Source organism: Tachyglossus aculeatus, chromosome 6 (genome assembly GCF_015852505.1).
Source record: "Tachyglossus aculeatus isolate mTacAcu1 chromosome 6, mTacAcu1.pri, whole genome shotgun sequence".
NCBI classification, from domain to species: Eukaryota; Metazoa; Chordata; class Mammalia; order Monotremata; family Tachyglossidae; genus Tachyglossus; species Tachyglossus aculeatus.
The window spans coordinates 36,376,113-36,444,924 of record NC_052071.1 but is presented as its reverse complement, the minus strand read 5'-3'; the positions used below and the strand labels follow the sequence as shown (position 1 = coordinate 36,444,924).

Here is a 68,812-nt window from a genome sequence, read left to right as displayed (position 1 = left end):
CGCTTACTATGTGCAGAGCACTGTACTAAGCGCTTGGGAAGTACAAATTGGCAACATATAGAGACAGTCCCTACCCAACAGTGGGCTCACAGTCTAAAAGGGGAAGACAGAGAACAAAACCAAACATACTAACAAAATAAATAAATATAAGAGGTTGGGGGGCTAGGAGAACAAGGTGGGAAGTGCTGCTGGGAGAACTCAGAATATCCTCTTTTCCTAATGCGGGCAGGAAGGCGGGGCAAGAGGAGCACAGAGGTGGAGCCCTAGGTAAATTGCTTTCCAGAGCACTCCCTGAGGCAGCAGGATTATCAATCATTTAACCAGTCAATCAATGGCCTTTATTGACCCAGATGGCACACTTCACTCATCTAATGCTAACCTTCTCACTGTACATCCATCTCCTCTATCTTGTCTCTGACCCCTCACCAACATCGTCCCTCTGGCCCAGAACGCCCTCCTTCCTAATATCCGATGGACAATGAATCTCCCCCATTTCAAAGCCTTATTGAAGGCTTATCTCCTCCAAGAGGCTTTCCATGACTAAACCCACCTTTCCTCTTCTCCCACTCCCTTCTCTGTCACCCTGACTTGTTCCTTTTATTCATCCCCCCCCACCTCCCAGCCCCACAGCCCTTAGAGAAGCAGTGGGGCTTAGTGGAAAGAGCACTGGGTTGGGAGTCAGAGGACCTGGGTTCTAATCCCAGTTCCACCACTTGTCTGCTGTGTGACCTTGGGCAGGTCACTTAGCTTCTCTGTGCCTCAGTTACCTCGTTTGTAAAATGGGGATTAAAATTGTGAACCCCACACGGGACAACCTCATTACCCTGCATCTACCCCAGCTTTTAGAACAGTGCTTGGCACATTGTAAGTGCTTAACAAATACCACAATTATTATTATTAGAACTTATGTACATATATGTAATTTATTTGTATTGAAGTCTGTCTCCCCCTCTAGATTGTAAGCTCACTGTGGGCAGGAAATGTGTTTGCTTATTTTTATATTCTACTCTCCCAAGTGCTTAGTGCAGTGCTCCACACAGAGTAAGTGCTCAATAAATAAAGTTGAGTTAATGAATGAATTAATTAATTAATGAGCAGTTACTGAGTGTGGAGTGCTGGACCCAACCCTTGGGATAGTCAGATACAATAGAATTGGTAGACATGATCCCTACCCTCCCGGAGCTCACAGTCTAGACGGGGAGACAGACACTAATGTAAATTGCAGATTCGGGGAGAAATGGAATATAACAATATGGACATAACTGCTATGGGGATGCTGGGGGATGAGTTGCCATGTGCTTAGGTGGCGCAGAAATACTGAAGAGGTAGTTGGGGGATATCAAGTGAGGAGATTAGAAATTAATCAAGAAAGACCTCGTGGAGGAGGCATGATTTTAGGAAGGTTTGGTGGATGAGAAAAGGCTGTGGTGCAGAACGTAAGCTTCCTCGAGACTCTGAGGTTCTTGTGGACAGGAAATGTGACTACTAACTCTGTGGTACTGTATTCTCCCAAGTCCTAAGTGCTGTGCTCTGCACACCTGATTGGCTTGTCGAATGTGAGGAGGAGGGAGCGCTGGTTGGGGGTGAGCATGAGGAAGATGTCGGGGGCAGGTGAGGTGAGAATGAAGCACAGTTCAAGGTTGGCTTGAGAGGAAGGATGCTACCGGGCTGAGATGCAGGGTGAGAGGATGGAGAATGCTTTGACACGGGCGTAGTGTATCCACCGCAATACTTAGTACAGTGTACCGAGGCACAGAGTAAGAGCATGACAAATACCACTGTTATTATGACTATGGGCAGAGTCCTCCTACCACTTACTCTCTCAAAGGGATTCTGGGGACTAGGTCAGAGAGAAAGGCCAATCCCAGGGGAAGCAGGGAGTCTGGGCTGAGGTGGGGAGGTGTGGTTGTGGAGTTTCTCCTGTGCTCCCCAAATCAATTCGCTTTCCTGCTCTTCTGCCAGAACGACCCCTCACCCTGGTTTAGTGGAAAGAGCACGGGCTTGGGAGTCAGAGCTCGTGGGTTCTAATCTCACTTTGGCCACTTTTCTGCTGTGTAACCTTGGGCAAGTCACTTAACCTCTCTGTGCCTGAGTCACCTCATCTATAACAAGGGGATTGAGACTGTGAGCCCCACTTGGGACAACCTGATTAACTTGTATTTAATAATAATAATAATGATGCTGGGAGGATACAAGGTGATCAGGTTGTCCCACGGGGGGCTCACAGTCTTAATCCCCTTTTTACAGATGAGGGAACTAAGGCACAGAGAAGTTAAGTGACTTGCCCAAAGTCACACAGCTGACAATTGGCAGAGCCGGGATTTGAACCCATGACCTCTGATTCCAAAGCCCGAGCTCTTTCCACTGAGCCACGCTGCTTCTCTAAATACGCTGGTATTTATCCCAGCACTTAGAACAGTACTTGGCAAATAGTAAGCGCTTAACAACTACCATAATTATTATTACTATTATTATTCTAGCCCCTAGACTGCACCTTCCTTCTTGCAGCCATCTGGTAGCGGAGCCCTGCACAGGCTCGGGACAATTTGGGGGTCGAGTGAAGCCCAAGCCCCTGGAGTCAGATCAGCATGGCAGAAAGCTAATTCAGACAGCTTCTGTCTCCTTCGGGCCTCTCAGGAGGAGCCACGCTCTAACTATGGACCAAGAGTGATCAAAACTGAGTGCCAGAGCAGCGGGGCTGGCAGGGAGGCCCGAATGGAGGAGGCGGGAAGGTGCAGAAATGCCTGAGACCACATTACATAGAGAACCAGAGGATCACGATGACTCTGATCACTGGTACCAGATACGTTCTCTAAAGAGACTCCAGGGAGGGTGGCAGAGGAACCTGCTCATCCACGGGGCAGAGGCGAGAGAGTCCCAGAACTCTGGATCCCTGCCCAAACCCGCCTGTAGTCTAGGTGGACCTTACCCCTGAAGGTTGAGGAAAGGCGAGGAAGTTGCAGTAAGCCAGCTTCTAGGAGGGAACCCTGAGCCAGAAGAACCGGCAAGACAGAGGCCTGCTGTGCCTTGGCTGGAGCCACTGGATACCTAGAGGTAGAGGAAGAGAGGAAGAGAAAGGAGGGGTGAGGGGTGAGTGGAGGGGAAAGGAAGAAGGGAGAGAGAAAGAGAGACAACAAATGAAAGAGTGAAAATATGCCCATGTGAGCAATATTATTTAAGTGGAGATGGGAAAATGTCTAGTACTATATCTCACGCAATGGTCACCTCCTTGAACTTACCTGGATAGCCCTCTCTCTCTCTTTCTGTCTGTCTGTCTGTTTGTCTCTCTCTCCCTCTCCTTTCTTACTCCCAGGCTCATGAGCAGTTGCCCCAAGAGACCAGGTCAAGGCTGGGGATGGGTGGCCTGAGTTGCTGGGCACCGTTTTAAAGTACCAGCTGTTTCCCTCCTTTGCTGGGGACATCTCTGATGGAGGTGTGCCTGGGCACCCCTGAGGTGCAGATGCAAACCCTGGGCCAGGCTGTTGTCCCACCCCTCTGCCCCTGTCCAACTCTCATCCTCTGCTCCTTCAGCTCTTAGCTCTTTCCAGTCTCCCTCAGCCACTTCCAGCCTCTTTCTTCACACTGGGATCCTGAGACTGTGCTAAGGGATGGGACACTGATCCCCAATCACTCTCCACACCCCCGGATCCTGAGAACCGCACCAAGGGGATGGGATATCGATCCCCAGCTTCAGTCCACATCCCCAGATTCTGAGAATTGCACCAAGGGGATGGGACGCCCCTCCCCAACCTCACCCCGCCTTCCGGGAGCAGTGATTCAGCAGAGGCTCAGCTCTCAGCCCTGGGACTGCACCAAGGAACATCCATGGGTGCGGGGTGCTGATTTCCCCCCAGCCAAGCCAACTGTGGAGGGCTTTAACCCACACGCAGCCACCTATCTGGGAGGAAACTAGCCATAGCCGGTCCTTCATCACCTCCATCCTCACCCTGCCCGAATACAGAGCTGGTAATTCAGTCCAGGAGCAGCCTGCCTCAAGTGCAGAGAACTGACTGCTTACAAATCAACACAGACGCCTAATTACACATCAACATTTGCCCATTCACTCTGAAAGATCCCCCTGACTGAGAGCTGCCATATGCGGTCATCCCACCCATCTGAGGAACTGCAGTTCATCCCCGGAAACTCCAGATTCAGCTGCTGCGGCTCCGAACTGTCTCTTAAACTGCTCTGACCTCCTCGCATCCCCTCAATCCCCTCCCTCTAGTCAGCCCATCCCTGCCATCAGTTACCATTCCCCCCCCACTCCACCCATCCCCTCTCCTCATTCTTCCTCAACCATTCCACAGCCCCTGCCTAGGGTGGCCTGTGGAACCCCTGCTCCATGTTGGGAAAGCTTCCCTTCATCCTTAACCTGTTCCTCACCCACTCACTGCACTTCCTAGCCATCACTGCAATCTGGCTCTCCTCACATGACACTGTCTCCCCCTCTTCTCTCTCCCAAGGGGGCCCCACCTTCTCCCACTCCCCAAGACTCACTGTCCCCCAGTGCTGCTTTCACACCACCCTACTCTCTCATCCCTCTTTCCTTCCCTTCCCATATCATCTGCCTCTACCACCCCCTCCAATTTCTACCACCCCCAGGCTCTTTTTCCAACTTTCTAAACCACTTTGATCTTTTTCTCACATTTCTACCCTCTTTTTCCATCCCTAAGCTGATCCTTGGGGACTTCACCATCCAAGAGGATGTTCCCAGTGGCCTTCCTGCTGTCTGTTTCCTCTCATTCCACAATCCCACCCATTTCCTGCTCCACCTCATCTCACCCACTCACCAACTCGGACACATACTCGTTCTCTTCATCTCTAGACTCTTTACAATTTCTACCCACGCCAACTCTGAAAATCTACTGTTCAACCATCACCTCCTCACCTGTCTTCTCTCCCACACACCGCCTCCCTGCAAATCTGACCTTTTATCCCAGAGACCTCCAATCCCTTGATCCCTTCCAATAGTCTGAAGTCAACATGCACCGTTTGGTCTCCTTACCTAACCTACTTTCTTGACACATAAATCCACACTCTCTCAATTCCACCCTCTCCACTGAACTTAACTCACTCACAACTTTGTCTCTCCACTGATCTCATACCACAAACCATGGCCCTGGGGCACCTCCGTAGCATGGTTCTTCTGCTCTTGTGCTCGAGTTAAAGAGCACTGCTGGTGGAAATCCAGGCACACCAGGCAGATCTCGTCCTCTTCAATGTATCCTCACATGCCTTAGCTCTGCCCTCTCCTCCCTCTGGCAACAATACCCTCTCCATCCTTATTGACTTCCAAGTCCGTTGCCTGTATCAGCTGTTTCAGAAATTTAACCCTCTTCTGAAACCCTCTGTCCCCACTACCTCCACATCTCTTGTTCCTACCATCTGTGCCACCTGTTTCATCAGGAAAATTGAAACCACCTGGCGTGGTCTCCCCCAAATCTCTCTGCATCCTCCAGTCCTTCCCTCTTCCCGATCTCTCATCGACCCTTTCATCCTTCCCAGCAGTATCTCAATGTCTCCCACCATCCTCTCAGAATCTATGTCCTCCACCTGTGCCACTGACCCCATCTCTTAGCACCTTATTAAAACACTTGCCCCTTCGCTTCTTCCCTCCCTGAACACCATTTTCAACCTCTCACTTTCCTTCCTCGCTGCTATCAAACACACCCATGTATCTCCTACCCTAAAAAATTACAGGACCTTCCAGCTATCACCCCATTTCCCTCCTACCATTCCTTTCCCAATTCCTCGAGTGAATTGTTTGTACCTGCTTCTGCCCCTTCCATCTCTTTCTGTACCTGAATTTCTCTCCTTCCTTCATAATAACAATAATGGCATTTATTAAGCACTTATTATGTGCAAAGCACTGTTCTAAGCACTGGAGAGGTTACAAGGTGATCAGGTTGTCCCATGGGGGGCTCACAGTCTTCACCCCCATTTTACAGATGAGGTAACTGAGGCTCAGAGAAGTGAAGCGACTTGCCCAAAGTCACACAGCTGACAATTGGCGGAGCCGGGATTTGAACCCATGACCTCTGACTCCAAAGCCCATGCTCTTTCCACTGAGCCACGCTGCTTCCCTAAGTACAGCCAGTGACCCTCGATCTTGGTTTGACATCCCAAGTCCGGTCCTTTGGTCAGGAGCCGCTCCTTGCTCTCGATGATCCGGATGGGCAAAACCGCCTGGTACAAACTGTTCACCCCCTGGGCCTCGGCAAATGAGCACCGAAGCCTTTAACCCTTGGATTTCTTCTGGACCCTGAGCTTTTGGGGGTTTCACGTTAGGGTGAGAGAAAGAAGGAAAGGGGAGCCTGAGAGAGCCATTGATCAATCGGTAGAAGCCGAGGCCCAAAGAAAGGAAAATTCAACCCCTCTAATCCGCCTGCTTCCTTTTCCCCACTGTTTACTGTTACCAGGGCGCAAATGCCAACCTCACAGATGGCAGAGGGGGAGGACAGGCTGCTTGAGCTCTGCCCTGCCCTGCGGCACCACCTGTGAAGTCAAAGAAAGTTCACTCCCTCACCATCCCTAGTTTGCCCCAGTGTGGGACTCTGAGCACTCTCCCTTCTCTGGGCTTCTGCTCCCCAGTCTCAGGGGTCTGTCTTGTCTTATGCTGTCGAGTCGTCTCCGACCCACAGCGATGCCATGGACACATCTCTCCCAGAACGCCTCACCTCCATCTGCTCTCGTTCTGGTAGTGTAACCGTAGAATTTTCTTGGTAAAAATACTGAATTGGTTTACCACTGCCTCCTTCCACGTAGTAAACATGAGTCTCCACCCTCGACTCTCTCCCAGGCCGCTGCTGCCCAGCACAGGTGAGTTTTGACTTGTAGCAGATTACCTTCCATTTGCATTACCTTCCAGGAATGGGAATGGATTTGCCCCTGCTTGACTCTCCCTTCCCTAGATGACACTGGTAGAGTACTGGAGACTCCAGGTGCATCCCTGAGAGGGGAAGCACTGTAGTAGGTAGAAGATAATCAGGTCAGATACAGTCCCTGTTCATTCATTCATTCATTCAATCGTATTTATTGAGTCCCTGTTCCATACAGGGGCTCACTGTCTAAGGAGAGAGTAGGATTTAATCCCTATTTTATAGGTGAGGAAACTGGGGCCCAGAGAAGACTCGCTCCAGGTCACACAGTAGACAAGTGGCAGAACCAGATCCTCTTACTCCCATGTCCTTGTTCTTTCCACTAGGCCAAGCTGCCTCTCGAAAGAGCTGATGAAGTGCTTTAGAGCTGATGGTCAGCAGTTTCTGCTCGCTATGGACAGGAATGGGCAACCATTTGGGGGAATTTGAGAAGCGAGGAGAAGTGTGCCCAAAAATGTTTTAGGAAAATGATCCAGGCTGCAGAATGGCGAGGGGTGACCCTTGAAATAGGGAGATCAGAGAGGAGGCTGATGCGGTCGTCGAAGCGGGATACACCAGTGTCTGGCCCGGTGTGGTGACTGTTTGAATGAAGAGGAAAGGGTAGATCCTGGAAATGTTGAGGAGGAAACACTGACAGGATTTGGGGACAGACTCAATGGGGATTTTTAAAGGATAATGTTCAAGTTATGGACTTGAGAGACAGGAGAGGATGATAATGTTGTTGATGTTTTTTGGATGGGAAGGTTAGGTGGAGGGAAGGATCTGCGAGGGAAGATGAAAATTTCATTTTGGGACATATTGAGCTTGATGTGCGGGAGAGACAACAATTTTAAAAATATCCTGGAAAGCAAGAGAAAATGTGGGATTTCAGAGAAGGAGAGAGGTCAGGGCTAAAGAGGTAGGTATGGAAAGGCCGACGCAAAGAGGTGGTAGTTGAAGCAATGAGAACAGATGAGTGTCCCAAAGGAGTGAGTGGAAGTTGAGAAAAGAAGGGGACCAGAACTTGGGGGACATCCACAGCGGAAAGGAAGAGCTGCTGAAAAAGACTGGAAAGGAGAGGCCAAAGAGGAAAGAAAAATTTACGAGAGAACTATGAGGAATAATCAATCAATCAATCATATTTATTAAGCACTTACTGTGTGTAGAGCACTGTACTAAGCACTTGGGAGAGTACAGTACAGCACAGAAGGTAGACGTGCTCCCTGCCCTCAACAAGGTAGCATCTCTATTTGAAGAGAGAGGATGTCCTTCCTCCATTTGTCTTTCCCCATCATCTGGCGCTTTTTTTTCCTCTGGGCTTGCTGGCCAGTGGTTCTGAGCAGTGGGAGAAAATAGGAGGGGTAACAGTGGGCCAACCCACAGCTCTAAATTTCAGCCCTGCTCCTTTTCCGTGATTACACTCCCCTAATTTCCACCGGACTCCGCCTGAATCTCCGTGGCTTCTCCTGAATTTCCCGGGTAGTACAGTGCTGCTTGGCTCACAGTGAGCATGCAATAAATACCACTGATAATGATTTTGTAAACGAGGGAACTGAGTCACAGAGAAGTGAAGTGACAATAGTAATGATGGTATTTGTTAGTATGTTTGGTTTCGTTCTCTGTCTCCCCCTTTTAGACTGCGAGCCCACTGTTGGGTAGGGACTGTCTCTATATGTTGCCAACTTGTACTTCCCAAGCGCTTAGTACAGTGCTCTGCACACAGTAAGCGCTCAATAAATACGATTGATTGATTGATTAAGTGCTTAATGTGTGCCAAGCACTGTTGTAAGCCCTTGTGTAGATACTAAGTATTCAGGTTGTCCCACATGAGGGTCACAATCTTTATCCGCATTTTATAGATGAGGTAACTGAGGCACAGAGAAGTTAAGTGGCTTGTCCAAGGTCACACAGCTTACAAGTGGTAGAGTCTGGATTAGAACCCACATCCTCTGACTCTCAAGACTGAGCTCTTGCCACTAAGCCATGGGAAGTCAGGATTAGAACCCAAGTCCTTCTGAATGCCAGGCCTGTGCTAAACTGGGGAGAACGTGGGACAACCCACAGCTCTAAATTTCAACCCGGCTCCTTTTCCATGATTACATTCATTCATTCAATCGTATTTATTGAGCACTTACTGTGTGCAGAGCACTGTACTAAGAGCTTGGGAAGTACAAGTTGGCAACATAGAGAGACGGTCCCTACCCAACAACGGGCTCACAGTCTAGATTACACTCTCCTAACATCCGCAGGACTCCATCTGAATCTCCGTGGCTTTTCCCGAATCCCCTGGGTAGTACAGTGCTTGGCTCACAGTAAGCACGCAATAAATACCACTGATAATGATTTTGTAAATGGGGAAACTGAGTCACGAAGTGAAGTGACTTAGTAGTAATAATAACAATAATGGTATTTGTCAAGCGCTTACTACGTGCCAAGCACTGTTCTAAGTGCTGGGGTAGATATAAGGTATTCAAGTTGTCCCACGTGGGGCTCACAGTCTTCATCCGCATTTTATAGATGAGGTAACTGAGGCACAGAGAAGTTAAGTGGCTTGCCCAAGGTCACACAGCTGACAAGTGGCGGAGCCCGAATTAGAACCCACAACCTCAGACTCCCAAGACCGAGCTCTTGCCACTAAGTCATGGGGAGTCAGGATTAGAACCCAAGTCCTTCTGAATTCCAGGCCTGTGCTATATCATCATGATCATCATCATCATCAATCGTATTTATTGAGCGCTTACTGTGCACAGAGCACTGTACTAAGCACTTGGGAAGTACAATTTGGCAACATATAGAGACAGTCCCTACCCAACAGTGGGCTCACAGTCTAAAAGGGGGAGAATCCACTAGGCCATGCTGTTTCTCAGTTCAGGGGAAGGTTTGAAAAATGAAAAAGCCACAGAGTAGTCAACGGCACTGAAATCCCACATTTGCCTGCTGATCAGTGTAACTATATTATTATTACATTGGTTAACCGCTTACTTTATGTCATCCATTCATATTTATTGAGCACTTCCTGTATGCAGAGCACTGTACTAAGCGCTTGGAAAGTACAAATCGGCAACTTATAGAGACGGTCCCTACCCAGCAGCGGGCTCACAGTCTAGAAGGGGGAGACAGACAACAAAACAAACCAAGTAGACAGGTGTCAATACCATCAGAATAAATAGAATTATAGCTATTTATAATTCTATAAATATAATATAATACATATTATAATATATTATATATAATATTATAGCTATTTATAATTCTATAAATACAATACATAGAATATATTATATATATGATATATAATATATATTATAATGTATGATATATAATATATTATAATTTATAATATATACAATATAATTCTATAATTCTATTTATACTCATTAATAAAATAGAGTAATAAATATGCACAAATATACACAAGTGCTGTGGGGAGGGGAAGGGGTTAGGGCAGAGGGGGGAGTGGGGGCGAGGTGATGGACAGCCTTGAAGCCAATAGTGAGGCATCTTTACTTCATGCGAAGGCTAACAGGCAACCACTGGAGATTTTTGAGGAGGGTAGTGATATGGAGTACACTGTACTAAGCGACTGGGAGAGTACAGTGCAACACAGTTGGCAGATACATTCTCAGAAGATATGTTCCCTGCCCACAGCGAGCTTATAGTCCAGTCAAAGGTGGGGCCTGATCCTCGGGTGGGCCCATTTGTGCCCCCCACACCATCATCAATCATATTTATTGACTGCTTACTATGTGCAGAGCACTGTACTAAGCGCTTGGGAAGTACAAATTGGCAACATCTAGAGACAGTCCCTACCCAACAGGGGGCTTACAGTCTAAAAGGGGGAGACAGAGAACAAAACCAAACATACTAACAAAATGAAATAAATAGAATAGATATGTACAAGTAGAATAAATAAATAAATAGAGTAATAAATATGTACAAACATATATACATATATACAGGATATATATGTATATATATATATATATATACATATACACACCTCCTCCAGCCAGATCTGCAGCCCCCAGTGTAATAGTAGTAATAATAATAATAATAATGATGGCATTTGTTAAGCGCTTACTATGTGCAAAGCACTGTTCTAAGTGCTGGGGGGATACAGGGTGATCAGGTTGTCCCACCTGGGACTCACAATCTTAATCCCCATTTTACAGATGAGGGAAGTATTTATTAAGCATTTACTGTCTGAAGAGTATTAAGCACAAGAATTTGACACAGAGCCTATCTGTGGCTCTGAGGCTCTATAACTGCAGCCTCAGTATATGTTGCCAACTTGTACTTCCCAAGCGCTTAGTACAGTGCTCTGCACACAGTAAGCGCTCAATAAATACAATTGATTGATTGATTGTAGCCAGGGACACAAGAAGCAGCCTGGCCTAGTGGAAATGTGATCATGGGCCTGGAGTCAGAGAACCTGGGCTCTAATCCCTGCTCTGCCATAGAACCGCTGTGAGACCCTGGGCAAGTCACATAATAATAATAATGATGATGATGGCATTAGTTAAGCACCTATTATGTGCCAAGCACTGTTCTAAGCGTTGGGGTAGATACAAGGTAATCAGGTTGTTCCACGTGGGGCTCACAGTCTTAATCCCCATTTTACAGATGAAGGAACTGAGGCACAGAGAAGTGAAGTGACTTGCCCAAAGTCTCACAGCTGATAAGTGGCAGAGCCGGGGTTAGAACCCACAACTTCTGACTCCCAAGCCCTTGCTCTTTCCACTAAGCCATGCTGCTTAATAATAATAATAATAATAATGGCATTTATTAAGTGCTTACTATGTGCAAAGCACTGTTCTAAGCGCTGGGAAGGGTACAAGGTGATCAGGCTGTCCCACGGGGGACTCACAGTCTTAATCCCCATTTTACAGATGAGGGAACTGAGGTACAGAGAAGTGAAGTGACTTGCCCAAAGTCACACAGCTGATAAGTGGCAGAGCTGGGGTTAGAACCCACAACTTCTGACTCCCAATTCCTTGCTCTTTCCACTAAGCCATGCTGCTTAATAATAATAATAATAATAATAATAATAATAATGGCATTTATTAAGCACTTACTATGTGCAAAGCACTGTTCTAAGCGCTGGGAAGGGTACAAGGTGATCAGGCTGTCCCATGGGGAATTCACAGTCTTAATCCCCATATTACAGATGAGGGAACTGAGGCACAGAGAAGTGAAGTGACTTGCCCAAAGTCACACAGCTGATAAGTGGCAGAGCCGGGGTTAGAACCCACATCTTCTGACTCCCAAGTCCTTGCTCTTTCCACTAAGCCATGCTGAATAATAATAATAATAATAATAATAATGATAATAATAATGGCATTTATTAAGCGCTTACTATGTGCAAAGCACTGTTCTAAGCGCTGGGGTAGAACTCCATAGGTACACTACCAGAATCATTGCCTATAGAGGTGGGATAGTCTAATAATAATAATGTTGGTGTTTGTTAAGCGCTTACTATGTGCCAAGCACTGTTCTAAGCGCTGGAATAGATACAAGGTAATCAGGTTGTCCCATGTGGGGCTCAAAGTCTTCATCCCCATTTTACAGATGGGGGAACTGAGGTCCAGAGAAGTTAAGACTTGCCCAAAGTCACACAGCAGACAAGTGGCAGAGTCAGAATTTGAACCCACAACCTGTGACTCCAAAGCCCGGGCTTTTCCCACTGAGCCACGCTGCTTTCCCAGAGGTGTATCCATGGAGTCGTTATGGGTAAGGGATGACACAACAGCATAAGACAACAACAAATTCCTGCGCTTAGTACAGTACTTGGCAAACAGTAAGTGCTTAACAAATGCCACAATTATCATTATTATTATTATTATTATCTGACAGGAGCCTAGTGATTCCAGCCGTGAGCTGCTTGGAGAAGCAGCGAGGCTTAGTGGAAAGAGCCCGGGCTTGGGAGTCAGAGGTCATGGGTTCTAATCCCAACTTTGCCACTTATCAGCTGTTTGACTTTGGGCAAGTCACTTAACTTCTCTGTGCCTCAGTGACCTCATCTGTAAAGTGGGGATTAAGACTGTCCCATGTGGGACAACCTGATTTCCTCATATCTACCCCAGCGCTTAGAACAGTGCTTGGTACATAGTAAGTGCTTAGCAAATGCTATTATTATTATTATTATTATTATTATGAGAGATCTCTGCCACTGATTCCCCCACCCCTAACCCGTGTCTGCTAACTTCAGCCGGGAGGGCTTGGATGTCACAGGGCACTGAGCTCTGAAGGGAGGCAGAGGGACTGTCTCCATATGTTGCCAACTTGTACTTCCCAAGCGCTTAGTACAGTGCTCTGCACACAGTAAGTGCTCAATAAATACGATTGATTGATTGATTGGGAAGGCAGACACAAAGTACGGTCTAAAGCTGATCTCACACCCCAGGGCTTCAGATCCAAGAAGAGGTCGGGGATGCGGCGATGAGGGGAATGTAACTCCTGACTGGTGCCAAAGGAGAAGGGATGATGATGATGATAATCATCATCATCATCATCAATCGTATTTATTGAGCGCTTACTGTGTGCAGAGCACTGTACTAAGTGCTTGGGAAGTACAAATTGGTAACATATAGAGACAGTCCCTACCCAGCAGTGGGCTCACAGTCTAAAAGGGGGAGACAGAGAACAAAACCAAACATACTTACAAAATAAAATAAATAGAATAGATATGGACAAGTAAAATAAATAAATAAATAGAGTAATAAATATGTACAAACATATATACATATATACAGGTGCTGTGGGGAAGGGAAGGAGGTAAGATGGGGGGATGGAGAGGGGGATGAGGGGGAGAGGAAGGAAGGGGCTCAGTCTGGGAAGGCCTCCTGGAGGAGGTGAGCTCTCAGTAGGGCTTTGAAGGGAATAATATTTTTAAGCTCTCACTATGATGATGATGATGATAGCATTTATTAAGCGCTTACTATGTGCAAAGCACTGGGGAGGCTACAGGGTGATCAGGTTGTCCCACGGGGGGCTCCCAGTCTTCATCCCTATTTTCCAGATGAGGAAACTGACTGAGGCCCAGAGAAGTGAAGGGACTTGCCCAAAGTCACACAGCTGGCAGCTGGCAGAGCCGGGATGTGTCCAGTATAGTACTAAGTACCGGATACAAGATAATCAGGTTGGACAGAGTCCCTCGTCCCCCTGGGACTCTCAGCATGGGGACCGAGCAGCAGGTGAGTGGGGGGCCGCCCGGACCCCCAAACCTCCACCCCCTTTGCCTCACCATCCCACCCTTTCCACTCGGATCAGCTCTCCCATGAAGGCTCTTTCTCCCCACCTCCGCCGCAAGAAGGACCGAGAGACCGTAAGCTCGTTGTGAACAGGGAATGTGCCCGTTATAGCGTTATATTCTACTCTCCCAAGCGTGGAGTCGAGTGCTCTGCACTCTGCAAGTGCTCAATCAATACCACTGATTGATGATTGATTGATTGAATTTTAAGTAGAGCCTCTGAGAAACAAGGACGCTCAATCCTCAAGGACGCTCAAGGTTCATGCCTTCGGTCAAACACAACTCAGTGAAACCCTCACCGAGGCCACTGCCCAGAACGCACCTCAGAACCACTCGGCTTGTGCCCCAAGCAATTCCCTTCAAGGCCCTACTGAGAGCTCACCTCCTCCAGGAGGCCTTCCCAGACTGAGCCCCCTCCTTCCTGTGGGATAATAATAATGATAATTGTGGCATTTGTTAAGCACTTACTGTTTGCCAAGTACTGTACTAAGCGCAGGAATTTGTTGTTGTCTTATGCTGTTGTGTCATCTCTTACCCATAACGACTCCATGGATACACCTCTGGGGAAGCAGCGTGGCTCAGTGGGAAAAGCCCGGGCTTTGGAGTCAGAGGTCATGGGTTCAAATCCCGGCTCTGCCACTTGTCTGCTCCCCCTCCCCATCCCCCCCGCCTTACCTCCTTCCCCTCCCCACAGCACCTGTATATATGTATATATGTTTGTACAGATTTATTACTCTATTAATTTTATTTGTACATGCTTATTCTAATTATTTTATTTTGTTAATATGTTTTGTTTTGTTCTCTGTCTCCCCCTTCTAGGCTGTGAGCCCACTGTTGGGTAGGGGCCGTCTCTATATGTTGCCAACTTGGACTTCCCAAGCGCTTAGTACAGTGCTCTGCACACAGTAAGCACTCAATAAATACGATTGAATGAATGAATGAATGAATGAATGGTTGAATCACCACTATGGGGGGCTCAACATCCCTGAGGCTTAGGCTGCTGACCAATAATAATAATAATAATAATGATAATGGCATTTATTAAGCATTTAGTATGTGCAAAGCACTGTTCTAAGTGCTGAGAAGGATAAGAGGTGATCAGGTTGTCCCACGTGGGGCTCACAGTCTTCATCCCCATTTTCCAGATGAGGTAACTGAGGCTCAGAGAATCATAATAATGACGGCATTTATTAAGCACTTACTATGTGCAAAGCACTGTTCTAAGAGAAGTTAAATGACTTGCCCAGAGTCACACAGCTGACAATTGGCAGAGCCAGGATTTGAACCCATGACCTCTGACTCCAAAGCCCGGGCTCTTTCCACTGAGCCACGCTGCTTCTGTGGTCATGGGTGTACTTCTTTGTGCCTCATTCATTCATTCAATCATAGTTATTGAGCACTTACTGTATGCGGAGCACTGTATTAAGCACTTGGGAGAGTATAATACCGCAATAAACAGACACATTCATGTTCCCTGCTCAAAATGAGTTACAGTCTAGATGGCAGGAGACAGACAATGTAAATAAATAAATGACAGATGTGTACATAAGTGCTGTGGGGCTGGGAAGGGGGATGAACAACAGGAGCAAGCCTCAGTGTCCTCCTCTGGAAAGTGGGGATGAAATGCCTGCTTTCCCTCCCCTTTAGACTGGGAATTCCAAGTGGGACAGGGACTGTGCCAACTTAGCTACCCCAGTGCTTAGAACAGGGCTTGACACAAAGTAAACAGTTAACCAGTATAATAATAATAATGATAGTAACACTGATCAGCAGGGAAATGTGGGATTTCAGTGCCATTGACTACTCTGTGGCTTTTTCGTTTTTCAAACCTTCCCCTGAACTGAGAAACAGCGTGGCCTAGCGTGTTTGGCAGAGGCCTGGCATTCAGAAGGACTTGGGTTCTAATCCTGCCTCCCCATGGCTTAGTGGCAAGAGCTCAGTCTTGAGAGTCAGAGGATGTGGGTTCTAATCCGGACTCTGCCACTTGGCAGCTGTGTGACCTTGGGCAAGCCACTTAACTTCTCTGTGCCTCAGTTACCTCATCTATAAAATGGGGATTAAGACTGTGAAGCCTCATGTGGGACAACCTGAATACTTAGTATCTACACAAGTGCTTACAACAGTGCTTGTATTAAGCACTTAGCAAATACCATCATTATTCTTGTCACTTCACTTCTCTGTGACTCAGTTCCCTCATTTACAAAATCATTATCAGTGGTATTTATTGCATGCTCACTGTGAGCCAAGCACTGTGCTACCCGGGAAATTCGGGAGAAGCCACGGAGATTCAGATGGAGTCCTGTGGAAATTAGGAGAGTGTAATCACGGAAAAGGAGCAGGGCTGAAATGTAGAGCTGTGGGTTGGCCCACTGTTACCCCACCTATTTTCTCCCACTGCTCAGAACCACTGGCCAGCAAGCCCAGAGGGAAAAAAAAGTGCCAGATGATGGGGAAAGACAAATGGAGGAAGTATCTCTATTTCTTCAAATAGAGATACTACCTTGTTGAGGGCAGGGAGCACATCTACCTTCTGTGCTGTATTGTACTCTCTCAAGCACTTAGTACAGTGCTCTACACACAGTAAGTGCTTAATAAATATGATTGATTGATTTTTCCTCACAATTCTCTCCTAAATTTCTCTTTCCTCTTTGGCATCTCCTTTCCAGTCTTTTTCAGCAGCTCTTCGTTTCCACTGTGGATGTCCCCCAAGTTCTGGTCCCCTTCTTTTCTCAACTTACACTCACTCCTTTGGGACACTCACCTGTTCTCATTGCTTCATCTACCATCTCTTTGCGTCTGACTTTCCATATCTACCTCTTTAGCCCTGACCTCTCTCCTTCTCTGAAATCTCACATTTTCTCTTGCTTTCCAGGATATTTTTAAAATTTTTGTCTCTCCCGCACATCAAGCTTAATATGTCCCAAAATGAAATTTTCATCTTCCCTCCCAGATCCTTTCCTCCACCTAACCTTTCCAACCAAACAACATCAACAACATCACCATCCTCTCCTGTCTCTCAAGTCCATGACTTGAACATTATCCTTATCACTTCCTTTAAAAATCCCCATTGAGTCTGTCCCCAAATCCTGTCAGTGTTTCCTCCCCAACATTTCCAGGATCTACCCTTTCCTCTTCATTCAAACAGCCACCACGCTAGGCCAGACACTGGTGTATCCCACTTCGACGACCGCATCAGCCTCCTCTCTGATCTCCCTATTTCAAGGGTCACCCCTCGCCATTCTGCAGCCTGGATCATTTTCCTAAAACATTTTTGGGCACACTTCTCCTCACTTCTCAAATACCTCAAATGGTTGCCAATTCCTGTCCATAGCGAGCAGAAACTGCTGACCATCATTTTTAAAGCACCTCATCAGCTCTTTTGAGAGGCAGCTTGGCCTAGTGGAAAGAGCAAGGACGTGGGAGCAAGAGGATCTGGTTCTGCCACTTGTCTACTGTGTGACCTGGGGCGAGTCTTCTCTGGGCCCCAGTTTCCTCACCTATAAAATAGGAATTAAATCCTACTCTCTCCTTAGACAGTGAGTCCCTGTATGGAACAGAGACTGTATCTGACCTGATTATCTTCTATCTACTACAGTGCTTCCCCTCTCAGGGGAACAGGGACTGTATCTGACCTGATTATCTTCCATCTACTACAGTGCTTCCCCTCTCAGGGATGCACCTGGAGTCTCCAGTACTCTACCAGTGTCATCTAGGGAAGGGAGAGTCAAGCAGAGGCAAATCCATTCCATTCCTAGCTTGGGCAGTGGCTAGCAAATGGAAGGTAATCTGCTACAAGTCAAAACTCACCTGTGCCGGGCAGCAGTGGCCTGGGAGAGAGTCGAGGGTGGAGACTCATGTTTACTACGTGGAAAGAGGCAGTGGTAAACCATTTCAGTATTTTTACCCAAAAACTTTACGGTAATGCTACCAGAAAAATTGCAGGTGGAAGTGGGGCGTTCTGGGAGAGATGTGTCCATGGCATCGCTATGGGTCGGAGATGACTCGACAGCATAAGACAAGACAGACCCCTGAGACTGAGGAGCAGAAGCCCAGAGAAGGGAGAGTGCTCAGAGTCCCACACTGGGGCAAACTAGGGATGGTGGGGGAGTGGACTTTCTTTGACTTAACAGGTGGTGCCGCAGGGCAGGGCAGAGCTCAAGCAGCCTGTCCTCCCCCTCTGTCATCTGTGAGGTTGGCATTTGTACCCTGGTCACAGTAAACAGTGGGGAAAATAATATAATAATAATAATGGCATTTATTAAGCACTTACTATGGGCAAAGCACTGTTCTAAGCGCTGGGGAGGTTACAAGGCGATCAGGTTGTCCCACGGGGGTTCACAGTCTTAAGCCCCATTTTACAGATGAGGTAACTGAGGCCCAGAGAAGTTAAGTGACTTGCCCCAAGTCACACAGCTGACAATTGGCAGAGCCGGGATTTGAACCCATGACCTCTGACTCCAAAGCCCGGGCTCTTTCCACGCTGAAAAGGAAGTAGGCAGATTAGAGGGGTTGAATTTTCCTTTCTTTGGGCCTCAGCTTCTACTGATTGATGAATGGCTCTCTCAGGCTCCCCTTTCCTTCTTTCTCTCACCCTAACGTGAAACCCCCAAAAGCTCAGGGTCCCCAAGAAATCCAAGGGTTAAAGGCTCCGGTGCTCCACTGCAAGCCAGCGATCATTTGCCGAGGCCCAGGGGGTGAACAGTTTGTACCAGGCGGTTTTGCCCATCCGGATCATCGAGAGCAAGGAGCGGCTCCTGACCAAAGGACCGGGCTTGGGATGCCAAACCAAGATCGAGGGTCACTGGCTGTACTTCAGCCTCCACTGAGGGAGCTGGAGCTGGGTCATTAGGGCTGACTTCAAAGCCTCAACGTCCCCAGGGTGGGAAGCCCTTGCTCTTTGCTCTCTAAGCAGGTGCTCAGTGGTCCGGGGCAGCCCTAGGGGCAGATGCCACTTAAGGGTGGTGTGAGGGCATGGGAAGAAATCAGCTTGGTTTAAGGGTGGAGACTGAGTCTCAGGGGGGCCAGCACGCCCTCCCCCCCATACTTGCCCCCACCCCACCCATGGCCTGGAACCCCCAGGAGGGGATGGCACAGCTCCATCTTTGGCTTTAAAATGTGCCCAGTGGGCCAGATTCTCACCTTGGCCACGAGTTGACTCCATCAGTAGCTCTGTACTGCCTTGTCTTAAACTTCCTCCTGGATCAGTGGTTATCCAGATTGGGAAGGATGAAGGAAGGAGAGAAATTCAGGTACGGAAGGAGAAGGAAGGGGTGACGGCGAGTGCAAACAATTTGCTCAAGGAATTTGGAAAGAAATGGTAGGAGGGAAATGGGGTGATAACCAGAAGGTACTGTGTTTTTTTAGGGTAGGAGATACATGGGTATGTTTGATAGCAGCGGGGAAGGAAAGTGAGAGGTTGAAAATGGTGTTCAGGGAGGGAAGAAGTGAGGGGGCAAGTGTTTTAATAAGGGGATAAGGGATGGGGTCAGTGGCACAGGTGGAGGACTTTGAGAGGATGGTGGGAGACATTGAGATACTGCTGGGAAGGATGGAAGGGTCGAAGAGAGGTCGGGAAGAGGGAAAGACTGGAGGATGCAGGGGAGATCTGGGGGAGACCATGCCAGATGGTTTCAATTTTCCTGATGAAACAGGTGGCACGGACAGAAATGGAGAGGCAGTGGGGACAGAGGTTTTCAGAAGAGGGTTAAGTTTTTAAAACAGCTGATACAGGCAACGGACTTGGGCGTCAATAAGGATGGAGAGGGTATTGTTGCCAGAGGAAAGAGAAGGCAGAGTTAAAGTAGGTGAGGGTAAGTTGAGAAGGACGAGATCTGCCTGGTGGGTCTGAATTTCCACCAGCAGCCCTCTTTAACTCGAGCACAAAAGCAGAAGAACCATGCTATGGGGGTGATCCAGGGCTGTGGTTTGTGGTATGCGATCAGTGGAAAGACAAAGTTGTGAGTGAGTTCAGTTCAGTGGAGAGGGTGGAATTGAGAGAGTGTGGATTTATGTGTCGAGAAGGTAGGTTAGCTAAGGAGATCAAACGGTGCATGTTGACTTGAGACTATTGGAGGGGATCAAGAGATTGGAGGTCTCTGTGGGAGAACAGGTCAGATTTACAGGGAGGGGGTGTGTGGAAGAGAAGACAGGTGAGGAGGTGATGGTTGAAGAGTAGATTTTCAAAATTGGCGTGGGTAGAAATTGTAAAGAGTCTAGAGCCGAGGAGAACGAGTATGTGTCCGAGTTGGTGAGTGGGTGAGGTGAGGTGGAGCAGGAAATTGGTGGGATTGTGGAATGAGAGGAAGGCCACTGGGAACATCCTTTTGGATGGTGAAGTCCCCAAGGATCAGCTTTGGGATGGAAAAAGAGAATAGAAATGTGAGAAAAAGATCAAAGTGGTTTAGAAAGTTGGAGGAAGGGCCTGGGGGTGTTAGAAATTGGAGGGGGTGGTAAAGGCCGATGACATGGGAAAGGAAGGAAAGAGGGATGAGGGAGATAGGGTGGTGTGAAAGCAGCACTGGGGGACAGTGAGTCTTGGGGAGTGGAAGAAGGTGGGGCACCCTTGGGAGAGAGAAGTGGGGAGACAGTGTCATGTGAGGAGAGCCAGATTTCACTGATGGCTAGGAAGTGCAGTGACTGGGTGAGAAACAGGTTAAGGATGAAGGGAAGCTTTCCCAACATGGAGCAGGGGTTCGGCAGTCCACCCTAGGCAGGGGCTGTGGAATGGTGGAGGAAGAATGAGGAGAGGGGTTAGGTGAGGGGTGGGGATGGTAACTGATGGCAGGGATGGGCTGACAGGAGGGAGGGGATTGAGGAGACCGGGGGGGGAGGTCAGAACAGTTGAAGAGACAGTTCGGAGCAGCAGCAGCTGAATCTGGAATTTCTGGGGATGAATTGCAGTTCCTCAGGTGCCATATTCCACATATGGCAGCTCTCAGTCAGGGGGATCTTTCAGAGGGAATGGGCAAATGTTGATTTGTAATTAGGCATCTGTGTTGATTTGTAAGCAGTCAGTTCCCTGTACTTGAGGCAGGCTGCTCCTGGACTGAATTACCAGCTCTATATTCAGGCAGGGTGAGGATGGAGGTGATGAAGGACCGGCTATGGCTAGTTTCCTCCCGGATAGGTGGCTGGGTGCAGGTCAGAGCCCACTGCAGTTGGCTTGGCTGGGGGGAAATCAGCACCCCGCACCCATGGATGTTCCTTGGTGCAGTCCCAGGGCTGAGAGCTGAGCTTCTGCTGAATCACTGCTCCTGGGATGCCTGGTGAGGTTGGGGAGTGGCGTCCCATCCCCTTGGTGCAATTCTCAGAATCCGGGGATGTGGACTGAAGCCGGGGATCGATATCCCATCCCCTCGGTGCGTCTCTCAGAATCTGGGGGAATGGAGCGTGGTTGGGGATCAGTGTCCCATCCGCTTAGCAGAGTCTCAGGATCCCGGTGTGCAGAAAGAGGCTGGAGGTGGCTGAGGGAGGCTGGAAAGAGCTAAGAGCTGAGGGAGCAGAGGATGAGAGTTGGACAGGGGCAGAGGGGTGGGACAACAGCCTGGCCCGGGGTTTGCATCTGCACCTCAGGGGTGCCCAAGCACACCTTCATCAGAGATGTCCCCAGCATAGGAGGGAAACAGCTGGTACTTTAAAACGGTGCCCAGCCACTTAGGCCACCCATCCCCAGCCTTGACCCTGGCCTGGTCTCTTAGGGCAACAGCTCATCAGCCTGGGAATAAGAAAGGAGAGGGAGAGAGGGAGAGAGACAGACAGACAGACAGACAGAAAGTGAGAGCTATCCAGGTAAGTTCAAGTAGGTGACCATTGCGTGAGATATAGTACTAGATGTGAGCTTTGCCGTACTGTAACATTTTCCCACCTCCCCTTAGATAATATTGCTCGCATGGGCATATTTTCATTCATTCATAAGTTGTCTCTCTCTCTCTTTCCCTTCCTCCTTTTCCCTCCGCTCACCCCTCACCCCTCCTTTCTCTTCCCCTACCTCTAGGTATCCAGTGGCTCCAGCCAAGTTACGGCAGGCCTCTGTCTTGCTGCTTCTTCTGGCTCAGGGCTCCCTCCTAGAAGCCAGCTCATTGCAACTTCCTCGCTTTTCCTCAACCTTCAAGGGTAAGGCCCACCAAGAACAAAAGTCGGGCTTGGGCAGGGATCCAGAGTTCTGGGACTCTCTCGCCTCTGCCCCGTGGATGAGCAGGTTCCTCTGCCACCCTCCCTGGAGTCTCTTTAGAGAATGTATCTGGTACCGGTGATCAGAGTCGTCATGATCCTCTGGTTCTCTATGTAATGTGGTCTCAGGCATTTCTGCACCTTCCCGCCTCCTCCATTCGGGCCTCCCTGCCAGCCCCGCTGCTCTGGCACTCAGTTTTGATGACTCTTGGTCCTTAGTTAGAGCGTGGCTCCTCCTGAGAGGCCAGAAGGAGACAGGAGCTGTCTGAATTAGCTTTCTGCCACGCTTGGGCTCCACTCGACCCCCAAATTGTCCCGAGCCTGTGCAGGGCTCCGCTACCAGATGGCTGCAAGAAGGAAGGTGCTGTCTAGGGGCTGGAATAATAATAGTAATAATAATTATGGTATTTGTTAAGCACTTACTATTTGCCAAGCACTGTTCTAAGCACTGGGGTAAATACAAGTTAATCAGGTTGTCCCAAGTGGGACTCACAGTCTCAGTCCCCATTTTACAGATGAAGTGAGCGAGGCACAGAGAAGTTAAGTAACTTGCCCAAGGTCACACAGCAGACTAGTGGTCGAAGTGAGATTAGAACCCACGACCTCTGACCCCTAAGCCTGTGCTCTTTCCACTAAGATTAGGAAAGAGAATTGATTTGGGGAGCACAGGAGGAATTCCACAACCCCCCCACCCCTCACCTCACCCCAGACTCCCTGCTGCCCCTGGGATTGGCCTTTCTCTCTGAACTAGTCCCCAGAATCCCTTTGGGAGAGTAAGTGGTAGGAGGACTCTGCCCATAGTCATAATAACAGTGGTATTTGTCATGCTCTTACTCTGTGCCTCGGTACACTATACTAAGTATTGCGGTAGATACGCTACGCCCATGTCAAAGCTTTCTCCGTCTTCTCACCCTGCATCTCAGCCCGGTCTCGTCCTTCCTCTCAAGCCAACCTTAAACTGTGCCTCATTCTCACCTCACCTGCTCCCCACCTCTTCCTCACACTCACCCCCAACCAGCGCTCCCTCCTCCTCACATATGACAAGCCAATCAATCAGGTTTGCAGAGCACAGCACTTAGGACTTGGGAGAATACAGTACCGCAGAGTTGGTAGTCACATTTCCTGTCCACAAGAACCTCAGAGTCTAGAGGAAGCTTACGTTCTACACCACAGCCCTTTCTCATCCACCAAACCTTCCTAAAATCATGCCTCCTCCACGAGGTCCTTCTTGATTAATTTCTAATCTCCTCACTTGATATCCCCCAACTACCTCTTCAGTATTTCTGCGCCACCTAAGCATTTGGTAACTCATCCCCCAGCATCCCCATAGCAGTTATGTCCATATTGTTATATTCCATTTCTCCCCGAATCTGTAATTTACATTAGTGTCTGTCTCCCCATCTAGACTGTGAGCTCCGTGAGGGTAGGGATCATGTCTACCAATTCTGTTGTATCTTACTGTCCCAAGGGTTGGGTCCAGCACTCCACACTCAGTAACTGCTCATTAATTAATTAATTAATTCATTCATTCATTAACTCAACTTTATTGAGCACTTACTCTGTGTGGAGCACTGCACTAAGCACTTGGGAGAGTACAATATAAAAATAAACAAACACATTCCTTACCCACAGTGAGCTTACAATCTAGAGGGGGAGGCAGATATCAATGCAAATAAATAAATTACAGATATGTACATAAGTGCTAAGAATAATAATAATTGTGGTATTTGTTAAGCACTTACTATGTGCCAAGTACTGTTCTAAATACTGGGGTAGATACAGGGTAATCAGGTTGTCCCATGTGGGGCTCTCATTTTTAATCTCCATTTTACAGATGAGGTAACTGAGGCACAGAGAAGCTGAGTGACTCGTCCAAGGTCACACAGTAGACAAGTGGAGAAACTGGGATTAGAACCCAGGTCCTCTGACTCCCAAGCCCGTGCTCTTTCCACTAAGCCCCACTGCTTCTCTCAGGGCTGTGGGGCTGGGAGGTGGGGGAGATGAACAAAGGGAACAAGTCAGGGTGACAGAGAAGGCAGTGGGAGAAGAGGAATGGTGGGTTTAGTCATGGAAAGCCTCTTGGAGGAGATATGCCTTCAATAAGGCTTTGAAATGGGGGAGATTCATTGTCCATCGGATATTAGGAAGGAGGGCGTTCCGGGCCAGAGGGACGATGTTGGTGAGGGGTCAGAGGCGAGATAGAGGAGACTGATGAACAGTCAGAAGGTTAGCATTTGACAAGTGAAGTGTGCAGTCTGGGTCAATAAAAGCCATTGATTGACTGGTTTAATGATTGATAATCCTGCCGCCTCAGAGAGTGCTCTGGACAGGCAACTTCATTCATTCAATCGTATTTATAGAGCACTCACTGTGTGCAGAGCACTGTCCTTACCTAGGGCTCCAACTCTGTGCTCCTCTTGCCCCGCCTTCCCGGCCGCATTAGGAAAAGAGGATATTCTGAGTTCTCCCAGCAGCAATTTCCACCTTGTTCTCCCAGCCCCCCAACCTTTTAGTCTGCTGTTCCTTAAAACACAGGGGGATTTTAAGGACTGTAGACCACTTAGTGATCGGCATGGGACAGGCTGTACTCTGACCCCTTTCTGAAATCTGTTCTTCATCCCACAAATAAGTCCGGAGCGGGCAGTCCAACCAAAGCCGCTTCCTGATGTGGTCACCCCGTGGACTTTTACCTTGACAGAGGTTCTGAAGGCCAAATCGGTCAAGGAATTCATCTTCAAGTTTGAGACCAGAGACTTCCGCCTCCTGCACATGGACCAAGGCTGGATCTATGCGGGCTTACGTGACTACCTGGTGTCCTTCAGCCAGTCGAAGATGAACCGGGAGCCACTTATTGTAGGAGGAGGGGCTGAGGGGGATGGGAGGGGCAGAGCCACGAGGGATGAGAGGACGGGCAGGTGGGGAAGTTGGGGACAACCGGGGTCTCGGCTTGGGGATGAGTCTTCTGAGACTAGCCCCTCTCTTTCCCTGGTGGCAGATCAAGTGGCCAGCCTCACCGGAGAAGGAGAAGACTTGCCGGATGAAGGTGATTAAGGGCCAGGAAGTGAGTAGGATGAAAGGGCCCCTTCCTAATGGCCTCCCCGAGGGCACTCTTCCCAACTTTCTCCATCGAGCAGGTGCAGGAGTCCCGCGCTGGCCCAAGAAGGCTGTTGGGGGCAGGCTACAAGTCCTTCCCCCCGCGGACAACGGGCTGGCTAAGGGAAAACCGACGTCGAACTGGAAACCGGACCTACGTTGGATGGCACAGTCTTGATCGAGAAGGGCGAATGGGTTGGTCAGTGGGGCTCTGAGCCCCAGGCGTCTTCTCTGATCATTGTTGGGAAGCAGTGCCTTCCCCATTTCTCGCCTCCTGGAGCCCCTCCCAGCAGCTGCGGGAAGGCTGACTTATGGGATCTGGGGGACTGTTGGGGTACCGGCCTCGAGGGCTGACTCCTGTCTACCATCCTCTCCTCTCCCTCCCACCAGAACCTGTGCTTCAACTTCGTTCGCGTCATCCAGCCGCTGAACCGGACTCACCTGCTGGTGTGTGGGACTGGGGCCTTCAGTCCCATATGCGCCATTGCCAACCGTGGCAGGGACCCTCAGGTTAGGAGGGCCTGAGGGGTTGGAGGGTGAGAGTTGGGGCCGGGGGGCGACATGTGGAAAAGGCCGCTCAAGAGTGGGGCCTGGGCCTCAGGCGTCGATGCCGGGAGCCGCCCCGGGGAACCTCAGTCCCTATCCGGGACCATTGAGGGAAAAGAGACGCTTCCCTTGGGGGACTAAGGTTGTTGGCAGGCAGGGCCGGAGGGCAAGAGCACATTGGGAAGCCCGAGGGATGCTGGAATATCAAGCGATCCGAGAGCCTGTGCTCTGGGTAAATGGGGATGCCAAGGCAGACCAAAGACCCCAGATAAATGCAGGTGGCTTTGGGACTCCCAATTTAGGTATCTCCACTCAAATCTATCTGGTTCCCTTGGGTGGCTTCCTCCCGGCTCCTCCCTGGGACCAGGTCCACAGCCAGTAGCACTTGGGGCCCGAAGCGGCTCAGTTCATGGATGACTTTCCAAGCTCAATGCCTGGCAGCCAGAGACCACTAAGCCCGTGCTCAAAGTGGGTCCAAGTTCAGGGCCAGTGTTAGTGGTAGGACCGTTGGCCAGGGTCCCATCATGGGGCACTCCAGATCCTGTACACCATCCTCTCTGTCTAAGCCACCCAGTCCCTGATTCTGCTGGCCTTGGGTGGGCCCATGTTAATTCCTTGCCTGAACGCCATGTCGGTCTAATCCAGTCCCGGCTGGGCTTGGCCTATGGGATGAATACAGCAGGAGGGATGTTAGGAAGCGGGTGAGGAGAATTCCTGAGGTGGAAACGTTGATGAGAAGTCCCAGGAGGGGGAAGCTGGGAGGATGGTGGTGGCCCCATGCCTGTTACAGGGCTGTAAGGGAGATGGCCCGGGAGTGCTCATTCTGGCTCTGCTCCGTAGGATTTTGTGTTTCACCTGGTGCGCAACAGCCAAACCTCAGGGCTGGGAAGTTGTTCCTACAGCCCCCACTACGAGAGTATGGCCACATTCATTGGTAAGGGGCAACCGGGAGGGAGGGAGAGAGAGAGGGACGAGGGGATGGAGGGGAAGCAGCCTAGCCGAGTGGAAAAAGCACAGCCTTGGGTCTGATACCTTTTTTTTTCTTTTGAAAAAGTATTAGTATTTAAGTGTTTACTATGTGCCAGGCACTGGACTAAGTGCTGGGGTAGTTAAAAGCTAATAATAATAATTGTGGTATTTTTTAAGCACTTATAATGTGCCAGGCATTGTACTAAGCTCTAAGGTGGATACGAGCAAATCGGGTTGACTGAGTTCTGGTCCCACGTGGGGCTTACAGTCTCAATCCACATTTTAGAGATGAGGTAACTGAGTGTCACCAGTTGTCCGGGGATGGCTTTGTTCAGTAATTGGTAAAGCGAGAGAAAGAGAGAGAGAGAGACAGAGAGAGACAGAGAGAGGGAGAGAGGCCGAGGACAGAAAGGCTGAGTTTTATATAAAATGTATTCTGCGAGGTGAATTGAATTATTCAGTTGTTTAGGAGCAATGGATTGAACTTACCTTTTGGGAGGAATGTGATCAATTAGTAATATTAATGCTTCCGTAATGGGAGGAACACACTCATACGTTACTTGTGCTTGGGTGAGGCTGCTATCTCTCACCCATGTGCTCCCACTAGGGAAGAATCCACGTGCTTTCCCACATGGGAAGAATCCACTTACTTTCCCACATGGGAGAAATTCATTACATTACCCATGCACGTGGTGGATGGCTAGCTCTCACCATGTGTTCTCTCTACATGGGAGGAATCCACTTATGCTTCCCGTTTGCACTGGGGCACCTGGCTTCCACCCACCCGTCCCGCGGCCTTTTCCTCAGTATGTTGGTTCTGGTTTCAGAGCAGGCATCTGGCCTTCTGGGCAGAGAAAGACACGTGGGCCACCGCTGCTGCTGCGTGTCTTGGTGTTCTGCCCCCAGAAGGTCAGAGGCGACAGGTATTTATCACCTGTGCTCCTAGGCCATTCCAGTTTCCAGCCTCAGTTTATCCAATCTCTGCCCTCCCCCCTGCTCCATACCTAATTTTATTGGCACGGGGGCGAGGGACACCTTCTGTATTCCCGGCTTGGGCTGCCAATCTAGCAGTTTTGGTCATGGGGGCGGACAGGCCAATGTCCTGTTTCCTAGGCCACTAATCCCGGCTTTACCACTCATCTGCTGGGTGACTTTGGGCAAGTGACTTAACTTCTCTGGGCCAGATTTACCTCACTTGTAGACAAGGGATTCTTCCTTCCTCTGACTGTGAGCCTCCTGAGGGACAGGGACTGTGTTCAACCTAATTATCTTGTATCAACCCCAGTGCCTATTACGGTGCCTGGCTCATAGCAAGCACTTCTCAAGAACCATTAAAAACAAATAAATCAAAAAGGGGAGAAGCTCTAGCTCTGAATCGCTGCGGGTCCGGCCTTGGTGGACTAACCCTATCTTGTCCTTTGCTCCTCTCAGATGGGAATCTGTACACAGGCGTGTACATGAACTTCATAGGCAGTGACCCTGCCATCTTCCGCACCACGGGGCACCTTCCGACCCTCCGTTCAGACTCGTACAACAACCTCTGGCTCAACGGTAGGGAGGGTCTACTTCAATCTCTGTTCCTTCTCCGCCTCTGTACCTGGTCCGATCCTGCTCCATCTTTCCCGATCTCTTTCCACAACCCCGCCTTGATTCGGCCTCCCACCTCTGCCCAAGCTGGAACCCAACCATGTGGGAGAGGCCCCTTTGGACGACTCTTACCTTTGGGGTACCACGTGAGGGAGGGATTGCCCCTCCAGCTGCCTTCCTGCTCTCTCATGGGTCCTGCTGCCCCGTGGCTCAGCTCCCGAGTTCCTGAAGGCCTTCAAGATCTCAGACAGCCTCAACCGCAATGACGACAAACTCTACTTCTTCTTCCGGGAGAAAGCAATCCAAGGCTTACCAGAACCGACCGTACTCGCTCTTGTCGGTCGCGTTTGCTTGGTGAGGAGCTGGGCCCCAAGGGATTGGAATGACTGTCCCCCGAGGAGTCAGAAGTAGCCAGCTGAAAACCACTGGCCGCCGTTTCCCAGGTGAAACAAGAAAGGGTCAATTTCTGCCCACACCTGTGGCCCCCCCCCAAACCCTAAAGAGGTTCACTCCAAGGCCCCTTGGAGGGATTTAGGTTTGCCCACCAGCCTTTGACCTAGACCCCTAGAACTTGGTTCTTGGGAATAGCCAGATCCAGTCCAGTCCAGAACCTACAAGTGAGTGGTCCAGTATGGAAAAGGGAGAGCAGTAGATTTTCCAGGTCAGTTTCTGCTTTTCTTGGCCTTAGCCTCTTGTAGTTCCTTCCCAATCTTAGAGGGTGAACAACACTCTGGGTTTGTGAGGGAAGAAAAGACAGGGTATGGTGCTGGGGCCACATTCCCTTGCTCTTCAGAATGATGTCGGAGGGCAGTACCTGCTGACAAACCAGTGGACGACGTTCCTGAAAGCCCGGCTAGTGTGTTTTGTGACCGAGAAAGATGGCAGGAAGACCTTTTTCAACAAACTCCGTGAGCACGGGCTGGGGGCTAATGTGGGGGGAGGGTGGGTCTTGGGGGAGACCCAAGACCCACCTGCAAATGCTTTTGCAGTTTGTCATGGGAAATGAGACCTCACAACGTGTCTATTTCCTCCAGAGGATGTCTTCATCCATCCTGTCGATGACAAGAGAGACCCTCTAATCTATGGCATCTTCACCACCCCTAGGTACCGCCTGAGGCTGTTCCCCTCAGAAGGACCTTCCCTTCCCCCACAGACTCCCGCTCAGTTATCCCTAGCCTGTCCTCCTGTCCCTACTCACTGAGTCACCAAAGTGTGTCACCTGGGCTCTGGGTTGGTTCCCAATGAGGTTTTGGAGACCCTTAGGGTTAGGAGAGCACTCTGGATCTCTTTCATCATCTTGCTTCTCCCTTCCCTCTCCAGTGATCAACTTCAGGGCTCAGCCATCTGTGTTTATTCCATGGCTGACATTCGTGCGGCCTTTAATGGGTCTTTCACCGACAAGATTAGCTCCACCAACACGGGGGAGCCTTACACAGGTGACGTGCCCACTCCTCGACCTGGCTCGGTGAGTGCTTGGGTAGGACAGGCCTCAGGTGGGTGCACTGGTTTGTGTTACTTTATTAGCCCAGAGAAGTCCCAGTATCAGTCCCAGTATCCCTCAGCGAGCCAGGCCTCTGGGAAAGCATCACCCCTGGATGGGGGGGTGTCCCTGAGAGTGAGGCCCGGCTCTCCTTTGACCCCAACTGGATCCAGTCACCATGACTACAGGGGTCTTCTTGGAATCGACCAGACTTGGGCTAAAGGGGGCCTGATTGGCCCAGATGGAAGGGGGAGTCTAATGTGGGTAACGAGGAGGGAACTGGTGGCGTCGCTTTGGGAACAAAACATGTTCATCCCTTTGTCTATAGTGCCCAGGGGGTGTTTCCGCCCCAAACTTCCACTCCTCCAAGGCCTTTCCCAGTAAGATGATCGAATTCATCCGCACCCATCCACTCATGTTCAACCCCGTGTACCCCCTGCAACGCCGGCCCCTGTTTGTGCGTACGGGTCCCAACTCCACCTTCACGACTGGGGTCATGGACGTTGTGAAAGCTGCGGATGGAAGCTATAAAGTGTTCCACCTGGGCACAGGTATGGAGACCGCGTTCTGGGCACAGGGAGTAGGGCTGCACCCTGCCCGCCGCGCCCAGCCGAGGGGAGCCAGAGCCCAGCACGTCTCTGCCTCTCTGGTGCCGGTGGGGACCCAGAGGGCCCCACCTGAGCTCCTGGGCTCAGTGGGCATCCGTGTCCCTCAGCCCACGGTACCGTGCAGAAGGTGGCGGTGCTCGAGAGCAACGGGACCACTGAGGCCGTGAACCTGGAGGAGGTGGCGGTGTTCCGGGTGAGCCCAACCATCCTCGCCCGCTCAGACACCTTCTGATCCTGACTCTTGGACATCCCTTCCCATCTGTCTCCCCTCTGAGGATCCACTTCTTGGTCCCTGCCCTTTTTGTTTTACCCCTCCTGCCTCAGAACCTCCCATTCTGCCCCATGTCTCCCTCTTCTCTCTTCCTGCCCACAGACCCCAGCGCCGGTGAAGACCATGATGATCTCGTCTAACCAGGTACGGCCAGAGTCCTTCTGCCCCAAACCATGCTGGGGGAGGTGGAAGGGTGGGAAAAAGGCTGCGGCGAGGTTGCGCTGTTGGCGCGGGGAGCGACTGTGCCCTCGATGGCCCCTCTGATCCTTCTGACCTGCAGGAAAATCTATTCGTGGCCTCGGATACGGGTCTGAGCCAGCTGAAGTTGCAGCGCTGCCCACCTTACAAGACATGTGCCCTGTGCTGCAGGGTCCGGGACCCCTACTGCATCAGTCCTTTGAAGAGCTGCTCCCCTAAAGTCAAAAGGTCAGAGTTGGGAGTGGCGCTGGGGGAGGGAGGAGCAAAGCTACAGGGAACGGAGAGCACCTGTGTACATTTCTGGCTCCACCCAGAAGTCTGTCCTCTCCCATGCCTCAGTGGTCCCGAAATGACCCCAAGGCCAGGCTGCCTCTGTGTAACAACAGCAATAAGCACAAGACGGGCACAGTTCTCACCTACCTCACTGGGCTGGCACCACTGTCCCCGCACCCATGAGCAGTTGCCCACGAGGCTGGGGGCTCCGGTCCACCTCTGAGCTACTTGTGGGAAAACAACACGTGCGTAGTCGCAACACCAATCGCAGTAACCCGCACGTGATCTGTGGCTCCTGAGTCCTGGGCCAGGTCTGACAGGCACAAAGCCACCCAAGCTGCACCCAGGCCAGGTTTGGACAGGTCTCCATTTTGGTTGGCGAGGGGCTGCAGTATGGCAGGGCAGGGCCGGGCTGAGCCCCCCGCCCCACCTCCACAAACTGAAAGTTAGTTACCTTAATGGGAAGTGGCCTGGGCATCCCTCATGGGGCACTGAAACAATTCAGATTATTAATTATTATTAAGCCCCATTTTACTGATGAGGTAACAGGCCCAGAGAAGTTAAGTGGCTCGCCCAAGGTCACACAGCAGACAAGTGGCGGAGTCGGGCTGAGAACCAATGAGCTTCTGAATCCCAGGCTCGTGTTCTCTCCCCTACTCCTGGATGCTTCTCCGCTCAGCTTCTCCATGTGCTGGAGCTACTGAAACTCTCAGGAGGGTTGACCTGGCCAAAGAACAGGGGCAAGAGTGGGATGAGCCAATACTGGGAAAATCTCTCCCTAGCACCTCCTCCTTCCTTAGTGCCCCTTCCCATTTCCCGCACCCACTTCCTGTCCTCCCAACAACATTCCCCGTGCCCCTCGGTCCTCCCTGACCACCTTGGCCGTTCCGGCACCTCACGGTGGAGTGATAGTACCCGTCTGCCCGGCCACTGGGTCCCCGCTTCAAGACCAAAGAGAGGAGGGACTGGCCCCAAACTGCCCCTCCCGCCGTGCAGAGCGGGGTAGGGTGGGTGGGAAGGGAGGGGGCATCACTCAGAGTGTTTGGCTCTGCCTTCTGCCCACCGGCCATTGAGCAGCTTTGGCCTGACTGTGCAGGGCTTGGGCCCAAGGCTGCTGGAGAAGGAGGGAAGAGCGAAGAACTGAGCGACAGTTGTATCCAGTGGGCACTCTTCTCTCCTGATAACCCTGTTCCCCTTCTCCACCCTCTGTCTCCCACAGGTGCTGTTAGTGCTAGTGACCCGGGGCTGGTGAGACGGGGTGCCAACCAGAAGACTTAGACTTAGCCAAGGAGTACGTATGCCACCATCTTACGGCCCATATGGGCTAGCCTCTCCTGCCTTCACTTAAGTCCCACCTTACCTGTACAGCTGGGCCAGTGAAGACCTCGGGGTATCGGCAGGGGAGGAGTGGAGAGGCTAGCAGCCTGGGGGAGGGACTTAAATTGTTACTGCTTCATTAAAAGTATAGGTTGCGTCCCACCCGCTCTGCAAAATGGGGAGGGGAGGCGGTTGCTATTTGCTGTGCTTATTAAAGCCAGGAGTCACTGCTTTGCATCTGGACCCATGTGTTTGCTTCCAGGTTGTTGGTGAAGAGGGTAGGAGGATGTGGGCTCGGCTCTGACGCATGAAAGCTTAACCTGGGCCAAGAATTCCCCTCCCGTTGGTAGGAGACACCCAAGCTCGGCCCGTCGCCCCTCCCAGAACCGGGCACCAGGCTAGAAAGCTAGCAGGGTGAGAGGGAGGGCAGGTTGGAGCTTTGAGAAAGCCATGTCATCACGTTCATCCATTTCCCCCCCAGCTGAACCCCAGAGGAAAGGTGTGCAGTGTGGTCTAGAGCGTAAAGCACGGGCATGGGAGTCAGAAGGATCTGGGTTCTCATCCCGACTCCACTCCTTGTCTGCTGTGTGACCTTGGGCAAGTCACAGCTTCTCTGTAAAACGGGGATTAAGACTGTGAGCCCCATGTGGGACATGGACTGTGTCCTGTCCGATTAGTTTGCATTTACCCCAGTGCTTCGTAGTGCCGTGCACCTAGTAAGCACTTAACAAATACCTATTAAAAAAAACAAGCCTCCCACCACCAGTCCCAGGAGGTTCAATTTAAAACCAAGCAGGCAGGTGGCTCCATCCCGGGACCCTCCTGGATACCTGTGATCTCTCACACCTTCCCTTCTCAGCTGTGTGGGTGTTAGGCCTTGTCCCTGCCCCATTTTTCAATCACAGGAAAGAAAGCCCTCTCAGTGAGGCCCTCTCTGTGTCATTGCTCCTGGTGGCTGAGGGGAGCTGGGTGAGAGGGGGCAGGAGGGCAGGGATACTGACCTGGGCTGAGTCACCTGGGCTCCTGCTCAGGGTCACGCAGGGCAAGCAGGATGGATGCCAGCTCCCTCAACCTTGGGGCAGCCAACAGTACTGCCGCCCCCACCCCCAAAATCCGGGGGTTCCTGCAGCTGAATAGCTGCAGCCTGCTGTGATGGCCTGGAAGAGAGAGGGTAGGGCCTAAGAAGGTCAGAAACTGGCCCAAATCTCTGGTGCGTTGGGGAAGGTTAGCTACCAAGAACAGGGTCAGTCATCCTGAGCAAGACAGACTTGGCGGTTGAGGCCTCAGAAACTCCCGCATCACATTCTCTGTCTGGCAAGACTGGACCACAAGTAGCCGAGACCTTCAAGCTTTAATTTTACCTCCCTGGAAAACATGAGAACTGGACCCATGGCTCTACAGCTCTTTCTGTCTGTCTTCCCCTCCCCAAAATCTTTCTTCCCATACTCCTTTTCTTCCAGTGGCTCTGGGAGCCAGAGGACATGGGTTTCAATCCCAGCTCTGCCACATGTCTATTGTGTGACCTTGGGCAAGTCACTTAACTTCCCCTGGGCCTCAGTTACCTCATCTGTAAAATGGGGATTGAGACTAGAAGCCCTATGTGGGACAGGGATTGCATCCAACCAGATTATCTTGTATCTACCCCAGTGTTTAGTAATCAGTGCTTAACGATTACCACAATTCCTATTATTCTACTTAGACTGTGAGCTTCATGTGGGACCTGAGGTAACTTAGTCCTTAGTCCTACCTCTGGCCTGGAAGGCCCTCCCTCCTCATATCTGACAAGCAATTACTGTCTCCAAGGGTAAGCACTTGGGATTGTACAATATAACACTTGGGAGGGACACTGAGGCTTGCTCCCATTGTTCACCCCCCCCCCCGCCCCCAGCTCCACGACACTTATGTACATATCGATAATTTATATAATTGTCTGTCTCCCCACCTAGAGTGTAAGCTCATTGTTGGCAGGGAATATGTATTGTACTCTTCTGAGTGCTTAGTACAGTGCTCTGCACACAGTAAGTGCTCAATAAATGATCGACTAAAGTGTTTGGTACATAATAACCACTTAAATACCACTGTTACTATGTTCCTGTACCGCTCCTGTGCCACCATCGTAGCTGGCTCCAAGTAGCTCTGTCCAATTAAGAGTGGCACAAGGGAAAGGAAGGGAATTTTCCTGAGTCCTTTGACGCTATGTGGTCCCCCACCAGTCAGTGCACCAAAATTGTGTCCAGGACAGCCCCCAGACCCCGAGGGATGCACAGACTAGCGCGCCTGGCACCGTTAAGCACGACCCACCTACCGGCTGCTTGGACATCAGGAATGATGTACCCCGCCTGGAGCTACCGTGGTGGTCACGGGCACGTGAGAGGAATCGCTGTGGGGAATGGTTGGTAAACTTAGTCATAGGCGTTTTCCTGGCTTTTTTTTTTTTTACTAGATGGTGGGTCTGTGTACGAGGGGCTTGGGAGGAGAGAGGAGGAGGCCTGAGGTAAGGCCTGATAAAGATAAATAAGGATTCAGCATTAGGCCTTTCCCCCAGTGACCCTGTTAGGGAAAAATGGAGCTGGCTCAACAAAAATAAATTGCAAAGGCAGTTTCAGAGATGAGATTCCTCTCATTGCAGCCTCCTTGTTCCTCCCCTCACCCACACAAAAATCAAAAAGAGGTACCCACCCCTCTAACTTGAATACCTTGAACGAGTTGGAACTTCCCCCCCTCCCCTGGCCCCGGCCACCCTCCTACAGAGATGGTGGCCGGGGGCGGAGAGCAGGGGGATGGTTGGACAGGTGGGTAATCACATCTTGAACTTGTAGAAGCCATTGAGAGATCCAAGTCATATCAGCTGTGAGTGAGGGGGGAGACAGAGGGAGAAGGTGGGTTGGGAGAGAAGCATATCATGATTCTCATCTTCACTGCCACATGGCACCTGCCATTCCCCTCTCCCCTGCCCCACCATTCCCTGATGCCAGGAAGAGGAAAACTGAATGGGGAACTAACTCCAACTTCAAAGTGGCTTGTTCCCCACAACTCAGCTATTCCTCCCCACTGACCCTCAACACGTGCGTGCGTGTGTGTGTCTGCACATGCTCACGTGCTCCTTCCTCTCAGTGCCGCTAGCCGCCCAAGTTAACCTCTCGTGTTGGGACAGTGGGAGGGGGAGGAAGGGGAATGGAGGGAATGCCTTCCTGCCTCCCACCCCATTATTGGGCACCTCTTTCATTAGCTCATCCTCAGTCTGTCTCCTAGGGGAGGGTCCCTTCTGCTACGCTCAGTTCTCCCAGGTTTTCTCATTTTACAGATAAGGAAACGGAGGACCAGCAGTTTAGTAACTTGCCCAAGGCTATACGGCAAGCAAGTGGCAAAACCAGGATAAGAATCCAAGTCTTTTGGACTTTCGGGCTCACGCTCTTTCCACTAGCCGCACTGCTCTGTAAATGCCTGCCCAATCCAGAACAGATACCAGGCCTGCCTGAGGGCAGTGAGGAGGTCTTCCCTAAGTGCAGGCAGTCTCAACTCCAACTTCTGACCAGCTGAGTGTCCAGAGCAGCAGGCACAGGCTTGGGGCTTCTGAGGAACTGTGGGCCCTGGGCTCCCATCCCATCACTCGGTTCTGGGGACCAATGCCGTCATTTAGGAATCTATCCTTTCCTAACCTGAACTTCTGGTCCCCTCTCAAGAGGGCTGGATCCAGGCCCTTTAAGCCCAGTCTGTTAAATCATCACTTGAAGTAGGCCTACTAGGGTGGGGACAAAGCCTCTGGCCTTCACAGCTTCTGCTCCTCCTCCTTTTGGCCCCTGTTCTTGAGCCCAATGGGCTACCTAAGACAGCCAACCAGTCTATCCCATAACCACCACAATCGGGCATGTGAGAAATCTTCCCTGAGTCCAACCTTGCCCCCGTCCCTCACAGAATTCCGGGCAGGCTCTGGGGATGAGGCCAAGGAGAGAAAGTTAGTGAAGCCCACTGGGCTGGAGTTAAGGGAGGGCCAGAGCAGCAGACTGTTTTCAAGTGGAGCCCCACTAACAGGTAAGCGTGTGGGGGGAGGACTCATCGCACAGGAACCACCACTTATGGAAGCAAAGGCACTGAAGCCCCAGTAGCTGAAGTGGAAAGATCGGGCTAGGAACTGTGGGAGTTGAAGAATCAAACATGCCCGGGAAGGGGATGGAAAAGGGATTGGAGGGGACAGGGATACTTACCTGTGCAGGGAGGAAGAGGAGGAGGCTGAGGGGAAGCGAGATCATCTTCAAGAGTTGAGAACGGGCCGCTGAGCAGAGAGCAGAAACTGGATGATCACAGTCCCAGAACCTCTCAATTCCTACAGTTTCTGCAGGGCCACCAGCAAGGCCAGGATAGTCTCCTGGCAGGGACGGCGTGACCGCATGCATAGCGGGCACAGGAACTTGGCATCCCGGTCCCACCAGGCCAGGGAGGGGCACTGGGTGCCCAGGCGGGGGGGGCCACGCAGCCCCCGTGGAACCAGTCCCGGCACAGGTCGCACTGCAGCGTGGCCTCACCCGTCGGCTGCCCGCACACACAGGAGGCCGCCGACGTGGACAGACGCGGACACGGCTTGGCTGCATTGGTCCAGCGCAGCTGCAGGATGCCCTCCTTCTCTTTCTGCTCCCCCTCCTTGAAGGCCAGGATCTGTGTGAGGAGGGTAGCATCAGGGGCAACCCACCACCCGAGTCCCGCTCCGGAGCCGGACCCCCGGGACGGGGAGGCCCCAAGGCGTTCCACGTTCCCTCTTGTGTCCTCGTCAGGTGGCCCCCTCTGAGGAGAGAAGGCGCTGGCTGGAGTGACTGGCCGCGGCAACCCTGGGGTGGGGGCTGGGCCCGGGACGCGGAAACACTTGGCTCACCGGGGATGGCCCCATCCCCCCACGTCCCCATTTCCCCTCCCCGGTCGCCGCCACCTCTCACCACAGAGCCCGGGTCCCTGAGGTCTTGTGCGGAAAGGCCCAGGCTCTCTGTGTCCGATTTGTACAGTCCCAGTTCCTTCTCCTTTTTCCACTTGGTGCGTTTCACGCTGTCTGAGCCTGCATCCGCACAGGGGCACAGCACCTGGGGACGCGAAGAGGCGGGGCCGGGCACCTTAGAAGGTCGCAGTCTCAGAGCCCTCTTCCCGTCCCCCCATTCCTGAAACCGGGAATTCCTGGGAGTCGCCCCCCGGAAGGAGAAGCGTGTGCGTCCACCGGCGCCTCACCTCAAGCAGGGTGTAGCACGAGTTCTTCTTCAGGAAGGTCTTGGAGGCCTTTTCCCGCCACGAGTGGGCCGTCAGGACCTGCAGCTCCAGCTGCCGCAACTCTTCCAATCCCACGGGCAGATCTCGGCCCACGGCCACTAGTCCCTCCAAGTCATCCAGGCATGGGTAGTGATCTCCGTTCTGCAGGGGTTCGGAGGAAGTAAGGATGAGGGGGAAAGAGGAAAAGGGGGCTCCTTGAGGCATCGCCTGGAGGAGGGAGGATGGACTTGGGGAGGCCATCACTCACCTGGATCTCCTCCACATCGGCGATCCAAGCCCGGGCCTTGGCCAGTGCCTCTTTGAGGGCAAGGATGTTGGGCAGGTGGACGGGGATGTTCTCAGCCTCCCTGATGATGGCTTCCAACGTGGCCGGGGGGTGCTTCTGCCTGCAGGGCCGGTGAGCATGGGGAAGGACAGGGAGGTGAGTCCTTGCGGGTGGGGGTGGGAAAGCGTCCCTCTTCATTCTGCTCTCTGGCCCCGGACTGGGTCCCCCGGAAAACAGGGACAAGCTTTGCTGCGGGCCAGGCCTCTCACGTTGCCTTTCCCACCGAGGCCCAGCTTGTCCCGTACTGCCTTTCCAATATTAAGATGTGGTGGGAAGCCCAGAAGGTAGGCCTCCAACCCTGCCATCTCCACAACAAGCAAGGACCATCCCCGGCCGGGAGGAGAACAAGGGGAAACCCCACCGCCCGGGCTTAGCCCAGAACGGGGCCCCGCAGACCTGGCCTCCAGGCAGATGTGAGCCTTCTCCTCCCAGCGCTCCGCGATGGTGAGCAGCTCCTGCAGCTCAGCGAGGGCCTTCTCCACGGCAGGGCTGGGGGCCACTCCAGCCCCGGAGGCCAAGAGGCCCCGCATGACGGCCAGGGTGCCCCGCTGGGCGGGGGGAGCCAGGGCCCGCTTCACTTCCTCCAGCCAGCGGCCCTGCTGGACCTGCCGCCTCAGCCACCTCCACCCTGTTTGGTTTTGTTGTCTATCTCCCCCTTCTAGACTGTGAGCCTGTTGTTGGATAGGGATTGTCTCTATCTGTTGCCGAATTGTACTGTCCAAGCGCTTAGTATAGTGCTCTGCACACAGTAAGCGCTCAATAAATGGGGAATAATAATAATAATAATAAACAATTAATAATAAATAAATTAATTAATCTACTTAACAAATAATAAATAAATAAATAATAAAATAATAATGCTCAATAATGGGGAAGCAGCGTGGCTCAGTGGAAAGAGCCCGGGCTTTGGAATCAGCGGTCAGAGGTTCAAATTCCGGCTCCGCCACTTGTCAGCTGTGTGACTTTGGGCAACTCACTTCACTTCTCTGTGCCTCAGTTCCCTCACCTGTAAAATGGGGATTAAGACCGTGAGCCCCCCGTGGGACAACATGATCCCCTTGTAATCTCCCCAGCACTTAGAACAGTGCTTTGCTCATAGTAAGCGCTTAATAAATGCCATTATTATTATTATTATTATAAATACGATTGAATGAATGAATGAATGAATACGATTGAGTGAAAAAATGGGCTCAATAAACACCATTGATGAGGATGACTGCTTTCCGCTCCTCCCCACCTCTTCCTACCACAGAAGGGAACGACATCTGCCGCCCGCTTTCAAAGCTAACGGCTTCCATTCGTTCAATCGTGTTTATTTATTTATTATTACTGTGTGTGACCCGACTCCAGATCCCTCAGTGGAGGCTGAAGTACGGCCAGTGACCCCCTTTCTCGGTGGCAAGCACCTCCTTGTCCCCGATGGTTCGGAAGGGCAAGGCCACCCGGTACGGGCCGTCCTGGCTCTGGGCCTCAGCAAACCATTGCCTGCTCGCACGGGAATGATGATGCCTTTAACTCTTTGCTCTAGTGGATAGAGCACAGGCCTGGAAGTTTTCTGACTTTCTCGAGTTCTAATCCCAGCTCTGCCACTGGCCAGCTGTGTGAACTTGGCAAGTCGACTAATAATTACGATGGCATTTCTCTGTGCCTCAGTTACCTCATCCGAAATGGAGCTGAAGACTGTGAGCCCCGTGTGGGATATGGATTGTGTCTAACCTGATTAACTTGTATCCACCCTAGCCCTTAGTACAGTGCCTGGTGCATAAAAAGTGCTTAACAAACACCATGAGAAAAACAAGCTGGACTTTTCAGGCTCAGTTGGGCGAGGTGTTCATCAATCAATGGTATTTATAAAATGCTTACTGGGTGCAGAGTACTATACTAAAAGCTTGGAATAATACTGCACAATAGGGTTGGTGAACATGATCCCTACCCGCAAGGAGCTTCCAGTCAAAGCTCTACTGAAGTGCACCTCTTCCAATTTGTACTTCCCAAGCGCTTAGTACAGTGCTCTGCACATAGTAAGCGCTCAATAAATACGATTGATGATGATGAAGTGCACCTCTTCCAAGAGGTCTTCCCAGGCTAAGCCCGCTTTTCCTCAGCTCTCCCTCCCTTTCGCGTCACCTCAACTCACTCCCTTTGCGCTTCCCCCCCTCCCCATCCCACAGCACTTACATATATATCTATAATTCTGTTTATTTATATTTATACCTGTTTACTTGTTTTGATGTCTGTCTCCCCCCCGGCCACCCAACCTAGACTGTAAACCTGTTGTGAGCAGGGATTGTCTCTCTTTATTGCTGTATTGTACTTTCCAAGCATTAAGTACAGTGCTCTGCACACAGTAAGCGCTCAGTAAGTACGAATGAATGAATGAACAGAGGAGTAGACTCAAGACGGGAGAAATTGAGGCACTAAGAGATGGAAGCAGTCTCGGCGTGGCTCAGTGGAAAGAGCCCGGGCTTTGGAGTCAGAGGTCATGGGTTCAAACCCCGGCTCCGCCAGTTGTCAGCTGTGTGACCTTGGGCAAGTCACTTCACTTCTCTGTGCCTCAGTTACCTCATCTGTAAAATGGGGATTAAGACTGTGAGCCCCCCGTGGGACAAAAACCTGATCACCTGGTATCCTCCCAGCGCTTAGAACAGTGCTTTGCACATAGTAAGCACTTAACAAATACCATTATTATTATTTTTACACCCTATTAGAGCTCAGTTCCACACTTCAGTCTCTCAGATGCAGCGGATGGCATGGATGGCTTTGGTAGCTGAGGTCATTACAGATTCCAGGGCTGGAAGCAATCAGTCAATAAATCACTGGGGTCTACTGAGCCCTTACTGGATGCAGAGCACTATACTAAGCATCAGGAAAGCACAGTCTAAAAGAGGTCCTGCCCACAAGGAACTTGCAGGCTAGTGGGGGAGACAGATATTAAAATTAATTACAGATGGGGAAATTGGAAGAGTACAGGATACGTACAAAAGTGCTGAGGGTGGTGTGAAAAATAAGTGTTTAAGGGTTATAGATCCAAGTGACGCAGAAGGGAGGGTGAATACGAGAGGAGGGCTTATTTGGGGAAGACCTCTTGGAGATGTGGTTTTTGGAGGGCTTTGAAGGTCTCAGAGGAAATTTACTGTTAACTACTAATTTACTATTTAGGAGAACTTTGAAGGTGACAAGGGTGATAGTCTGTTGGACATAAATGCAAATGACTTCCAAATCAACCTCCTTAGTCCCAACCTCTTTCCTTCTCTTCAATCTCATATCACCTCCTGTTTCCAGGACACCTCTACATAGATATTCATTCATTCATTCAATCGTACTTATTGAGCGCTCACTGTGTGCAGAGCACTGAACTAAGAGCTTGGGAAGTACAAGTTGGCAACATATAGAGATGGTCCCTACCCAACAACGGGCTCACAGTCTAAAAGGGGGAGATAGACAACAAAACATGTGGACAGGTGTCAAGTCGTCAGAACAAACAGAATTAAAGCTAAATGCACATCATTAACAAAATAAATAGAATAGTAAATGTGTACAAGTAAAATGAATAGAGTAATAAATCTGTGCAAACATATATACAGGTGCTGTGGGGAGGGGAAGGAGGTGGGGGGGGGGGGATGGGGAGGAGCTGATACCTCAAGCTCAACATGACCCAGATGGTCCATCTTCTCTCCAAAATCCTCTCTTCTCCACAACTTTTCATCACTGTGGATAACATCACTATCCTCCCTGTCTCAATCAATCAATCAATCATATTTATTGAAGGCTTACTGTGTGCAGAGCACTGTACTAAGCGCTTGGGAAGTACAAGTTGGCAACATATAGAGACAGTCCCTACCCAGCAGTGGGCTCACAGTCTAAAAGGGGGAGACAGAGAACAAAACCAAACATACTGACAAAATAAAATAAATAGAATAGATATGTACAGGTAAAATAAATAGAGTAATAAATATTACTAATAATAAATGAATAAATAATAAATAATAAAAGCCATCCATCTAAATATGGATCTCACAAATCCATAAACTCGGCATCGTCCCCCCACTCATCTAACCCACATATTGATCCTGGCATTAAAGCCATCATTTCTACCTCCACAACATCTCAAGAATCTGCCCTTTCCTCTCCATCCGAATTGCTATCACGTTGATCCAAGCGCTTTTCATATCCTGCCTCGAGTACTGCATCGGCCTCCTTGCTGACTTCTCTGGCTCCTGTCCCTCCCCACTCCAGGCCATACTTTTGATCAGTCCATAGTCTCCCCACTCCTCAAAAACCTCTAATAGTTGCCCATTCATTCATTCATTCATCCAATCGTATTTATTGAGTGCTTACTGTGTGCAGAGCACTGGACTAAGCACTTGGGAAGTACAAGTTGGCAACATATAGAGACGGTCCCTACCCAACAACGGGCTCACAGTCTAGAAGCGGCGCGGCTCAGTGGAAAGAGCCCGGGCTTTGGAGTCAGAGGTCATGGGTTCGAATCCCGGCTCTGCCAACTGTCAGCTGTGTGACTTTGGGCAAGTCACTTCACTTCTCTGGGCCTCAGTTACCTCATCTGGAAAATGGAGATTAAGACTGTGAGCCCCCTGTGGGACAATCTGATCACCTTGTAACCTCTCCAGCGCTTAGAACAGTACTTTCTCCCCCCCATCCCCCCGCCTTACCTCCTTCCCCTCCCCACAGCACCTGTATATATGTATATGTCTTTGTACATATTTATTACTCTATTTATTTAATTTGTATATATTTATTCTATTTATTTTATTTTGTTAATATGTTTTGTTTTGTTGTCTGTCTCCCCCTTCTAGACTGTGAGCCCACTGCTGGGTAGGGACCGTCTCTCCATGTTGCCAACTTGTACTTCCCAAGCACTTAGTACAGTGCTCTGCACACAGTAAGCGCTCAATAAATACGATTGAATGAATGAATGAATACTTTGCACATAGCTTACTATGTGCAATAATAAAAGCCATTATTATTATTAGAAGGGGGAGACAGACAACAAAACATGTGGACAGGTGTCGAGTCATCAGAATAAACAGAAATAAAGCTAGATGCACATTATTAACAAAATAAATAGAATAGTAAATATGTACAAGGAAAATAAATAGAGTAATAAATCTGTACAAACATATATACAGGTGCTGTGGGGAGGGGAAGGAGGTAGGGCAGGGGGGATGGGGTGGCCATCTCCACATCAACAGAAGCTCCTCACCATGGATTATAAGGCATTCAGTCAGCTCCCCCTTCTTATCCAACACACCACCACTCTCCCCACTTTCGAAGCCCTCCTAAAACCACATCTCCAAGAGGTGTCTTCCCCAAATAATCCCTCCTCTCGCATTCATATTCACCCTCCCTTCTGCATCACTTGGATCTGTACCCCTCAAACACTTTGCTACTCATCCTCAGCCCCATAGCACTTAGGTATATGTGATGAGCGAGAGTGACTCCATTTTGTATTATTTGACCCGGGGAGCAACAAGGCCAAAGTGACTCCACCTTGCATTATTTGACTTCGGGAGCAACAAGGCCAAAGGACGGTTTAGAGGAGAAGCTGCATTTTCTCTCTGGGGAGTTTTGAGGAGCGGAACTGAATTATCTTGCTGAGGTTTCAAGGAGGGGCTAAATTGCTCTGCTAGGCAGGAAAAAAACTGCCGGCGAGGGGATAAGGCTGGGGTGGGGAGAGGTCGCCTTCCTCTCTGGTTTACCCCATAAACCAAGTAAACTAAGTCTTTTAGACTGTGAGCCCACTGTTGGGTAGGGACTGTCTCTATATGTTGCCAACTTGTACTTCCCAAGTGCTTAGTACAGTGCTCTGCACACAGTAAGCGCTCAATAAATATGATTGATTGATTGATTGTGAGTGCCCCGTTGGACAACCTGATCACCTTGTAACCTCCCCAGCGCTTAGAACAGTGCTTTGCACATAGTCAGCACTTAATAAATGCCATCAATATCATCATCATTATTATTATTATTACTTGAACCGGGACGACGATGAGCTGCGGACCGTCTGGCTCCTTGAAACTCCTCCAACGTGGGACCATCTTCACCAGGACTTAGGGAAAACCAGGACAATGACAAGCTGCGGGCAGTCAGACTCCTTGAAACTATCATCTTCACCATGACTTGAGGCAAACCAGTTGGATTGGTAACTACAGGTGTTGTGCTGTGTGTGTGTGTGTGTGTGTGTGTGTGTGTGTGTGTTTGGGCACATATGCGCCTAACCCCTCTTTTAGTTTAAAATAAATCTTTACACTGCAACAGTGGTGCTCGGTTTACTTTTTTGACACGTCATTTGAGCGCCCGAATTAATAAGCGTGGCTCAGTGGAAAGAGCACGGGCTTTGGAGTCAGGGGTCGTGGGTTCGAATGCCAGCTCTGCCAGTTGTCAGCTGTGTGACTTTGGGCAAGTCACTTAACTTCTCTGGGCCTCCGTTCCCTCATCTGTAAAATGGGGATTAAGACTGTAAACCCCCAGTGGGGCAACCTGATCTCCTTGTAATCTCCCCAGTGCTTAGAACAGTGCTTTGCACATAGGAAACGCTTAATAAATGCCATTAAAAAAAAATAAGGGAGTCAAATCCCTGGTTAAGGGCTTGTGGGGGAGGCATCCCCAGAAGGGGCTCGTGCCAATCCTTATATTCTGCCTTTTCCTCTAGCTTTTCCTCTGCCTTTTCCTCTCCATCCCATCTTACCTCCTTCCCTTCCCCACAACACCTGTATATATGTTTGTACATATTTATTACTCTATTTATTTATTTTACTTGTACATATCTATTCTATTTATTTTATTTTGTTAGTATGTTTGGTTTTGTTCTCTGTCTCCCCCTTTTAGACTGTGAGCCCACTGTTCGGTAGGGACTGTCTCTCTATGTTGCCAACTTGTACTTCCCAAGCGCATAGTACAGTGCTCTGCACACAGTAAGCGCTCAATACGATTGATTGATTGATTAATTAATTTTAATATGTCTCCCCCTCCCCCCAATAGACTGTAAGCACTCTTTGGGCAGGGATCATGTCTACCAACTCTATCATGTTATACTCTCCCATGCTCTTAATACAGTGCTCTGCATGCTGTAAATGTTCAATAAATACAACCTGACAGAAGTGGTAGATGAAGCCATGAGATTAGCTCCCCAAGGGAGTGGGTGTCATCTATCTCCTACTCTCTCAAGTGCTCAGTACTGTGTTTTGCACACAATAGGTGCTCACTAAATACCACTGATTAACTAATTGAGAATAGAAAGGAACGGAGACCTGAGTCAAGTAAATAATAATGATGGTATTTGTTAAGTGCTTACTATGTGCAAAGCACTGTTCTAAGCTCTGGGGGGGGAAACAAGGTGATCAGGTTGTCCCTCGTGGGGCTCACAATCTTGATCCCCATTTTACGGATGAGGTAACTGAGGCCCAGAGAAGTGAAGTGACTTGCCCAAAGTCACACAGCTGACAATTGGCGGAGCAAGGATTTGAACCCACAACTTCTGACTCCAAAGCCCGGGCTCTTTCCACTGAGCAACACTGAAATGCCACTCTTTTCATGTCTCTGCTAGGGCCAGAGGGTGACGCGCTAACTTTCTCCCAGGCCTCAGTTTTCTCCTCTTTGGGCCTGTTAATGCCTAGTTGGCAGATTCCCCGAATTTTTTTGGATTCTCTGGAATCAGAGTGGAGTCTCCAGTTGGAGTTGGGAAATTTCCAGTGAGGAAACCCTGCGTATGTGCAGAAGAATTTCTACCCTTTTCATGTGCTGCCAGTAAGGCTGAAACGACCATTTCTAAGAGCCTTGGGACTTTGAGGGGGGCCATCCGTGTTTCCTAGGGAACACCCATTCCCTGAAAAATTGTGGACGGACCGTTCCCACTGGGAATGTGAGCAGCCTGGCTATGGTGATTTCCAAACCTCTGGGCTCAGGATACCCGTATCCACGTTGGGAATTCTTCTTGTGGGAGATGTGATTTTAATAAGGCTTTGAAGGTGGGGAGAGTGGTGGTTTGTCGGTTATGAAGTTGGGAACCTGGATCTCCTAACTCTTCACTAGCTACTAGTTCCATTAGAGAAGCAGCGTGGCTCAGTGGAAAGAGCCCGGGCTTTGGAGTTAGAGGTCATGGGTTCAAATCCCACTCCGCCAGCTGTGTGACTTTGGGCAAGTCACTTAACCTCTCTGGGCCTCCATTACCTCATCTGTAAAATGGGGATTAAAACTGTGAGCCTCCCGTGGGACAACTTGATCACCATGTAACATCCCCAGCACTTAGAACAGTGCTTTGCACATAGTAAGCGCTTAACAAATACCAACATTATTGTTATTATTATTATTATTAGCCCACGGCTGCCTCTCCTGGCCCCTGTTCCGGCTGTTTATTCGGGGTTTTCCTGTCCGTATTGACTTCATTAGGTTCCTCCTCACCTCCGCCTTTTGGCCTCTCAATCTGCCCCAAGGCGATGCCTACCATCAACACCCTAGGCTCCGCTTCTCTCTGCAGTTCTTCCCCAACAAACAGCACCCTGTGGGCTGGGAGAGGAAGGGAGAAGACAGGAAAGCTTCTTACTTTGCATGATTTCTCTACCACCACCACTACGTCCCGTTCCGCCCCCCGGGGCCCGACTCCCACCCTTCTGGTCTCACTCTCTCACAGGTTTTACCGGGTTTCTTTTTTTCCTCTCCGCTCTTTCCAGATGCACTCGAGCTGCTTCCGGGACCAGTGTCCTGAGTGTCCCAATGTTGTCATTACCCTGGGGACAACAGGTGGAAGATGGAGAGACCTAGAAGAGCTGTGCTCCGTGGCTCAACTCTCCGCTCACCTCAGGAGGTGAGAGGAGGAGAAGAAGCCTCTCAAAGGGGAGTGGACCCAGAGAGTAGAGAGTTAGCAGGGGGTCTGCTTACCCACTGGGATGGGCTCCCCTCCCAGCCAGGAAACCCAGAGACACCCCTTCCCAGTCCGGCTTCCGGGCTGCAGGGAGACCAAGTGCCCGGGATCCGCCATTGGGATCCCAAAGGCATCGTGCTGTGACTCCTTTGGCCTCGCGACTGGGTGCGAGGGCAGTGGGAGAGGAGGCGAATGGAGAGAGGGTCTGATGGAAGCTGAGTGGGGAGGCCCCGGCTCTTTGCTCCCCTCCCCAGCTGGATCTCCGGATCCCATCTCTTGCCTGGGCTGGGGGTCTCAAGCTGAAGCTAGGCCCCAGGCAAGAGACAGGAAGGGAAAAGGGAAAGGGAAAAGGGGAGTTAAGCGCTCAGCAGCTGAGCACTGCCCAGGCTGCAGGCAGTCTTTCTGCCACACCCAGATTTTCCTGGTCCATACCCACTGGAGAGACAACAGCAGGCTCTTGGTAAAAACACTGGAGGACAAGCTGCTTTCCTGTAATGTGAGACGTCACATTCTTCTTTTCTCCGTGCCTGGTGCCAGCGGGAATGCTGCTGGTCAGGTGGGTTTGGGTGGATGTTCAGCGATGAGTCCGCCACCTTTCCTCACCCCAGATCGAAGGGTGCAAGACCTTCTTTCAGGGGCCCCAGCCACGGGCCAGAGTGATGGTGTTGTCAGACTCTGCAAAGTCCCCAGCAAGAGTCCTCTTTCCCCGAGGGACCATTTTCTTGTGCAGCCAATGATGCCTACTGGACAGTTGGACAGTTATAAAGTCTTTTGCCAGTTAAAACTAGATGATGCCAGTCCCTTCAGGTGGCGGGTGGGGGGGTCCACAGGACCACTGACCCAGAAACTAGGGCAGTGAGACTCAGGGAGGGGCCTCACCAAGAACAGGAGCCTGGAGCTTCATAGGAAGAGCGGAGAGTGGAGCTCTGGTCTCTGTACCCAGCGCAGGAACTTCTCACAACACCATATTCCAAATTCCCACTCTGCCTCAGTGGCTGGTTTCTGGGGAGACCCTGGACTCCCAAAATCCTCCCTTCCCCTGTGGATTGCTCAGACCGTAGAGGATGCCGCCAAGGAGAGGAGTGGATGGAGGGAACCCTCCCATCCCCAGGAGTCAGGGCTTTGGGAGCCCTCTCCCTGACGGCGAAATGTACAACTCCATCTATAATTTAATACCTGTCACCCCCTTAGACCGTAAGCTCCCTGTGGTACTGGGTAAGCTCCTGGGTACAGCACTCTGCATGCGGTCAACGCTCAAGAAATACCGGTGATCGATTGATCTTGGCCTGGACAAGATGAGTCGGGGAGCACGCGCATATACACACACGTTCACACACAGAGCTTTGAAATCGTTCAGTATATTAAGTGCTTTTCTTTCTGGACATAGAAAATAGTACAAAGCCCCAGGGGACAGGCTCTCGGCAAGTACACCAAAATGTACAACCCCAGCAACGGGGCAGGGGAAGGGAGAGGGGGGAGGCCAGGCCTGGCCAGTTGTGCACATCAGTAGCATTGCATAGAACAGGGGCAGGGAAGCAGGCAGGCAGCCAGCTGGCGGGGTGGAGGAGGGAGAACTAAGCTTCAGGAAGGGAACGGTCTTCCTCGGGTGGCTCGCGCCCAGCCCCGACGCCTCCAGGCATCGGCTGGCCCGCTCGCGACGGCCCGATGCCGTCCCCCGCCCCGACCCCCATCAGTCAGCCACGGGGGCGGCCTGGGATCATCCGCCCTCTCTGATCCGAGCCGGTGTCCGCTCGGGAGAACTGCCACAGGGCGGGAACCGAGGAGTGGCCGCCCTCCTCGAGGAAGAGGGTGGGTTCAGAAGACGGCGGTGGGGTGAGGAGGGAAGGGGACATACTCTCCTATACAGCGGAGGGGCAGGAAGGGGCTCCAGGCCAGACTAAGTGCGAAAGCTGCATAGAAAGAGCCCCCCCGCTTCCTCCTGAAGGCGATGAAGGGGCAAGGAGAGTGCAACATTGACGTCGGTGGCAGTTGGGAGGGCGGGGGACAGGAGAGGAGGAGGGGGGCAGGATGACTCTGAGATGGGAGGAAGGACCGAGAGACGGGATTGAGCTTTCTCTCTCTCCTCCCTCTCCAACCCCAAAGCAATGGCCTCTGGCTAGCAGAGAAAAAGTGCTGGTATCCTGGCTTGGGGAATGAGGTTGTTGGCGGGGGTGGGGGGGGGAGCAGAAGCACAGGCCCCTGGAGAGGCGAGGGGGCATAAAAGCGATTTTTAAAAAACGAAAGACAAGAAACAACCCAATAAATAGTTCCGCTGCCGCAATTAAAAACTGGGCCCTCTGGGGCGGCAGAAGTTGGGATCTGCCCGTGGGGAAGGCTCGGGACCGGAAGTGACGGCCTCCCTTTCCCTGTGCCCCCCGCCCCGCCACCCCCTTAAATAATAACTCTGCAACTAGTTTCAAACCATAAAAATAAACTTTGAACCCGTGTAACGAAATCGGTTTCCGCGACAAGTGCAATTGGGGACGCCGCCCGGGGCCGGGAGGGAGGGAGGGAGGGGCCGGAAGGGACCCTCTCTCAGCCCTGCCCCCTGCCCGCTCCCGGGGTGGGGGGGAAGGCAGCGGTGCTGAGCAGGGGGTGGCGGGAGAGGGGGGTCTCAGGAGGGGGCGGAGGACCACAGGCTGGCGGTGGAGGGACGGAGGGAGGGAGGGAAGCAACCTCAGCCATCCTCATCCCCTGTACCTGCCCCCTCTGCGTCCCCGAGGGAGTCCGGCCTAGACCCTTCCTCGGGCCCCTCGACGACTTCCTCTACCTCGTCTTCGTTGTTCTCTTCGCTCCCTGCAGCGGAGACACACAAATCAGCGTTGGCCACCAGACAAGGCAGGCCGACCCCCGCTTCGTCCCCCCAACCACCGGCCCGGCCCTGGCTGGGCCACATCCAATCCTCGGGGGGGGGAAGCGGCTAGAAGGGGGTAAGCGGAGGGAGGCCGGGGTGCGATTCGGGCCCTGTCCTTCCAGGACCCAGAGAGCTCACCGTCAGCCCCGTCCTCCTCATCCATGATCTCGTGGATCTCTTCCTCCTCCAGCACCTCCTCGCAGTCGTCATCCACGATCACCACGCAGTCGTCCCCGTTCTCAGTCTCGCTGCGGGAAGAGGAATGAGGGGCGCCCTTGGCCGCCACCGCCTTCCACCTGCCTCCCTCTTCTCTCCGTCTTCCCCTACGGTCGCCCCCGTGCCCACGAGGAGGGCCCTAAAAGTCAAGGTGCCCAGGACGAAGGGCGAACGAGTCTGGCCTTACCAGTCGCCCCCCTGGCACCCTCCCCGCCCCGGCCCCGGCCCCAAGGCGACCCGCAGCCGTCGCCGCGAGAGCGGGACCCCAGTGAGGGCGGGCGCCTCTGGTAGCCGTCCCGGCGCCCTCGCTCCCCCTGGCAGTTCTCACCTGTCGTCCTCTCCGTTCTCCCCACTGTCACCCTCGCCCATCAAGTAGTACTGCAGCGGGTTGGGCCACAGGTCCTCCTTAATGATCTGAACAAGGCAAGCACAGTGTGAGCGCGCCTCTCTCCCCAACCAGGCCGCCCAATCCCGTTATACAAGGCAGAGGGGGAGGGAGGCCTATCCGCTCTTCTCGACCTTTTTTTGCTTCCTCTGGCCAGTGGGGAAGAGACTGGGCCCGGGTCAGCACTCCCGCTCTAGAGGAGGAAAGGGAAGGGGACCCCTGCCTGCTCCACAATCAGGAAAGGCTTCCCAGAGGAGGCGGCCACGGAAAATGGCAGGGAGGAGGGACCTCCCCGACCCACACATCGCTAAGTACGCATCAGGACTCAAACACGGGCACTGACTGCATCTCACAGCGGATGTTCAGAGCGGCCGAGCGCTCTTTTTATTAGCCATCTATTTCTCCTTGGCTTTAAGTTCCTCGAGGGCCAGAGTTAGGACTTCTCCGCACTGCCCGGCCACCCAACACACGGGTCTGGAGGGTGGAAAGGATATCGAGGACGACGACGAGGTAGGGGCTGAAGGGGGACCCCGGAAACACGTCGGTTCCAGAGCTCCAAAGGGGAGGACGGCAGGGCTGAGCCGTGGGGAGCGGTGGGGGTGCCGGGTGGAGAGAGCGAGACGTCCAGAGGGAGAAGAGACAGAGAGTGACGGTGCCTATGTGTGCCCGGAAGGAAGCGAGGCCGGGGCCGGACCAACCTCCGCGATGTGGTCGGCAGCCGGGAACGCGTGGTCTGAGAACCAGCTGAAGAAGCTGCGCCCCAGTTCCAGGGTCTTGCGGCCTTGGGAGCGGGGATCCTGGCCCCGGAGCCACCGGATCGGGGTCGAGTGCGACACCAGTCGACCTGTTCGGGGGCGAGGCGGGAGGGAATCCCAGGAGGGCTCACACCACCACCCGGGGCCGGCCGGAACGACTGCGGCCTCGGCCCCCTGCTCCCCGCCGCCCGGCTTCCTTACCCGAGGAGCCACACTGATATTCCTTGACGATGACCTCATTCTGGAAGTAGGGGTTTCCCCGGAAGTAAAACTTGATCTTGCAGCCGGACTTCACGTGGGTAAAATCTTCCACCTGTCGGGAGGCAGCAGACCGACGAGCTGAGCAATATCACCCTCCCTCTGGACCAGCAGCAGGACGAGAGAATGAGGGGAGTCCACAGCCGGGCAGTTCCCCATCCTCTCACCCCCAACTTGCCTGGTTCGGGGAAGGCCCGGGTGGGTCCCCGGGGACCCACACCCCAGGTAGGGGGTTCATTCATTCACTCAATCATATTTACTGGGCGCTTACTGTGTGCAGAGCACTGTACTAAGCGCTTGGGAAGTACAAGTTGGCAACATATCAAGATGGTCCCTACCCAACAATGGGCTCACAGTCTAGAAGGGGGAGACAGACAACAAAACAAAACGTGGACAGGAGTCAAGTCACCAGAATAAAGCTAGATGCACATCATTAACAAAATTAATAGAATAGTAAATATGTACAAGTAAAATAAATAGAGTAATAAATCTGTACCAACATATATGCAAGTTCTGTGAGGAGGGGAAGGAGGTAGGGCAGGGGGGATGGGGAGGAGGAGAGGAAAAAGGAGGCTCAGTCTGGGAAGGCCTCCTGGAGGAGGTGAGCTCTCAGAAGGGCTTTGAAGGTTCAAGGGCTATGCTCGGCAGTTTTCCTTTTGGAAGCAGGAGGCCATCTGGTCCCCCGGGAGGGATGGAGATTGGGGGGAGGAAGGAGGGAGGGGATGCCAGGCACTGTGGGACCTCACCTGCAGGTTAGTCATGTAGCTCAGGGTATCCTCATCCCGGTCATTGATCATGGCCGAGAGCTGGGGGTGATTCAGAAACTGAGAGGCCGCGGTTAAAGAACGTTATTTATGAGAAGCAGCGTGGCTCAGTGGAAAGAGCACGGGCTTTGGAGTCAGAGGTCATGGGTTCGAATCCCGGCTCCGCCACGTCTGCTGTGTGACCTTGGGCAAGTCACTTAACTTCTCAGAGCCTCAGTTAGCTCATCTGTAAAATGGGGATGATGACTGTGAGCCCCTCACGGGACAACCTGATCACCTTGTATCCCCCAGCGCTTAGAACAGTGCTTTGTACATAGTAAGCACTTAACAAATGCCATTATTATTATTATTAACATGGACAGCAGAGTGGGGGCCTGCCAGGGCGAGGCTGGGGGTGGGAGCACCCGGTGGAGCCCCGTGTTGCTGGGGCCGGGGGGCGGGGGTGTCCATCACAGCACAGGGGCTGACAGGGATCATCCGCAAACCCGCCTCTCCACAACTGGGGAGATGGGTCACGCCCCTGCCTCATGCCACGGGGAAGCCCCCCTGCTTTAGTTCCTCCTCTAGAGTTATCAATCATACTTACTGAGCGCTTACTGGGCACAGGGCACTGTACAAAGCATGGCTCAACGGAAAGAGCCCGGGCTTGGGAGTCAGAGGTAAGTGGCTCACATCCCGATTCTGCCAACTGTCAGCTGTGTGACCTTGGGCAAGTCACTTAACTTTTCTGTGCCTCAATTACCTCATCGGTAAAATGGGGATTAAGACTGAGAGCCCCACGTGGGACAACCTGATCACCTTGTATCCTCCCCAGCGCTTGGAACGGTGCTTTGCACATAGTAAGCACTTAACAAATGCCATTATTATTATTATTATTATCAGAGACCTGGGTGACTCACAACGTAGTAAATTTGAGGCGAGAACCTGGGGAGAACCAGTTCCCCCCACCCAACGCCACTTTGAGGGTCCTACCTCCGGAGCTCAGCCCCAAAGCCAAGGACCAGTTGGAATGGCCCTGACTGCTCTCCTGTCAACAATCTCCAGGGTCTTCCCTGGAGATTATTACTCTATTTATTTATTTTACCTGTACATATCTATTCTATTTATTTTATTTTGTGGTATGTTTGGTTTTTTTCTCTGTCTCCCCAGTTTTAGACTGTTGGGTAGGGACCGTCTCTATATGTTGCCAACTTGTACTTCCCAAGCGCTTAGTACAGTGCTCTGCACACAGTAAGTGCTCAATAAATACGATTGATTGATTGACTGATTCCCAGGGGCATCTAACTGCAGCTGGCCAAACCCCCAGTCAGGGCCGCCTGCTGCCCGCTGGGCCCGAGACGACCCTCGAGCTTCGCCGCGTGCTGTGGCGGGGCAGAGGGAGGGAACGAAGAGGCCCAGGATTTTCCAGCATCAGGGTTTGTTATGAAAAGCAAGAGCCGAACGGCTCCTCGAACGGGCGACCGCTTCCGAGAGGGGGCTTCCCCCGGGCCGGTACTGCCAGGTTGGGGGAGGAGGAAGGAAGGAGTTCTTTAAACCCAACTGGGCCTCAAGGGAGAAAGAAGCACTGTCACGGCCACGAAGAAATAACCTCTCACCCGGGCCAAACCCGGCTTAAAAATTAAAATTGGCTTTAAAATTAAACCCTGTCTAATTTTGAACAGCTTTAAGAACCACCCAAAGTTTATTTCCTCACCGAACAAGAAGATGCTGGGAGGTTTGGGAGGCTACCAACACTGGCCCTGTTCAGAGCTCAGCGTAATGGACCACAAAACAGCCCCCTTCCTGCCCTTGGGCCCACTGTTGGGTGGGGACTGTCTCTATGTATATATGTTTGTACGTATTTATTATTCTATTTATTTATTTATTTTTACTTGTACATATCTATTCTACTTATTTTACTTTGTTAGTATGCTTGGTTTTGTTCTCTGTCTCCCCCTTTTAGACTGTGAGCCCACTGTTGGGTAGGGGCTGTCTCTATATGTTGCCAATTTGTACTTCCCAAGCGCTTAGTACAGTGCTCTGCACATAGTAAGCGCTCAATAAATACGATTGATGATGCTGATGATGATTGATTGATCTCTAAGGGGAAGTTGAGGCCCCGGGGACTGACGGTCAGGCCCCGCCACCTGTTCCTCGTCCCTCTCCCCCCATGACCTGATCACCAACTCTGTTCCTGGTCGCCCAGCATCCCTGGCCTAGCTCACACTTCAGTCTGGTGGGAAGCGTCAGGAAGCAGTGTCGCCTGGTGGCAACAACTCGGGCCCGGGAGTCAGGGGAACTGGGTTCTAATCCCACCTCCCCCACGTGTCTGCTGTGTGACCTTGAGCAAGTCACATCACTTCTCTGGGCCTCAGTTCCCTCATAGGGGTTAAGACTGTGGGCCCCCCGCGGGACGTGGACCTTGTCCAACCTGATAAGTCTGTGTCCGTCTGTATTTTTCACAGGTTCCTTTCTCCCTTGAGGCCCAGCTGGATTTAAAGAACTTCCATCCTCTTTCCCCAACCTGGCAGTACCTGCCCTGGGGACGCCCCCGTCGGAAGCGGTCACCCGTTCGAGGAGCCGTTCGGCTCTTGCTTTTCACAACAACCCCTGATGCTGGAATTAGTACATTGTCTGGCTCATAGTAATAATAATAATAATAATGATGATGGCATTTATCTAGCGCTTACTAGATGCAGATCACCGTTCTAAGCGCTGGGGAGGTTACAAGGTGATCAGTTTGTCCCACATGGGGCTCACAGTCTTCATCCCCATTTTCCAGATGAGGGAACTGAAGCCTAGAAGTGAAGTGACTTGCCCAAAGTCACACAGCTGACAGCGCTTACTAAGTGCAAAGCACGGTTCTAAGCGCTGGGGAGGTTACAAGGCCATCAGGTTGTCCCACGGTTGGGGGGCTCCCAGTCTTAATCCCCATTTTCCAGATGAGGTAACTGAGGCCCAGAGAAGTGACTTGCCCAGAGTCACCCGGCTGACACTTGGCCGAGCCACGACCTCTGACCCCAAAGCCTGTGCTCTTTCCACTGAGCCACGTGGTAATCAATCGTATTTATTGAGCACTTACTGTGTGCAGAGCACTGTACTAAGCGCTTGGGAAGTACAAGTTGGCAATACACAGAGACGGTCCCTACCCAACAGGGGGCTCACAGTCTAGAAGGGGGAGACAGAGGACAAAACAAAACATATTAACAAAATAAAATAGAACAGATATGTATAAGTAAAATAGAGTAATAAATACGTACAAACATATATACAGGTGCTGTGGGGAAGGGAAGGAGGTAAGGCAGGAGGGATGGAGAGGAAGGAGGGGTCTCAGTCTGGGAAGGCCTCCTGGAGGAGGTGAGCTCTCAGTAGGGCCAAGCAAACCCCATCCGAAAAAGGCACGCTCAAGAGCCCCGAGTTCAGGTGCTCCCGGCCTCAGTTTCCCCTCAGGTAAACCAGACTAGACTGTGAGCCCACTGTTGGGTAGGGACTGTCTCTAGATGTTGCCAACTTGAACTTCCCAAGCGCTTAGTACAGTGTTCTGCACACAGTAAGCACTCAATAAATAGGATTGAATGAATGAATGTGATTGAATGAATGAATGCACCTAGGAAGAACTCAATAAATGATAATAATAATAATAATAATAATAATAATGGCATTTGTTAAGTGCTTACTATGTGCAAAGCACTGTTCTAAGCGCTGGGAGGGAATACAAGGTGATCAGGTTGTCCCACGTGGGGCTCCCAGTCTTAATCCCCATTTTCCAGATGAGTTAACTGAGGCTCAGAGAAGTGAAGTGACTTGCCCAAGGTCACACAGCAGACATGTGGCGGAGCCGGGATTCAAACCCACGACCTCCCCCCTCCATCCCCCCATCTTACCTCCTTCCCTTCCCCACAGCACCTGTATATACGTATATGTTTGTACATATTTACTACTCTATTTATTTTACTTGTACATATCTATTCTATTTATTTTATTAGTACTTTTGGTTTTGTTCTCTGTCTCCCCCTTTTAGACTGTGAGCCCACTGTTGGGTAGGGACCGTCTCTATACGTTGCCAACTTGTACTTCCCAAGCGCTTAGTACAGTGCTCTGCAATCAATCGCATTTATTGAGTGCTCACTGTGTGCAGAGCACTACATCGATCTACACGCACTCCCTTGGTGACCTCATTCGCTCCCACGGCTTCAGCTATCATCTCTAGGCTGATGACACCCAGATCTACATCTCTGCCCCTGCACACAGTAAGCGCTCAATAAATACGATTGATGATGATGATGATCATCATCATCATCAATCGTATTTATTGAGCGCTTACTATGTGCAGAGCACTGGGATGATGATGATGATGACTCCAAAGCCCGGGCTCTTTCCACTGAGCCAGGCTGCTTCCCCATTATAAGGCTGTGGTACTTCTTAAGCACTTACTACGTGACAAGCACCACTCTAGACCGTGAGCCCACTGTTGGGTGGGGACCGTCTCTATACGTTGCCAACTTGTAATAATAATAATAATAATAATGATGGCATTTGTTAAGCGCTTACTATGTGCAAAGCGCTGTACTAATCGCTGGGGAGGATACAAGGTGATCAGGCTCACGGTTTTAATCCCCATTTGACAGATGAGGTCACTGAGGCCCAGAGAAGTCAAGTGACTCCCCCAAAGTCACCCAGCTGACAAGTGGCGGGGTTGGAATTAGAACCCATGACCACCTGATTCCCAGGCCCTTGCTCTATCCTTTACGCCACTGGAGGAAGGGAACGTGTCTACCAACGCTACCGTACTCTCCCAAGCGCTTAGCACACTGTTCTGCACACAGTAAGCGCCCGATCCCAAGCGCCTGGTCCAGTGCCGCGCACACAGCGGGCGCCCGATAAATAGGACCGGATGAACGAACGAGTGAAAAGGAGCGGGAAAGTTTCCGGCTCCCGGAGGGAGGCCGTTCCGGGCGATGTCATCATCATCAATTGTATTTATTGAGCGCTTACTATGTGCAGAGCACTGTACTAAGCGCTTGGGAAGTCCAAATTGGCAACATCTAGAGATGGTCCCTACCCAACGGTGGGCTCACAGTCTGAAAGGGGGGGGGCAGAGAACAAAACCAAACATGCTAACAAAATAAAATAAATAGGATAGATGTGTACAAGTAAAATAAATGGAGTAATAAATATGTACAAACATATATACAGGTGCTGTGGGGAAGGGAAGGAGGTAAGATGGGGGGGATGGAGAGGGGGACGAGGGGGAGAGGAAGGAAGGGGCTCAGTCTGGGAAGGCCTCCTGGAGGAGGTGAGCTCTCAGCAGGGCCTTGAAGGGAGGAAGAGAGCTAGCTTGGCGGAGGGGCAGAGGGATTGGGGGCATTCCAGGCCCGGGGGTCGATGGCGGGACAGGCGAGAACGAGGTACGGGGAGGAGATTAGCGGCGGAGGAGCGGAGGGTGTGGGCCGGGCTGGAGAAGGAGAGAAGGGAGGTGAGGGAGGAGGGGGCGACGGGATGGATGGACAGCCTTGATGGCGAGGTGATGGAGAGACGTTGGGGGTGGTGGGCGCCCCGCCTTCCCAAAGGATACGGCGTTGACCCAGAAGCCGGGGATGTTGTGGATGATGAGGTTGCGGCGCTCCAGGTGGGGCTTCCTCATCTGCCCGAATTTCCTCTTGAGCTGGAAGAAGGCCCTCCCGGCCTGCGCGTTGACGGCCTCCAGCTCCAGCTGCACGGCCTCCAGGGCCTCCAGGTAGCGGTCCAGCCTCAGCGGTTGGGCCCCGGCCTCCTCATCCTCCATCTCCCCGTCGTCGTCGTCGTCGTCGTCGTCGACGTCGTCCTCCCCTCCTTCACACTCCACCACGGAGATGATGGCGCACTCGTCGACGGCCTCCTCCCCCTTGCCGCCTCCCCCCGTCGGGGCCGGCCCCTTCAGGTCTCCCACAAGGACAGGGTGCCCTTTCCTGTCATGTACTAGACGCCCCCCGGCCCCCCGCTTCGCCTTCCGGCCGCCTTCCCCCGTCCCCTCAGGCGGGGAGGCGCCCCGCGTGGCGGCGCCGCCCGTTTCCAGGCTCCCCTCCGCGGCCCGGGCGGCGGCGTCCGTTTCCAGGCTCCCCCGGGCGGGGGAGGGCGCCCGCCCGTCGCGGCCCGCCGCCCTCCCGCGGGGGGCGGCCGTTTCCAGGCCCCCCGGGGCGGCAGGGGGCGCCCGACGCCCGACGGGCTCCGCAGGGGGCGCGGCGGTGTCCAGGCTCCCCCCCTCGGCCCCTCCCCCCATGTCCGCCAGCGCCTGCGCGGCCTCGGTTTCCTTCTGGAGCCTCCTGCGCTGCGACTGCTGCCGGTGGCGCTCGTCCGGGGTGGGCTGGTCCTCGGGCGGGGCGCGAGGGAGGCGGCGGACTTTGGCCGGAGGGGGCCGGTCCCCCCCGTCCTGGCCGCTCATGATGGTATCGCCCGGCGGAGGCGGCCGACGCGCGGCCTGCGGAGGGGCCCTCGCGCCGGGGAGCCGCGCGCGCGCCGACCCAGGGGCCAGTCACGAGACACCCCTGCCCCCTCCCCCCACCCACCCCCCCACAACAACCGCCGCCGCGATTCAAACTTGGCCCCAAAGAAACCGCCGCGGCGCGCGCGACACCCGCCAACCACCAACTTCGCAGGGCGCGAGCGGCAGCCCGGCTCGCTGATTGGCTGCCTGGGCGGGAGGGGGCTCGCGCGCCCGCGCGGCGCCGACCAACCGCCGCCTTCCCCGCGCGCGAGCGGCGGCCCGGCTCGCTGATTGGCCGCGGGGAGAAGCGGGCGCCGCGCGCCCCGGCTTCCGATTGGCCCCGCCCGGCAGCCAATCGCGGGGCTCCGCGCCCCACGTTGGGTACCGTTTGGCTTCCTCCCCGCTGATTGGCTCGGGGCCGGTCAGCCCCTCTCGCGGCGCAGCCAATGGGGATGTTCGGTGGGTCCGCCGTATCCCTGGGAAGGGAGGGAAAAAAAAAGGATGGAGACGCAGACAACTGTGGGAGCGGATGGGATTTGTTTTCCCCTTATCCCATCCCCGTGGGGCAAGGAGCGGCCTGTGTTCATTCATTCAATCGTATTTATTAAGCGCTTACTGTGTGCAGAGCACTGTATTAATAATAATAATAATGGCATTTTATTAACTTCTCTGTGCCTCAGTTGCCTCATCTGTAAAATGGGAATTATGATTGTGAGCCCCATGTGGGGCAACCTGAACACCTTGTACCTCCCCAGCGCTTAGAACAGTGCTCTGCACATAGTAAGCGCTTAATAAATGTCATTATTATTATTATTATTAAGCGCTTACTATGTGCAAAGCACCGTTCTCAACGCTGGGGAGGTTACAAGGTGATCAGGTTGTCCCACGGGGGGCTCACAGTCTTCATCCCCATTTGACAGATGAGGTAACTGAGGCCCAGAGAAGTGAAGTGACTTGCCCAAAGTCACACAGCTGACAATTGGCAGAGCCGGGATTTGAACCCATGAACTCTGACTCCAAAGCCCAGGCTCTTTCCACTGAGCCACGCTGCTTCTCTGTGCTTGGGAAGTCCAAGTTGGCAACATATAGACACGGTCCCTGCCCCGCAGTGGGCTCACAGTCTAGAAGGGTGTGTTGTCCCCGGGTGGGGAGTTTGTAGCAATATTTGCAGCTCGGTTATTTTTCTTCTTCTTACGGGGTGCTGGGGGGCTTATTATTGCATTCACCAATCATGTGGCGTGAAGACTAAGTCCGTTTTTTGCAAATCCTGGGGACCTGTATATACGTTTGTACATATTTATTGCTCTGTTTATTTATTTTACTTGTACATATCCTATTTATTTTATTTTGTTAGTATGTTTGGTTTTGTTCTCTGTCTCCCCCTTTTAGACTGTGAACCCCCTGTTGGGTAGGGACTGTCTCTAGATGTTGCCAACTTGTACTTCCCAAGCGCTCAGTACAGTGCTCTGCACACAGTAAGCACTTAATAAATACGATTGATTGATTGACCAAAGGGAACTGCCACTTCAAACGAAAATGCAGAGGTGGCGAATCCAAGTCTGCAGCTCCTCATGGTTGCCTCACCGCCAAAAGAGAAAGCGGGATTGGCAGTGGGGGACTATTGAAGGGGCAAAACATAGTTTGGGCCCAATGGGGCTGTGTTTGAAGCAGTCGGTTCTTTAAGGGGGGCCTGTAGTAGTTGGCTTGGGCTCAAGAACTCCCTGGGCGAAAATCTGAGAGCCCAGGGACCTTTCATTCCTTCGGGAAGTAGGAAAACAGGCGAGGGAGGGAGACGGTGGGAGCCACACTCGCCCAGGTCCCAGGAGCATCAAGGCAAGGATCCTTGCAGGAAACTAGAAAAGCAGTGTGACATTAGAATGAGCACCGGCCTTAAATCAGGAGACCTGGGTTCTAATCCTGCCACTTGCCTGCTCTGTAACCTTGCCCAATAATAATAATAATGATGGTATTTGTTAAGCGCTTACTATGTGCAAAGCACTGTTCTGAGCACTGGGGGGGGATACAAGATGATCAGGTTGTCCCACGTGGGGCTCACAGTCTTCATCCGCATTTTACGGATGAGCAACTGAGGCCCAGAGAAGTGAAGTGACTTGCCCAAAGTCACACAGCTGACAATTGGCGGAGCTGGGATTTGAACCCATGACCTCTGACTCCAAACCCCGTGCTCTGTCTTCTGTTAACCTCTGTGCTGCAGTTTCCTTATCTGTAAAATGTGAAATTCAATAGTTGTTCTGTCTCCTCCTTAGATTGTGAGCCCCATGTGGGGTAGAGACTGTCTTGATCCGATTGTATTGTATCCACCCCAGTGCCTGGCACAGTGTTTTGCACACAGTAAGCTCTCAATAAATACGATTGAATGAATGAATGCTTGGCATGTTAAGCACATAACAAACACCACCATTATTACTACCAGAGAGTGAACTTCTGGTGCTCATTTGGGAGTGGAAGGGGAATTGCAGTTCTCCTACGATTTCTTCCTCTTAGCCTCCTGGGAATTGTGCCTGAATCCATGGGGAGGCTGAAGGCTTTGGGAAAAGGGACCCAGCTCAGCTGGTATGGAGATAAGACCCAGGAGACTTGGCTCACAGCCCCTCTGCCCACTGTCCTCACTGCAAAAGGGCCTGAGATGCATACTGTGTGATATGATGATGATGATGGCATTTGTGAAGCATTTACTATGTGCAAAGCACTGTTCTAGGCGCTGGGGGGGTTACAAGGTGATCGGGTTGTCCCTCGTGGGGCTCACAGTCTTAATCCCCATTTTCCAGGTGAGGTCACTGAGGCCCAGAGAAGTGAAGTGACTTGCCCAGAGTCACCCAGCTGACAAGTGGCGGAGCTGGGATTAGAACCCACGACCTCTGGCTCCCAAGCCTGGGCTCTTTCCACTGAGCCACGCTGTTTCTAGACTGTGAGCCCGCTGTTGGGTAGGGACCGTCTCTCTATGTTGCCAACTTGTACTTCCCAAGCGCTTAGTACAGGGCTCTGCACACAGTAAGCGCTCAATAAATGTGAATGAATGAATGTTTCTGTCTCTTCCAGCTCCCTGATCTCAGGCATGACCTCGTCCTTTTCGACAAGGGGGAGGAGATATAGATAGATAGATAGATAGATAGATAGATAGATAGATATACTGTGAGCCCGCTGTTGGGTAGCGACCGTCTCTGAATGTTGCCAACTTGTACTTCCCAAGCGCTTAGTACAGTGCTCTGCACACAGAAAGCGTTCAATAAATATGAATGAATGAATGTTTCTGTCTCTTCCAGCTCCCTGCTCTCAGGCATGACCTCGTCCTTTTCGACAAGGGGGAGGAGATATATATAGATAGATAGATATACTGTGAGACCGCTGTTGGGTAGCGACTGTCTCTGTATGTTGCCAACCTGTACTTCCCAAGCGCTTAGTACAGTGCTCTGCACACAGAAAGCATTCAATAAATATGAATGAATGAATGTTTCTGTCTCTTCCAGCTCCCTGCTCTCAGGCATGACCTCGTCCTTTTCGACAAGGGGGAGGAGATATATATATAGATAGATAGATAGATAGATAGGTATACTGTGAGCCCGCTGTTGGGTAGCGACCGTCTCTGTATGTTGCCAACTTGTACTTCCCAAGCGCTTAGTACAGTGCTCTGCACACAGAAAGCGTTCAATAAATGAATGAATGAATGTTTCTGTCTCTTCCAGCTGCCTGCTCTCAGGCATGACCTCGTCCTTTTCGACAAGGGGGAGGAGATATCTATCTATCTATCTATCTATCTATCTGTATATATATATACACACACACACACATATATGTATATATATACATATATATACACACACACATATATGTATATATATGTATATATATTTATATATATATATTGTATCCCACTGTGTTTTCTGCTCCTAGTTGACATCACCCAGATGTTATTTCTCACTGATAGGTGGCAAATAATGGGAATGCCCAGCCATAACAGACCGAAGGACGTGTAGTATAATGGCACCAAAGGTTGTGGGCCAGGACGGGTGGGATTCTCCCCAGCTTTCTGAACTTCTGGCCTTCTCGAGCAGCTCCGTCTCACCCTTCCTGGTGGGTAGGGCTAGAAGAGGGTCCCCTCAAGTGTCAGGAGCAAGCCCCCCAAAACTGCCTCCAGGACAACTGGCCTACGGCTCTGTAAAAAAAAAACAAGTCTCTAAAGGGGCCACCTGCATCTCTCCCCTGCCTTCGGGTCGCTTTCTAGATGCTTTTTGGGCTTGGGGGGTCACTTGGACTCCTGGGGTGGCTTCAGGCTGCTTACTCCGTGCTGCAGTTTTCCAGGGAAGAGCCTATTCCACCAGCAGTAAGGGGCGCTTACTGTGTGCAGAGCACTGTACTAACTGCTTGGCCAAGTATAGCAATACACAAACACATTCCCTGCCCACAACGAGCTACCCCAGGCTTTGTCAGTTGTCCTGGAGGCAGTTTTGAGGGGCTCGCTCTTGACTGATAAGAGGACCCTCTTCTAGCCCTACCCACCAGGAAGGAGATGGGGTTGCTTGAGGGTTAGGGAAACAACGTGGCTCAGTGGAAAGAGCCTGGGCTTTGGAGTCAGAGGTCATGGGTTCAAATCCCAGCTCCGCCACTCGTCAGCTGGGTGACTTTGGGCAAGTCACTTCACTTCTCTGGGCCTCAGTTACCTCCTCTGCAAAATGTGGATTAAGAATGGGAGCCCCAAGTGGGACAAGCTGATCACCTTGTAACCTCCCCAGCGCTTAGAACGGTGCTTTGCACATAGTAAGTGCTTAATAAATGCCATCATCATTATTATTATTAAGGCCAGAAGCTCAGAAAGCTGGGGCGAGTTCCATACCTATTTATTTATTTATTTATTTATTTATTTATTTATTTATTTATTTGTTTGTTATTTATTTTACTTGTACATATCTATTCTATTTATTTTATTTTGTTATATGTTTGGTTTTGTTCTCTGTTTCCCCCTTCTAGACTGTGAGCCCACTGTTGGGTAGGGACTGTCTCTATATGTTGCCAACTTGGACTTCCCAAGCGCTTAGTACAGTGCTCTGCACACAGTAAGCGCTCAATAAATACGATTGATTGATTGATTGAGGGGAAAGAGGCAGCCTGGGCAGAGGTCCAGCGGACCCAGAAAAGCAGCCCCCCACCCCTCCACGTTCCTGCCCTCAGCCAGCCCTCTCTCAGAGAACAAGCAGCCAAGGACGGGTATATACGAGAAGCAGTGTGGCTTAGTGGAAAGAGCCCGGGCTTGGGAGTCAGAGGTCATGGGTTCTAATCCCCATCTGTCACTTATCAGCTGTGTGACTTTGGGCAAGTCACTCAACTTCTCCGGCCTCAGTTACCTCAGCTGTAAAATGGGGATTAAGACCGTGAGCCCCACATGGGACAACCTGATCACCTTTTATCTACTCTAGTGCTTAGAACAGCGCTGGCATATAGTAAGCGCTTAACAAATACCATCATCATCATTCTCTGGGCCTCGGTTACCTCAGCTGTAAAATGGGGATTAAGACTGTGAGCCCCGCGTGGGACAACCTGATTACCTTTCATCTACCCTAGTGTTTAGAACAGCGCTTGGCATATAGTAAGCGCTTAACAAATACCATCATCATCATTCTCTGGGCCTCGGTTACCTCAGCTGTAAAATAGGGATTTCATTCATTCAATCATTCAGTTGTATTTATTGAGCGCTTACTGTGTGCAGAGCACTGGACTAAGCGCTTGGGAAGTCCAAGTTGGCAACATATAGAGACGGTCCCTACCCAACAGTGGGCTTACAGTCTACAAGGGGGAGACAGAGAACAAAACAAAGCATATTAACAAAATAAAAGAAATAGAATAAATATGTACAAATAAAATAGAGTAATAAATAGGTACAAACATATACATTTATTCATTTCATTCAATTGTATTTATTGAGCACTTACTGTGTGCAGAGCACTGTACTAAGCGCTTGGGAAGTCCAAGTTGGCAACATATAGAGACGGTCCCTACCCAACAGCGGGCTCACAGTCTAGAAGGGGGAGGATTAAGACTGTGAGCCCCGCGTGGGACAACCTGATTACCTAGTATCTACCCCTGCACTTAGAACAGTGCTTGGCACATAGTAAGCACTTAACAAATATCATCATTATTATTATATTAGCCCACCACCCTGCCCGATTCATCATATCCTTCTCCTCAGCCCTTACTTTACTACACGGACGCACCCCGCAGAAATAGTAATAATAATGATGGCATTTGTTGAGCGCTTACTATGTGCAAAGCACTGTTCTAAGTGCTTTGGGGGCAGGGCAGGGGAAGGGGTTAGAGGGAAGGGGAGATGTTACAGGATGGAAGCTGCAGTTCAGGAGGCGCTTCGGCCTCGAGAAGTGAAGATTGAGCCCCCCAGGAGCTGAACCAAAAGCCGTTGGACCCTCCAAGGGGGCCCAGGGTTAGGGACCCCACGCCTGGGGCAGCCCATTGCAGTTCACCCTGCATCTACCGGAGGATGACAGGCGCCTCCTCCCTGATAATAATAATAATAATAATAATAATAATAATAATAATAACCATTAAGCGCTTATTATGTGCAAAGCTAAGTGCCGGGGAGGTTAACAAGGTGATCAGGTTGTCCCCCGGGGGGCTCACAGTCTTCACCCCCATTTTACAGATGAGGTCACTGAGGCCCAGAGAAGCAGCGTGGCTCAGTGGAAAGAGCCCGGGCTTTGGAGTCGGAGGTGATGGGTTCCAATCCCGGCTCCACCACTTGTCAGCTGGGTGACTTTGGGCAAGTCACTTCACTTCTCTGGGCCTCAGTCACCTCATCTGGAAAATGGAGATTAAGAATGTGAGCCCCACGTGGGACAACCTGATCAGCTTGTAACTTCCCCAGTGCTTAGAACAGTGATTTGCACATAGTAAGCGCTTAATAAATGCTATTATTATTATTAGTATTATTGACTTGCACAAAGTCACAGCTGATAAATGGTGGAGCTGGGATTTGAACCCATGACCTCTGACTCCAAAGCCGGGCTCTTTCCACTGAGCCACGCTTTTTCTCCCTGATGATGATGATGATGGCATGTATTAAGCACTTACTATGTGCAATGCACTGTTCTAAGCGCTGGGGAGGTTACAGGGTGATCAGGTTGTCCCACGGGGGGTGGGGGGGGGGCTCACAGTCTTCACCCCCATTTTACAGATGAGGGAACTGAGTCCCAGAGAAGTTGTGACTTGCCCAAAGTCACACAGCTGACAATTGGCGGAGCCGGAATTTGAACCCATGACCTCTGACTCCGAAGCCCGGGCTCTTCCCACTCTTTCCCTGCCATTCCAGCCCAACCCATTGGGCATCGGGAGGCCTCCATTCTCCATCAATCAATTGTATTTATTGAGAGCTCATTGTGTGCAGAGCTCTGTACGAAGCACTTGGGAGAATACAAAATAACAGTAGTTGGTAGAAACATTCCCTGCCCACAGCGAGCGGTCATCATTCCCACCCACCGGGTATCTGCCCAAGAAGACTTTTCCTGGTTGACCTCCCATTTCTCCACCGAGTATCCCCCTAACTGATGCTTCATTCATTCATTGTCATATTTATTGAGCGCTTACTGTGGACGGAGCACTGTACTAAGCGCTTGGAAAGTACAATTGAGCAACAAATAGAGACAATCCCTGCCCCCTAACACTTTCGCATCGCCTAACCACTCGGGTACTGCCCTCGCCCCCACGCTGTAATGCTTATATACAGATCTTTATGCTCGGTTATATCCTCCTACCTGTAATTTATTTTAGGGCCCTGTCCCCCCCCCGTAGATCATAAGTTACTTGGGGACAAGGACAATTGGTTTGCCATCGCTTGTACTATCTCCAAGCGCTTAGGACAGTCAGTGGTCTGCAAACTGTAGGCACTCAATAAACTGTATTGATCAGATAAGGTATATGTCAACCTAACTCCTAGCCTGGCCTTCTTAAGAAAGGTAGCCAATGAGTTTTTTTCTTTTCCTTCCCTTCCCCACGTCAGCCTAGTAAATGAGAAGTAGGAAATAGAAATACCAGTTAAAGGCATGAAGAGTTTCTCCGAGTGAATTCAGGTATACCCACACAAGTACACTCTCTCATCACACATGTACACCCCCTCCTCCCAATACACCTTTGTACATGCTTAGGTACTCCCCTACAAGTGTGTAGATGCCCAGAAAGAAACACACCTAACACTGTATTCGTTTCCGTTTTTCATTTTACAAAAACAATGGTTCATCCAGGCATTTAGAAAAAGAAACGGAGGAAAACACACCCAAATCCCCGGCCCAAGAGTCCTTGGGGAAAATGGTCTTGTAGGAGTGGGGAGGAGCGAACGGACAAATAATCACCTTCCCAACTAACACCGCGGTCCAGTCATGCTGATGGGAGGGTGGGTGCGGCCAGAATAATAATGATGGCATTTATTAAGCGCTTACTATGTGCAATGCACTGTTTTAAGCGCTGGAATCCCCAGTCCGTCCTTCAGGAATCCATGTATTACTCACAACCACCCCCCCTGCATGCCCACCCCCTTCCTCCCTCTTCCATCCTTCTGTCAAGTCCCATCCTGGAATTTCCAGCTGTTGCCATTTCTGGACTCATCCTGTTTTCCCCAGTCTTTTCCACGTCCCCTCTGTCTAACAGGTGACCAGGGAGAGGTTTCGGAGCAGGTGGGGTACTAAGTGCCAATAAACTGGTGGCCCAGAAGGGAGAGGGCCCAGAAGAGCAGATGGAAATTTTGAGTGGGGAGACACAAGCTTCACACTTTCCCTCCTCATCTCTTTTAACCTCATTTCCTTCGCTTTTATCCCTTTTCCCTTATCCCTTCCTTTTTCTCTCTGTTCCATGTTCAGGTCAAAAACCATCATAAAGTGATCTCTTCTTCCATCCTACACACATACTTCTGCTGGCGGTGGGATTTGTTACAGGGGAGGAGCAGCTTTCATCACTCCTTGGTACGGAAAGAGAAAAAGGGGACCAGTCTCTTCCTCGCCTTGGAGGGTCCCGCTTGTAGTAATAGTTTTTCCACACGGTACAGCAGCAGATTCCAGAATCAAATCGGCACAAGGGCCCAAGAAGGGCTGGAAGTTGTGGGACCCCTGTAGGAAATGTGATTTTGGGGGTTCTGACAAGAAAATCCCAACTCAGAGACCTCCCTCAGTATAAAATAACTCTCCCCAGCCTCCTGAAAAGGAGTTACCCTTTGGGACGGGGTCTCGAACACCCAACCCCTTTCTCTGGGCAAGTGGGGATGGTTACCCCGAAAGGCCGGGATTCCCCATGCCGACGTTTGAACTTTAGGTCTGAGAGCACCCCATCATGCCTGACCCTGGAGTTAGCTACTTGGACAGAGTGGATGAAAAGTTGTAAGACTCCGAAAGTTTGCTGGAATGAGACCAAAATGGGCCTGGTCACTCTGGACTGCAGGAGGCCAAAGAAGGGAAGCAGCTAACTTCAAGGAGATCCTCCAAATGAAGCAAAGCACTTGGCTGAAATTTCTTCTCTCTGGAGGGCAGGTATCATGTGGAAACCAGAGTCAGGGAAGTGCAGTGGGATGGGGAGAAAGGAAGAAAACGGGAGGGGAAGAGACTGGGGAGCAGAAATACGGGCCAGCTGAGAGTGTGATGAGCTATTAAAAGGGGGCAGTGTCCGTAGCGTTTCTTGCCACTAAGGATAATTTTTGAAATGGGTTTCACTTGTAGCAAAAAGGATTTAGATTAGACCCTAAGGAGTACTTTCTGTTAGCTGTGGAATAATGAAACCAGTTTGGGAAGGTTCTCCTTCCATTAAGATTTTGAGAGGATAGGTTCTGGTCCCTCTGACAGTTTAGATTAAAAAAAACTGCTTGAAGACAGGGATCGGAATAGAGGGCTCCTGGCGTCTTGCGGGCTCTGACTGGGTGATTAGCCAAGAGACACCGTAGTCTCTGAGCTGGAAATGTGCTGAGAAGTGGTGACGGCCACCCATCTCTAGCCCCTTCTACCTCCTGGGCCCTTTTGAGCACAACCCTGATATTTGGTCAAGGTGAAGCGGACTTGATAGAAA

The 68,812-nt window shown here is 51.3% G+C and overlaps 4 protein-coding genes across 4 annotated transcripts in view; 1 reads left to right on the top strand and 3 right to left on the bottom strand.

Annotated features, from left to right (window-relative positions):
* Positions 1–6,947, bottom strand: part of LOC119929552 — a 9,013-nt gene extending 2,066 nt beyond the window's left edge. Inside the window, exons 1-4 of the mRNA XM_038747724.1 lie at positions 6,930–6,947; positions 6,092–6,207; positions 3,756–3,947; positions 2,925–3,048 (exon numbers count right to left, since the gene is read on the bottom strand). Of these exons, the coding sequence (XP_038603652.1) occupies positions 2,925–3,048; positions 3,756–3,947; positions 6,092–6,207; positions 6,930–6,947 (450 nt within the window). The remainder of the gene's footprint in view (positions 1–2,924; positions 3,049–3,755; positions 3,948–6,091; positions 6,208–6,929) is intronic.
* Positions 6,948–19,327: 12,380 nt separating this feature from the next.
* LOC119929841 (semaphorin-3F-like) lies at positions 19,328–32,854 on the top strand. Its single transcript, XM_038748159.1, has 16 exons — positions 19,328–19,355; positions 22,100–22,218; positions 24,974–25,128; positions 25,271–25,336; positions 25,759–25,878; positions 26,755–26,848; positions 28,315–28,434; positions 28,685–28,824; positions 29,264–29,378; positions 29,505–29,574; positions 29,791–29,935; positions 30,279–30,501; positions 30,666–30,751; positions 30,932–30,973; positions 31,110–31,255; positions 32,520–32,854. The coding sequence occupies exons 1-16, from the start codon at positions 19,333–19,335 to the stop codon at positions 32,527–32,529; spliced, it is 1,674 nt and encodes a 557-aa protein (XP_038604087.1). The 5' UTR covers positions 19,328–19,332; the 3' UTR covers positions 32,530–32,854.
* A 4,087-nt stretch (positions 32,855–36,941) lies between these two features.
* LOC119929551 (lysine-specific demethylase 5C-like) lies at positions 36,942–39,490 on the bottom strand. Its single transcript, XM_038747723.1, has 7 exons — positions 39,440–39,490; positions 38,589–38,788; positions 38,115–38,253; positions 37,829–38,008; positions 37,546–37,686; positions 37,070–37,270; positions 36,942–36,983 (listed from the first exon to the last, which is right to left on the bottom strand). Exons 1-7 carry the CDS (start codon positions 39,488–39,490, stop codon positions 36,942–36,944), a joined length of 954 nt encoding a protein of 317 aa, XP_038603651.1.
* Positions 39,491–49,667: 10,177 nt separating this feature from the next.
* On the bottom strand, positions 49,668–58,739 carry TSPYL2 (TSPY like 2). Its single transcript, XM_038748063.1, has 7 exons — positions 57,857–58,739; positions 52,285–52,362; positions 51,482–51,593; positions 51,224–51,369; positions 50,469–50,554; positions 50,063–50,172; positions 49,668–49,866 (listed from the first exon to the last, which is right to left on the bottom strand). The coding sequence occupies exons 1-7, from the start codon at positions 58,700–58,702 to the stop codon at positions 49,748–49,750; spliced, it is 1,497 nt and encodes a 498-aa protein (XP_038603991.1). The 5' UTR covers positions 58,703–58,739; the 3' UTR covers positions 49,668–49,747.
* Between the last annotated feature and the right edge of the window lie 10,073 nt (positions 58,740–68,812).

What these genes read in the sequence shown, in the direction of transcription:
- LOC119929551 (XM_038747723.1), bottom strand. Translation starts at nt 39,490, where the DNA reads ATGGAAGCCGTTAGCTTTGAAAGCGGGCGGCAGATGTCGTTCCCTTCT. An exon ending in CCGATGTGGAGGAGATCCAG is followed by an intron (nt 38,009 to 38,114) that starts GTGAGTGATGGC and finishes GAACCCCTGCAG; the next exon opens with AACGGAGATCACTACCCATG. An exon ending in CGTGCTACACCCTGCTTGAG is followed by an intron (nt 37,687 to 37,828) that starts GTGAGGCGCCGG and finishes TCGCGTCCCCAG; the next exon opens with GTGCTGTGCCCCTGTGCGGA.
- TSPYL2 (XM_038748063.1), bottom strand. Translation starts at nt 58,702, where the DNA reads ATGAGCGGCCAGGACGGGGGGGACCGGCCCCCTCCGGCCAAAGTCCGC. An exon ending in GAGAACGGAGAGGACGACAG is followed by an intron (nt 50,173 to 50,468) that starts GTGAGAACTGCC and finishes CTCTTCCCGCAG; the next exon opens with CGAGACTGAGAACGGGGACG. An exon ending in TGAGGAGGACGGGGCTGACG is followed by an intron (nt 49,867 to 50,062) that starts GTGAGCTCTCTG and finishes TCTCCGCTGCAG; the next exon opens with GGAGCGAAGAGAACAACGAA.
- LOC119929841 (XM_038748159.1), top strand. Translation starts at nt 19,333, where the DNA reads ATGAAGGAAGGAGAGAAATTCAG. An exon ending in CTTTTCCTCAACCTTCAAGG is followed by an intron (nt 22,219 to 24,973) that starts GTAAGGCCCACC and finishes TTACCTTGACAG; the next exon opens with AGGTTCTGAAGGCCAAATCG. An exon ending in AGGAGGTGGCGGTGTTCCGG is followed by an intron (nt 30,752 to 30,931) that starts GTGAGCCCAACC and finishes TCCTGCCCACAG; the next exon opens with ACCCCAGCGCCGGTGAAGAC.